The sequence below is a fragment of the Electrophorus electricus genome, chromosome 1 (genome assembly GCF_041902795.1).
Source record: "Electrophorus electricus isolate QZ-2024a chromosome 1, ASM4190279v1, whole genome shotgun sequence".
NCBI classification, from domain to species: domain Eukaryota; kingdom Metazoa; phylum Chordata; class Actinopteri; order Gymnotiformes; family Gymnotidae; genus Electrophorus; species Electrophorus electricus.
The window spans coordinates 12,024,163-12,096,251 of record NC_137497.1 but is presented as its reverse complement, the minus strand read 5'-3'; the positions used below and the strand labels follow the sequence as shown (position 1 = coordinate 12,096,251).

The following is a 72,089-nucleotide window of genomic DNA, read 5'->3' as shown; positions in this document are numbered from 1 at the left end:
TGTGTGTAGAGGAGTGTGTGTGAGAGGTAGGGGTGTATTTTGTGTGTGTGTGTGTGTGTGTGCACGTGCAAGAGAAGTGTAGAGTGCGAGTGTGTGTGTGAGAGAAAGAGCAAAGTGTGTGTGTGTGTGTGTGTGTGTGTGTGTGTGTGTGTTTTATACTCAGCAGGCATGTGTGTATGATGTTCACCAGTTGTGTGTTTCCCTGCAGACTCAGGTGTTCCTCCAGGACACAGGAGGCTATTCTAGCTCACACACACACACTGAGGAGTCAGAATACACCATAAACCCAAACCCAAACCCTGCATAGAGGGGCTCAGTGAATGTGGAGTGGAGTGTGTGTAAGTGTGTGAGTGTGTGTGTGTGAGAGGAGACGCTGTAGAAGGACAGAGTGCCGGCGGGCCAGTCCAGATACACTCCTACTCTGTTGGAGCTGGAGGGGGCAGAGATGGCAGTTCCCTTATTATTGTGCCAGACAGAGTAACTGTTACTATAGCAGCTCAGACTCCAGGACTTTAGATTACATCCAAACACACAGTCACCACTGCGTCCTTTCCTGCTGATTCCTTTATATGTCACTGATATAACAGCCCACCCACTCCACTCAACCTCCCAGTAACAGCATGCAGTCAGACTCTCTCTACACACAACCTGCTCCCAGAAATCAAATCTCTCTGGATGATCAGGATACGACTGCTGCTGCTTCACACGTGTCACCTTTCTGTTCCCCTCAGACAGAGAGAGAAGTGTGTATGCTGTGTTTGGGTCCAGTGTGAGGTCACAAGCATCTGCACACAAGAAGAGACATTAGAGGGGAGATCACAAATACTGTGTGTGAGTGTGTGTGTATGTGTGAGTGTGAGTGTGAGTGTGTGTGTGTGAGTGTGTGTGTGTCTGTGTGTGAGTGTACATTTACTTCTTACATTTTCTTAGTCCTGGTTTGATTCTGATCTCCCCTGCGTTTTCCACCCTAAAGAAACACACACACACACACAGATACACAGTCGCTCTCTCTCACTGGCACAGATAATACTTCTGTCTATCTCTCTCTGTCTCTCTCTCTCCCTCTCTCTCTCTTTTTCTCCCTCGGTCTCACACAGATAATACTTCTGTCTCTCTCTCTTTCTCTCTCTCTTTCTCACAGATAATAGTTCTGTCTCTCTCTCTCTCTCTCTCACACACAGATAATAGTTCTGTCTCTCTCTCTCACACACACAGAGATAATATTTCTGTTTCTCTCTCTCTCTGTCTCACACAGATAATAGTTCTGTCTCTCTCTCTCTCTCGGTCTCACACAGATAATACTTCTGTCAGACTTCTCAGATAATAGTTCTGTCTCTCTCTCTATTTCTCTCTCTCTCTCTCTCTCTCACACAGATAATAGTTCTGTCTCTCTTACACAGATAATAGTTCTGTCTCTCTCTCTCTCAGACAGATAATAGTTCTGTTGCTCGCTCTCACACATAATAGTTCTGTCTCTCTCTCTCTGTCTGTCTCACACAGATAATAGTTCTGTCTCTCTCTGACACACAGATAATAGTTCTGTCTCTCTCTCTCTCTCTCTCTCACACACAGACACAGATAATAGTTCTGTCTCTGTCTCACACACAGATAATAGTTCTGTCTCTCTCTCTCTCACACACAGATAATAGTTCTCTCTCTCTCTCTCACACACACAGTTATTAGTTCTCTCTCTCTCTCTGTCTCACACACAGATAATAGTTCTGTCTCTCTCTCTCACACACACAGAAAATAGTTCTGTCTCGCGCTCTCTCTCTCTCTCTCTCACAGTTATTAGTTCTCTCTCTCTCTCTCACACAGATAATAGATCTGTCTCTCTCTCTCACAAACACATAGATAATAGTTCTGTCTCTCTCTCACACAGATAATAGTTGAGTCTCTCTCTCTCTATTTCTCTCTCACACAGATGATAGTTCTGTCTGTCTCACACACATAATTGTTCTGTCTCTCTCTCTTTCTCACACACAGTTAATAGTTCTGTCTCTCTCTCTCACACAGATAATAGTTCTCTCTCTCTCTCTCTCTCACACAGATAATAGTTCTGTCACTCTTTCTCTCTCTCACACAGATAATAGTTCTGTCTCTCTCTCTCTCACAGATATAGATAATAGTTCTGTCTCTCTCTCTCTGTCTCATACAGATAATAGTTCTGTCTGTCTCTCTCTCTCTCTCTCTCTCACACACAGATAATAGTTCTCTCTCTCTCTCTCTCTCTCTCTCACAGACACAGATAATAGTTCTGTCTCTCTCTCTGTCTCAAACAGATAATAGTTCTGTCTGTCTCTCTCTCTCTGTCTCACACACAGATAATAGTTCTGTCGCTCTTTCTCTCTCTCTCTCGCACAGATAATAGTTCTGTCTCTCTATTTCTCACACAGATAACAGTTCTGTCTCTCTCACTCTCTCTCCCTCTCTCACACACACACAGATAATAGTTCTGTCTCTCTCTCACACAAACACACACACAGATAATAGTTCTCGCTCTCTCTCTCTCCATTTCAGACACACATATCGTTCTGGGCATTGAGAGTTCTGGTAAACTGGGATGTGATGATGCTGTCACTTCACCTCTCTTTTGTCTCTCTAGTTTGTTGACTGAGAGCAGCGGAGTGTTGATCATGCCTGTGGTTCCTTTTAGTTGTGCTGCCACAGCTACATCTGCCAGAGTCCATCTTTGCACATCATAGTTTCCTAATTTACACACCCTCTACCTGGACATGTCTAATAATCTAGTTTCTCTGTCTGCTGAGGTTCACCTACCCCTGATGTCATGACGTTACTGTCTCAGCTGCCATGGCTCCTCTCACCACCCCATGATGCCCCCTGTTGTAGCCCCCCACACCTCCACCCCACACAGCTACTTCCCCGCTGCCCTTCATGGATGATCTCATACAGGAAGAGTTTCGGTCATGTGCACACCATCGGGACCAGAATAGGACTTCTAGAAAACCACACTAGACATTAATTGCTTATTGTTCCATATTTCTTTATTTATTTTTCTCCATCTCACTACTTATTCTGCTCCTAATTGTCTATATTCTTACTACTGTAATGTCCGTTATTGTCCAGAGGACCCCACCAGTTTACAGCCCACCAGAACCAGTGCACTGAGGACACTGTCAGCACTGACATCCACACGTCTCTCACACATCTGGAGGACATGGACAGTTATGTTCCAGTGCTGTTCACTGATTACAGCTCAGCAGTCAACACAGTCACCCCAACCAAACTGACTGAAACACTCACCACTGGACTCACACCCTCCTTCTGTAAATGGGGGCTGAACTTTCTAACAGACAGAATCAGTCAGTCAGAACTGGCAATGTACATCCAGCACAAGGAATGAGAACACTGGGACCCCCCAGGACTGTGTGGCCGCCCAGTATAACACCAGCATCATCAAACTGGTTTGACTGATCACTGGATGAGACAGCATACAGGAGGGAGGTGACAGACATGGTGTCATGACAACAATCTCTCCCTGAATGCAGACAAGATGATTGTTGACCCAAGGAGGAAGGAGAAGCAGCAGCACACACCACTACAGACAGGAGAGATGGATGTGAACTCCTTCGCCTTCCTGGAGTTCACATCAGTGAGGACCTCACCTGGACCTACAACACACCCCACATCAGTGAGGACATCACCTGGTCCTACAACACACCCCACATCAGTGAGGACCTCAGCTGGACCTACAACACACACACCCCACATCAGTGAGGACCTCACCTGGACCTACAACACACACACCCCACATCAGTGAGGACCTCACCTGGACCTACAACACACACCCCACATCAGTGAGGACCTCACCTGGACCTACAACAAACACCACATCATAAAGAAATCCCAACAGTATCTGCTGTGTCCTCTGTTTATGTACGATACACAGCATGACCTGCAGGTAAACACTCTCCTGACATCAGAACTCTGAAAATGTTCAACTCTTGTTCACAGTTTTATTGACATCAGGAGGAAACGTGAAACTGAATCACATGAAAGACAATCAGCAACACACCGGCCACAACACGTACCAATATACACAACACACAATGCACCAAACTTCACAGAGAATAACATTATCCACCAAATAGTGATCTGTGATTACAAATAACAATACAATAAACTACACACAACCACAATGTTTTCAAAAGGTATGAGATGTACGCAGACAACTGCATTAGCACGGCTATGATAACTACAATAACTATAATAACTACAATAACTAGAACTCTTGGAGTTGTATTCTCTCACTCTACGATCGCTACACACATGAACCGACTCGCTGCTACTGACACCCTGTGGTTCATAAATGAATTACAACTAACCTCGAAAAATGGAACAGAGTTTATAAACTCCTGACAGAACAGCATCTGTACTTCCTGAGGAGGCTGAGGAAATGTAGCATGTCAACTAAAACTCAGCAGTTCCTACAGGAGAATGATGGAGAGTGAACTCACCAGCCACCACAGTATGATATAGGAACTGTACTACTCAGGAATGGAAGACTCAGTTTTCAGTATTTTCTCATTCTCACTCTTTCATAAACACACACAGACACCAACACAGAAACACATACGCACACACACACACACACACACACACACACACACACACATATACACGTAAGCACACACAAACAAACCCACATACGCATGCACACACTAACGTTCCATACCTGAGAGTGTCCAGTCTGCAGTGGGGATCCGCCAGTCTAGCAGAGAGCAGCTTCACTCCTGACTCTCCTGGGTGGTTGTACGTCAGATCCAGTTCTTTCAGGTGGGAGGGGTTTGACCTCAGAGCTGAAGCCAGAGAAGAACAGCCTTCCTCTGTGACCAAACAACCAGACAGTCTGCAGAAAGGAGGGAAACAGGAAGAGAGAGACAGAGAGTGAGATGCACTTCCAGAGCAGCCTGCATGGGGCAGCTAGAGAGGCTGGTAACTGTAGTTGGAGGTTTCTCCACTCTCATCTCTCTCTGGCGTCCTCCATGGCAGACGGCTTTATTCACTCTTCTCCAGATCACTGCTGTCTGTGTTTATTTTAGCTCTTATTTTTATTCAGCCCTTCAGAATTCTAGTGCACTATTAACCTACATCAGAAGAACCCTAAAGCTGGACTTACACTGTGTGATTTCAGTGGTCTTATAAGACTGTTACATGTCAGACTGTATGAGATGATGCCAGTAAAATCTTGGCAGAATTCTACATCTGGCTGTGATAACAGGAGTAATAACACTGTCACATTTCTGGACCTGTGACTCAGAGATAAAGTCTAAGAATCCTAAGCGATGCATACTTTTTTTGGAAGTTGCAAAGCTGATGCCAGACTTTCACAAGTGTTTTCCTCAAGATTACAGATAGCTAGACTGCAAGTAGATACAACAGACATTACAATATACCCTACAGTAGATACAACAGATATCACAATATACCCTACAGCAGATACAACAGACAATACAATATAGTCTACAGTAGATACGACAAATATTACAATATACCCTACAGTAAATACAACAGATATCACAATGTACTCTACAGTAGATACAATATTACAATATACCCTACAGTACATACAACAGATATCACAACATACTCCATAGTATATAGTATAGTGGAATTATTTTGTCATTATGGTAATATGTCTGAGAAATATATCTGTATATCTGTACATCTGTATATATAGATTTATACTCAAGTACCCTGTTACACAACAACTGTGGATATGTTATTATATAAAATGGATCTGTACATTCTGTAGATTGTGTACATATATACCCAACCATATACATTGTACATTGTGTATATAATCATAATATACATATATTGTACATACTTTGTTAATATATTTTTGCACATACATAGAATATATATATTTATCTGCATATATATATTTTTCTCTATGCACCCCTGTTTCTCTTCCTCAGTTTGGACAGAGCACTCTTCACCATTTCACTGCACGTTATACTGTGTATGACTATGTATGTGACGAATAAACCGAACTTGAACTTGAACTTGAACTTGAAATAGATATCCAAAATCAGCATATTGTAAATGAGTACATGAATTCCCCTAATGGTAGTATGACTTTAATATGGGATTATTAAACTTCCGTGTGCTGTCCGGACAGCAGTCCCTCGCAGTCTTCAAACACAGACTGAAGATCCATCTGTTTGTGGAATATTTAAATGACCACTGATCCTGCTCCTATGTTGACTAACTGAAACTCTAGTACTTCTTGTAGGGTGTTTATTACTCTGATGTTGACTGCTCCTATCTTGACTAACTCTAGTACTTATTGTTTATTACTGATGTTGACTGCTCCTATGTTGAATAACTCTAGTACTTATTGTTTACTACTCTGACTGGTCCTATGTTGACTAACTCTAGTACTTGTTTATTACTCTGATGTTGACTGCTCCTGTGTTGACTAACTCTAGTACTTATTGTTTACTACTCTGATGTTGACTGCTCCTATGTTGACTAACTTTAGTACTTATTGTTTATTGCACTGATTGTCTGTTATAGAGCTTAAATGTATTTTGTACTTCTAGACATTAGCATTGATCCCTGTATTTCAACAGTATTCTAGTTCATTGGTATCTTGCACTCTAACCTACTTTACTGGCTAGGATCTGTTCTATGAGGAAATGACAAAGCACTTTTCTAAGTCGCTCTGGATAAAAGCATCTACCAAATGCTGTAAAAGTAAATATAAATGTACTCTTATGTGGTCATGGAACTGTCTTGGCTTTATGGGACTTTTCTGAGAAATAGATATCCAAAATCAACCTGAATGAAATGAGTACATGAATTCACCCAAAGGTATTATTATTTTAATAGGAGTTTATGAAAAATAGTAGAGTGAAATCTGTCCAAACTTACTCTGCTAATAGTCAAGGGCTTCTACTCACATGTGGTAGTGGAACTGTTTTTTCATTTTGTTAAAATTCAGAAAAATATGTAAAACTTCAATATAGATTTATCTGACCTGGTGATGGCCAAGGGCCATCATTCAATTGGCAGTGGAATATTTCTGCCCTGGAGTTCCCCTGCCCTGCACATTTGCCACATTTCACTAGTGATAACCCCTGTTTCAGCTGGCAGTCAAGATCTATAATAACCTTCTGAGAAACATTATGTAGAAAAAGCATTTTCCACAATGCTTATTAAGCTGTGTAAATATATTACCAATTGTGTTTAATCTAATTACGCAATTAAACTAGTTCAATCAAGTAAACTGTATTTTGTACTTTTAAATGTAGTAAACGTGCATGTCCATCAAAGCTCTTAAAAATAGGCAAGTCTGTTTCTTTGCTTAGGAAGAGTTAGATTGCGGTGAGCAGCGAAATACCGTAAAATCGCGCATATAGGCGCAATGAATTTAAACCGCGGATGACTTGACCGTGAATCGCTAAAGCGCGGATAGCGTGATCGCGGTTGTAACCTAGTGACCAACTGTAACCTAGTGACCACCTGTAACCTAGTAACCACCTGTAACCTAGTTACAAGGTTTAAATGTGTTTAAACTGATGTAGGGGACATGACTGATTAATACACAGCTGTACTTCATGAACACCAGATGTTATAAATCACATCCCCGTCAAATCTCCCGTCACACCCTCACCCTCCTCCCTCCTGCTCTCAACTACGTGAACATCCAACCGCATTTCTCCTAAAGACTGTAACATGATTGTTGCAAAGACAAGAAGTCCAATCTTGCTTATTGACGGTTTGGTCAAATTGTTGAGACTGTTAGCTGGTCAGATATCTGTGCTGAACAGTAAACAACTAAACAAATCAACATAGCTAGACTTTCTTTGCTAACATTACCTAGTTAGCTGTTAGCCATGAATGACGATCAGAGATTCAGTGAAAAACTCACACAGGCTTTGTCTGTCTGTCTTAGTCCATCTACTTTTACTTTTTGTCTGTCCCTTTCTGGAATTTTCCTTTTCTCTTGGAAATCACCATAGCAGCAAATATCCTCCAATTCCAGTTTGTGAGATTTTCTGTCATTTTCATGATCCACTACAGTTCTCGTCACCTCAGTAAGTTAAAACAGCTCCTCTGATGCTATTGGCCACTGTAATGACGTCATTCAATATTCTGCTGCCCCGGCCGTCCTACCACATATGTGATTGGATAAAATTACTGTCACTCAAATTGAGAAACTTGTCACTTATATTTATGTTACTGCTGGATACAAGTGCTTCTTGGATATTAACGTTATTACTACCTTTATTTTTTTCAAATAGTACAATTTTAAGAATTTGTGGAGTGTTTTTATTGTACCTTTTGACATTTTTTAATACGTCAACATAGACTTCCTAAAAACACAAGGGCAACAATCACAAGGTTATTACTGTATTTCTAGACCAAACTGTTTTCTGCTGTTTCGTGTGCTCCCAGTTTTAGTTGTGAAAAATATTAGGAACATTATCTTCACTACATATAATGGTGTTATACTGTTTATGACCATTCTGGTGCCCTACACACACCCAAACACACCCTGCTGCTACCACACTACAGTTACAGTGAAACTACAAACACTCCATAACTGCAGCCTGATCAGATTTAATAGACAGACTGAACACAGGCATGCTAATAGAACACAAATTTGTACCTTCAGTTTCCAGAGTTGGCTCTGTCCTAGAACAACTCCCCCAGGTCATTGTGCCAGTGTTGGGTAGTGTAGTCTATTGTGCGGCTGTGTGTATCAACATAAAATATCGTGGGTGTAGAAGATTACTGTACATTCACTGAGTGGATTTGAGCTTGTTACATCTACTACTGTATTTTCTTTTCCCTCTTCTGGTTTATGTTTAATGAAGACAGGTTTGGGGTGGAGCATGTGTTGGGTTTGGCTTTTATTCTGGCTTATAATTCCCATAGAGTCAGACGGCATGTTTGTAGATCTCTATTACTTTTTTGTAATAATGGTTTGTGCTCACAATAAAGTGTCTGTTGTGGTCTCTCCTCCTGCACTGGCACATAACAGAGATGTATAAAGGTTGGTATCTCTCTCTAATCATCTGCAGCTGAAATAACCAGCAACTGAAGATGGCTGCCTTCAATACTCCTTTACCATTTATCAAACACTGTAAGATAAAACTGATGATTTTCTTCATAATTTGTGAACCCTAAAGACGGCCATGTTACTATATTGTGTGGGATATAGCCTGGACACATATTAATGTGCAACATATTAAAACTGTAGCATAACCATTGTATTAAACTGTTGCTATGAACAATGCATTAAATAAGAGTTTTACACATTTTTTCCTTTTTTTTTTTTTTTTTTTAACAGAACAGTGCCTTGACTCTCCCACTATTTGTATTTTATATCTTTTCCCTGCAAAACACCTTCACTATTGTTTATGAACTTTTGAGCCCTCCAGACATCTTGTGGTTTTAAGTATTTTCTGTGGTCAGTGTTTGTTCTCCTGTATGGAGGAAGCACAAAGACAAGGAGCACAGCAAGGGGTCCAGTGAGGAGCACATTCGATCAGTGGTGGTCACACACAGATAATAGTTCTGTCTCTCTCACATACACAAATAGATCTGTCTGTCTGTCTCTCTCTCTCTATTTCACACACACACACAAACTCACAGATAATAGTTCTGTCTCACACTTACAAATAATAGATCTGTCTCTCTCTCATATACACACACACAGATAATAGTTGTGTTTTTCTCTCTCTCATACACACACATACAAAAAATAGTTCTCTCGCTCTCACGCACACACACAGATAAAAGTTCTCTCTCTCTCTCTCTCTCACATACACACACACACTAATAATAGATCTGTCTGTCTCTCTCTCACTGTCTCTCGCTCTCTATTTCAGACACACACACACACACAGATAATAGTTCTCTTTCTCTCTCAAACACGTAGATAACAGTTCTGTCCCTCTTTGTCTCACACACACACAAATAAAAGTTCTCTCTCTCCCCCCGTCTCTCACACACCCAAACACACACACACACAAATAATAGTTCTGTCTCTCCCTCACACACACATATGTTTCAATTGAGGTGAAGCATTATAAACAGTAAATGAAACATACTTGTGTCAATCTATATAATAAATAAGATTTCAAACAGTAGTCATATTGGCCCTGAACAGTGTGAGGTCTGGTTTACTGTGTATAAACAGTAGTTATATTGGCCCTGAACAGTGTGAGGTCTGGTTTACTGTGTATAAACAGTAGTTATATTGGCCCTGAACTAAACAGTGTGAGGTCTGGTTTACTGTGTATAAACAGTAGTCATATTGGCTCTGAACTAAACAGTGTGAGGTCTGGTTTACTGTGTATAAACAGTAGTTATATTGGCCCTGAACTAAACAGTGTGAGGTCTGGTTTACTGTGTATAAACAGTAGTCATATTGGCTCTGAACTAAACAGTGTGAGGTCTGGTTTACTGTGTATAAACAGTAATTATATTGGCCCTGAACTAAACAGTGTGAGGTCTGGTTTACTGTGTATAAACAATAGTCATATTGGCCCTGAACTAAACAGTGCGAGGTCTGGTTTACTGTGTATAAACAGCAGTCATATTGGCTCTGAACTAAACAGTGTGAGGTCTGGTTTACTGTGTATTAACAATAATTATATTGGCCCTGAACTAAACAGTGTGAGGTCTGGTTTCCTGGCTGGGAAATAATTTTAGCACCAAATGTCCAGTTGAGGCCTGCAGAACATATTTATTGGGGGGACAGATGTGACCAGTGAACATCTTGTGGTGACACACTAAAATGGCCTTACAGCACAGAGGAATTTCAGGGTACACAAGTTAATACAGTGGTAAAACCACTATTATAGTGTGTAATAAACTACATACTGTTTAATTCCTTATCAGATTATGATATTCACATGAGGTCAGTCAGGGAATCATTAATTAACCCATAAGATTACAATTTCAATGAATCATCACCAGTAAATCAAGGGTGTGGGTTACATAAACATAAATATTATTACCTGAGAAAGGTTTCATTTCTGTCCAGCACTTAATATTTTATATCACTTACAAGTATCTTCAGTTCTTTGATTCATCCCCTCGAAAAAGGTTGTATTTCAAGATTCCAAAAATTCTGTGTGTGGTTATAATTCTACATTTAGTTATAATTCTGTAAGTGGTTATAATTCTGTGTGTGGTTATATTTCTACATGTAGTTATATTGCTACATTTGGTTAGAATTCTACGTGTGCTTGTATTTCTACGTGTGGTTATATTTCTACGTGTGGTTATATTTCTACGTGTATCTGAATTATGTAGTATCAAATGATGAATTATGGGTGCAGAAATGTCTGATTCTGATGTAATACAAAACACCACACATGCTATGCACCACACACACACACACACACACACACACACACGCACTTCACTCCTTCTCTCCTCCTAATCTCCTGATTATTGATTACTGTGTCTTGTGTGTCTTTCTTTCTCTCTTGTAATTAAGTCCACAGGTTCACTCGTCCAGTGCTGAACATTGTTCCTCACTACTGTGTTCAGATGTCCTGAGTTTACTGTCAGCTGTCTGCTCAGTTTCTCTCTCTGCTGACTCGACGTCTTCTACCATCACTGTTCTATTTTAGTTTGATGTCTCTGGCTTGATGAAAAAATTAGCAGCCAACATTCACTCCTAAGTCAAGCTAATATGATGTTAGTGTGAGGTGTCTAGGTGTAGTAACCAACATTATACTGTAACTTGGCAAGCTTAAGGTTACTAATATTAGCCAGCTACATGTTTCATAAAAACACCTGTGGAGAGAGATCACAGGTTTATCTTAAGGAATAACCAATAAACCTTTCAGGTCTATTGAATGAATATTAACTTGTGTTCTTTCCTCCAGCACGGCTGTCAGTTCAGCTCATCTCAACATGTGTTGAACACACGGTGTAAATCATAATGAGAACAGGGTCTCCCACCCAAAAACCCAAGGGAATCGTGTGATTGTAAAAGTGTCCTGTAATGTGTCCAGAAACTCAATGGTTCAGCTTTAAATGTTTTAATTAAGATTTTTAGGGCTTTTATTTGCAGAGAGATTAGAATGACTGATGTTTACAGTGTTTCCATACATAAACTATATAGTCACTCACTGAAAATCTTACATTAGAACACTTCATTTTACAACACAGCTGTTGGAGTTTCTGAATATATTCATCCTGTAATACATTTTGCAAAATTTCTGCTCTCAGGTGACCAAAGATGCAGCTTGTGGACAAAATGCCAAAGCGCCTAGTTGAAGCAGCATTTTAATAAATACACCTGTACATGTGGACAAGGACTCATCTGTATCTCCTCTTGACAATGTTATATTTCTCTTCTAGACTTGAATATCTGTTCATGCATCACAGATGTAACTCTTTGCCTCCACAATGTGGTCATTTAATGAAATGCAGTGAGGTTTCAACAGAAAATTATATTTAGAAATATTTAAAGAAGAGAACTTTATAATATAATATAAAAGTGCAAATTTATTTGCATTGCCTTGCCTGACAATGTTTGTTTAATACTTTACTATAAGGGAGTTGACACTGACCTTTTTAAAATGGATCTTTATTTACATTCAAAAATAGTCACAGAAACTCACCTGAGAATCTCCAGTTTACAGTGTGAACTCTTCAGTCCAGCACAGAGCTGCTCCACTCCTGAATTCTGCAGGTCATTATTATTCATCTCCAGCTTTCTCAGTGAATTTTCTGTTTGTAGAACTGATGTGAGAGATTTGCAAGACTCTTCCATGAGACCACAGCCAGATAGTCTGTAAAAGAGTAAATACAGTAAATAATGTAGTTCAGTCAGAAGATGATGAATTAAAAGATCTGAACTGCTAACAAAAATTTAAAGAAGAGCTTGAAAGGTCTGGAACACACTGATACATTTTCAGCCTTTTAATTTTACAAACACAGTAACATTTCAACACTACTGTGTCTTCATCAAAGACAAAATGGACAAAGACATGACAAATAACATTCATTAGCAACCTAAGACAGGTGAACAAATAATGGATGGTTGGTTCATAAATCAGTGAATGGCAGTTACCATAATCAGAGTCCAAATATCAAAATATCCCACCCCTAACACCATAACAGAAAACAGAACAACATAGATCTCATTCAATGTTTCACAAATACAAACACACTAATATACAAACAGAAAATATTGTTGGAAGACATGCAGAGTAGTGATTATGGGGGAATATACACTGCAGTATTGATTATGGAGGAATAAACACTGCAGTATTGATTATGGAGGAATAAACACTGCAGTAGTGATTATGGAGGAATAAACACTGCAGTAGTGATTATGTTGGAATGAACATTGCAGTAGTGATTTTAGAGGAATAAATCACTGTAGTATTTATTATGGAGGAATAAACACCACAGTATTGATTATGGTGGAATAATCACTGTAGTGTTTATCATGGAGAAATAAACACTGCAGTAGTGTTTATGGAATAATGAACACTGCAGTATTGATTATGTTGGCATGAACACCACAGTAGTGATTTTAGAGGAATAAATCACTGTAGTATTTATTATGGAGGAATAAACACTGCAATGGTGATTATTGGAGGAATGAACATTGCAGTAGTGATTATGGAGGAATAAACACCACAGCATTGATTATGGTGGAATAATCACTGTAGTATTTAAGAAATAAACACCGCAGTAGTGACTATGGAATGATGAACACTGCAGTATTGATTATGGAGGAATGAACATTGCAGTAGTGAATATTATTCTATGAACACTGCAGTAGTAATGATGGTTGGATGAACACTGCAGTAGTGATTATGGAGGAATGAACATTGCAGTAGTGAATATTAGTGTATGAACACTGCAGTAGTAATGATGGTGGGATGAACACTGCAGTAGTGATTATGGAGGAATGGACAGAATGCAGAGAGCAGAATCTTTTACTAGTGTTTACATTCCTGTGCTCACACTATGAGTCACTGATCATGAAACATTCTCCTCTGCCTTTGCTTTTCCCAGTGAGGTCCTGAGTTCTGTCTGTGTGGTGCACCAAGAATCCTGGAGGCTTAATAGCTGAGTCAGGGAACCCATCAGTCAGTCAGGTGTGTGTGAGGCACACCCCATCAGTCAGTCATGTGTGTGTGAGGCAGACCACAACAGTCAGTCAGGTGTGTGTGAGGCAGACCCCATCAGTCAGTCAGGTGTGTGTGAGGCAGACCCCATCAGTCAGTCAGTTCTGTCTCTCACACACACACAAATAATAGATCTGTCTCTCTCTCTCTGTTTCACACACACAGATAATTGTTCTGCCTCTCTCTCTGTTTCTGTTTCTCTCTCTCTCTCACACACACACACACACACACACACACACACACACACACACACACACACACACACACACACACACACAAACACACAGATAATAGTTCTGTCTCTTTCACACACACAAATAATATATCTGTCTGTCTCTCTCTTGTGGTGACACACTAAAATGGCCTTACAGCACAGAGGAATTTCAGGGTACACAAGTTAATACAGTGGTAAAACCACTATTATAGTGTATAATAAACTACAAACTGTTTAATTCCTTATCAGATTATGATATTCACATGAGGTCAGTCAGGGTGTCATTAATTAACCCATCAGATTACAATATGAATAAATCTTCACCAATAAATCAAGGGTGTGGGTTACATAAACATAAATATTATTACCTGAGAAAGGTTTCATTTCTGTCCAGCACTTAATATTTTATATCACTTACAAGTATCTTCAGTTCTTTGATTCATCCCCTCGAAAAAGGTTGTATTTCAAGATTCCAAAAATTCTACTTGTGTTTATAATTATATGTGTGATTATATTTCTACATGTAGTTATATTGCTACATTTGGTTATAATTCTACATGTGATAATAATTCTATGTGTGGTTATAATTCTCAGTGTATCTGAATTATGTAGTATCAAATGATGAATTATGGGTGCAGAAAGGTCTGACACACAATATCGCTACTTCACACAACTAATTTATTCACTAAAATCAACCATTTACATTAACACAAAAAAACAACTAAACAAGTCAGCAGAGCTGTGGGGCTACAGTGAGAGTGGACACAGCTGACACTACAGCAGACCTGTGGGGCTACAGTGAGAGTGGACACAGCTGACACTACAGCAGACCTGTGGGGCTACAGTGAGAGTGGACACAGCTGACACTACAGCAAAGCTGTGGGGCTACAGTGAGAGTGGACACAGCTGACACTACAGCAGAGCTGTGGAGCTACAGTGAGAGTGGACACAGCTGACACTACAGCAGACCTGTGGGGCTACAGTGAGAGTGGACACAGCTGACACTACAGCAAAGCTGTGGGGCTACAGTGAGAGTGAACACAGCTGACACTACAGCAGAGCTGTGGAGCTACAGTGAGAGTGGACACAGCTGACACTACAGCAGACCTGTGGGGCTACAGTGAGAGTGGACACAGCTGACACTACAGCAGACCTGTGGGGCTACAGTGAGAGTGGACACAGCTGACACTACAGCAGACCTGTGGGGCTACAGTGAGAGTGGACACAGCTGGCTCCTCTGTCTCTGTCTGCTGTGTTCACTCTCTTCCATGTCCTCCTCCTGGACACTTTCACCATCAAGTTCTTCTGTCTTTTCTCTCTCCTGCTGTCTTCTTACTAAAGAAGGTTGCCATGGCAATAGCCTTACTCTTTCTCTTCATCCTGCTTGTTTTCTGTCTCTCTATACTAACTGTAAACGTACAAGCAGGAGTATTTTATATTCTAGCCAGTTCCTTAGATTTAAGGAAGCTAACATTAGCCTCATTAGCTTTGTTACAGTACACCAGGGACCCAGCATGCCACACACACACACACACACACACACACACACACACACACACACACACACACACACACACACACACACACTTCACTCCTTCTCTCCCCCTAATCTCCTGATTACTGTGTCTTGTTTGACTCTTTCTTTCTCTCTTGTAATTAAGTCCACAGGTTCACTCGTCCAGTGCTGAACATTGTTCCTCACTACTGTGTTCAGATGTCCTGAGTTTACTGTCAGTTGTCTGCTCAGTTTCTCTCTCTGCTGACTCGATATCTTCTACCATCACTGTTCTATTTTTGTTTGATGTCTCTGGCTTGATGAAAAAATTAGCAGCCAACATTCACTCCTAAGTCAAGCTAATATGACGTTAGCGTGAGGTGTCTAGGTGTAGTAACCAACATTATACTGTAACTTGGCAAGCTTAAGGTTACTAATATTAGTCAGGAACATGTTTCATAAAAACACCCGTGGAGAGAGATCACAGGTTTATCTTAAGGAATAACCAATAAACCTTTCAGGTCTATTGAATGAATATTAACTTGTTGCGTTCTTTCCTCCAGCACGGCTGTCAGTTCAGCTCATCTCAACATGTCTTGAACACACGGTGTAAATCATAATGAGAGCAGGGTCTCCCACCCAAAAACACAGGGGAATCATGTTTGCTTGTAAAAGTGTCCTGCAATGTGCCCAGAACCTCAACTTGTTCTGTTTTAAATGTTTCTTATTAAGACTTTTAGGGCTTGTATTTGCAGAGAGATTAGAATGACTGATGTTTACAGTGTTTCCATACATAAACTAGATAAAATCACTCAGTGAAAATCTTACATTAGAACACTTCATTTTACAACACTGTTGTTGGAGTTTCTGAATATATTCATCCTGTAAGACATTTTGCAAAATTTATGTGCTCAGTTGACCAAAGATGCAGCTTGTGGACAAAATACCAAAGTGCCTAGTTGAAGCAGCATTGTAATAAATACACCTGTACATGTGGACAAGGACTCATCTGTGTCTTCTCTTTACAATGTTATATTTCTCTTATAGTCTTGAAAATCTGCTCATGCATCACAGATGTAACTCTTTGTCTCCACAGTGTGGTCATTTAATGACATGCACCAAGGTTTCAACAGAAAACTATATTTAGAAATATTTAACAAAGAGAACTTTATAATAAGTGTAAATTTCCTTGCATTGCCTTGCCTGGCAATGTTTGTTTAATACTGTATTATAATGGAGTTGACACTGACCTTTTTAAAATGGCTCTTCATTTACATTTAAAAATAGTCACAGAACCTCACCTGAGAATCTCCAGTTTACAGTGTGAACTCTTCAGTCCAGCACAGAGCTGCTCCACTCCTGAATTCTGCAGGTCATTATTATTCATCTCCAGCTTTCTCAGTGAATTTTCTGTTTGTAGAACTGATGTGAGAGATTTGCAAGACTCTTCCATGAGACCACAGCCAGATAGTCTGTAAAAGAGTAAATACAGTAAATAATGTAGTTCAGTCAGAAGATGATGAATTAAAAGATCTGAACTGCTAACAAAAATTTAAAGAAGAGCTTGAAAGGTCTGGAACACACTGATACATTTTCAGCCTTTTAATTTTACAAACACAGTAACATTTCAACACTACTGTGTCTTCATCAAAGACAAAATGGACAAAGACATGACAAATAACATTCATTAGCAACCTAAGACAGGTGAACAAATAATGGATGGTTGGTTCATAAATCAGTGAATGGCAGTTACCATAATCAGAGTCCAAATATCAAAATATCCCACCCCTAACACCATAACAGGAAACAGAACAACATAGATCTCATTCAATGTTTCACAAATACAAACACACTAATATACAAACAGAAAATATTGTTGGAAGACATGCAGAGTAGTGATTATGGGGGAATATACACTGCAGTATTGATTATGGAGGAATAAACACTGCAGTAATGATTATGGAGGAATAAACACTGCAGTATTGATTATGGAGGAATAAACACTGCAGTAGTGATTATGTTGGAATGAACATTGCAGTAGTGATTTTAGAGGAATAAATCACTGTAGTATTTATTATGGAGGAATAAACACCACAGTATTGATTATGGTGGAATAATCACTGTAGTGTTTATCATGGAGAAATAAACACTGCAGTAGTGTTTATGGAATAATGAACACTGCAGTATTGATTATGTTGGCATGAACACCACAGTAGTGATTTTAGAGGAATAAATCACTGTAGTATTTATTATGGAGGAATAAACACTGCAATGGTGATTATTGGAGGAATGAACATTGCAGTAGTGATTATGGAGGAATAAACACCACAGCATTGATTATGGTGGAATAATCACTGTAGTATTTAAGAATTAAACACCACAGTAGTGACTATGGAATGATGAACACTGCAGTATTGATTATGGAGGAATGAACATTGCAGTAGTGAATATTATTCTATGAACACTGCAGTAGTAATGATGGTTGGATGAACACTGCAGTAGTGATTATGGAGGAATGGACAGAATGCAGAGAGTAGAATCTTTTACTAGTGTTTACATTCCTGTGCTCACACTATGAGTCACTGATCATGAAACATTCTCCTCTGCCTTTGCTTTTCCCAGTGAGGTCCTGAGTTCTGTCTGTGTGGTGCACCGAGAATCCTGGAGGCTTAATAGCTGAGTCAGGGAACCCATCAGTCAGTCAGGTGTGTGTGAGGCACACCCCATCAGTCAGTCATGTGTGTGTGAGGCAGACCACAACAGTCAGTCAGGTGTGTGTGAGGCAGACCCCATCAGTCAGTCAGGTGTGTGTGAGGCAGACCCCATCAGTCAGTCAGTTCTGTCTCTCACACACACACAAATAATAGATCTGTCTCTCTCTCTCTGTTTCACACACACAGATAATTGTTCTGCCTCTCTCTCTGTTTCTGTTTCTCTCTCTCTCTCACACACACACACACACACACACACACACACACACACACACACACACACACACACACACACACACAAACACACAGATAATAGTTCTGTCTCTTTCACACACACAAATAATATATCTGTCTGTCTCTCTCTTGTGGTGACACACTAAAATGGCCTTACAGCACAGAGGAATTTCAGGGTACACAAGTTAATACAGTGGTAAAACCACTATTATAGTGTATAATAAACTACAAACTGTTTAATTCCTTATCAGATTATGATATTCACATGAGGTTAGTCAGGGTGTCATTAATTAACCCATCAGATTACAATATGAATAAATCTTCACCAATAAATCAAGGGTGTGGGTTACATAAACATAAATATTATTACCTGAGAAAGGTTTCATTTCTGTCCAGCACTTAATATTTTATATCACTTACAAGTATCTTCAGTTCTTTGATTCATCCCCTCGAAAAAGGTTGTATTTCAAGATTCCAAAAATTCTACTTGTGTTTATAATTATATGTGTGATTATATTTCTACATGTAGTTATATTGCTACATTTGGTTATAATTCTACATGTGATAATAATTCTATGTGTGGTTATAATTCTCAGTGTATCTGAATTATGTAGTATCAAATGATGAATTATGGGTGCAGAAAGGTCTGACACACAATATCGCTACTTCACACAACTAATTTATTCACTAAAATCAACCATTTACATTAACACAAAAAAACAACTAAACAAGTCAGCAGAGCTGTGGGGCTACAGTGAGAGTGGACACAGCTGACACTACAGCAGACCTGTGGGGCTACAGTGAGAGTGGACACAGCTGACACTACAGCAGACCTGTGGGGCTACAGTGAGAGTGGACACAGCTGACACTACAGCAAAGCTGTGGGGCTACAGTGAGAGTGGACACAGCTGACACTACAGCAGAGCTGTGGAGCTACAGTGAGAGTGGACACAGCTGACACTACAGCAGACCTGTGGGGCTACAGTGAGAGTGGACACAGCTGACACTACAGCAAAGCTGTGGGGCTACAGTGAGAGTGAACACAGCTGACACTACAGCAGAGCTGTGGAGCTACAGTGAGAGTGGACACAGCTGACACTACAGCAGACCTGTGGGGCTACAGTGAGAGTGGACACAGCTGACACTACAGCAGACCTGTGGGGCTACAGTGAGAGTGGACACAGCTGACACTACAGCAGACCTGTGGGGCTACAGTGAGAGTGGACACAGCTGGCTCCTCTGTCTCTGTCTGCTGTGTTCACTCTCTTCCATGTCCTCCTCCTGGACACTTTCACCATCAAGTTCTTCTGTCTTTTCTCTCTCCTGCTGTCTTCTTACTAAAGAAGGTTGCCATGGCAATAGCCTTACTCTTTCTCTTCATCCTGCTTGTTTTCTGTCTCTCTATACTAACTGTAAACGTACAAGCAGGAGTATTTTATATTCTAGCCAGTTCCTTAGATTTAAGGAAGCTAACATTAGCCTCATTAGCTTTGTTACAGTACACCAGGGACCCAGCATGCCACACACACACACACACACACACACACACACACACACACACACACACACACACACACACACTTCACTCCTTCTCTCCCCCTAATCTCCTGATTACTGTGTCTTGTTTGACTCTTTCTTTCTCTCTTGTAATTAAGTCCACAGGTTCACTCGTCCAGTGCTGAACATTGTTCCTCACTACTGTGTTCAGATGTCCTGAGTTTACTGTCAGTTGTCTGCTCAGTTTCTCTCTCTGCTGACTCGATATCTTCTACCATCACTGTTCTATTTTTGTTTGATGTCTCTGGCTTGATGAAAAAATTAGCAGCCAACATTCACTCCTAAGTCAAGCTAATATGACATTAGCGTGAGGTGTCTAGGTGTAGTAACCAACATTATACTGTAACTTGGCAAGCTTAAGGTTACTAATATTAGTCAGGAACATGTTTCATAAAAACACCCGTGGAGAGAGATCACAGGTTTATCTTAAGGAATAACCAATAAACCTTTCAGGTCTATTGAATGAATATTAACTTGTTGCGTTCTTTCCTCCAGCACGGCTGTCAGTTCAGCTCATCTCAACATGTCTTGAACACACGGTGTAAATCATAATGAGAGCAGGGTCTCCCACCCAAAAACACAGGGGAATCATGTTTGCTTGTAAAAGTGTCCTGCAATGTGCCCAGAACCTCAACTTGTTCTGTTTTAAATGTTTCTTATTAAGACTTTTAGGGCTTGTATTTGCAGAGAGATTAGAATGACTGATGTTTACAGTGTTTCCATACATAAACTAGATAAAATCACTCAGTGAAAATCTTACATTAGAACACTTCATTTTACAACACTGTTGTTGGAGTTTCTGAATATATTCATCCTGTAAGACATTTTGCAAAATTTATGTGCTCAGGTGACCAAAGATGCAGCTTGTGGACAAAATACCAAAGTGCCTAGTTGAAGCAGCATTGTAATAAATACACCTGTACATGTGGACAAGGACTCATCTGTGTCTTCTCTTTACAATGTTATATTTCTCTTATAGTCTTGAAAATCTGCTCATGCATCACAGATGTAACTCTTTGTCTCCACAGTGTGGTCATTTAATGACATGCACCAAGGTTTCAACAGAAAACTATATTTAGAAATATTTAACAAAGAGAACTTTATAATAAGTGTAAATTTCCTTGCATTGCCTTGCCTGGCAATGTTTGTTTAATACTGTATTATAATGGAGTTGACACTGACCTTTTTAAAATGGCTCTTCATTTACATTTAAAAATAGTCACAGAACCTCACCTGAGAATCTCCAGTTTACAGTGTGAACTCTTCAGTCCAGCACAGAGCTGCTCCACTCCTGAATTCTGCAGGTCATTATTATTCATCTCCAGCTTTCTCAGTGAATTTTCTGTTTGTAGAACTGATGTGAGAGATTTGCAAGACTCTTCCATGAGACCACAGCCAGATAGTCTGTAAAAGAGTAAATACAGTAAATAATGTAGTTCAGTCAGAAGATGATGAATTAAAAGATCTGAACTGCTAACAAAAATTTAAAGAAGAGCTTGAAAGGTCTGGAACACACTGATACATTTTCAGCCTTTTAATTTTACAAACACAGTAACATTTCAACACTACTGTGTCTTCATCAAAGACAAAATGGACAAAGACATGACAAATAACATTCATTAGCAACCTAAGACAGGTGAACAAATAATGGATGGTTGGTTCATAAATCAGTGAATGGCAGTTACCATAATCAGAGTCCAAATATCAAAATATCCCACCCCTAACACCATAACAGGAAACAGAACAACATAGATCTCATTCAATGTTTCACAAATACAAACACACTAATATACAAACAGAAAATATTGTTGGAAGACATGCAGAGTAGTGATTATGGGGGAATATACACTGCAGTATTGATTATGGAGGAATAAACACTGCAGTAATGATTATGGAGGAATAAACACTGCAGTATTGATTATGGAGGAATAAACACTGCAGTAGTGATTATGTTGGAATGAACATTGCAGTAGTGATTTTAGAGGAATAAATCACTGTAGTATTTATTATGGAGGAATAAACACCACAGTATTGATTATGGTGGAATAATCACTGTAGTGTTTATCATGGAGAAATAAACACTGCAGTAGTGTTTATGGAATAATGAACACTGCAGTATTGATTATGTTGGCATGAACACCACAGTAGTGATTTTAGAGGAATAAATCACTGTAGTATTTATTATGGAGGAATAAACACTGCAATGGTGATTATTGGAGGAATGAACATTGCAGTAGTGATTATGGAGGAATAAACACCACAGCATTGATTATGGTGGAATAATCACTGTAGTATTTAAGAAATAAACACCGCAGTAGTGACTATGGAATGATGAACACTGCAGTATTGATTATGGAGGAATGAACATTGCAGTAGTGAATATTATTCTATGAACACTGCAGTAGTAATGATGGTTGGATGAACACTGCAGTAGTGATTATGGAGGAATGAACATTGCAGTAGTGAATATTAGTGTATGAACACTGCAGTAGTAATGATGGTGGGATGAACACTGCAGTAGTGATTATGGAGGAATGGACAGAATGCAGAGAGTAGAATCTTTTACTAGTGTTTACATTCCTGTGCTCACACTATGAGTCACTGATCATGAAACATTCTCCTCTGCCTTTGCTTTTCCCAGTGAGGTCCTGAGTTCTGTCTGTGTGGTGCACCGAGAATCCTGGAGGCTTAAGAGCTGAGTCAGGGAACCCATCAGTCAGTCAGGTGTGTGTGAGGCACACCCCATCAGTCAGTCATGTGTGTGTGAGGCAGACCACAACAGTCAGTCAGGTGTGTGTGAGGCAGACCCCATCAGTCAGTCAGGTGTGTGTGAGGCAGACCCCATCAGTCAGTCAGTTCTGTCTCTCACACACACACAAATAATAGATCTGTCTCTCTCTCTCTGTTTCACACACACAGATAATTGTTCTGCCTCTCTCTCTGTTTCTGTTTCTCTCTCTCTCTCTCACACACACACACACACACACACACACACACACACACACACACACACACACACACACACACACAAACACACAGATAATAGTTCTGTCTCTTTCACACACACAAATAATATATCTGTCTGTCTCTCTCTTGTGGTGACACACTAAAATGGCCTTACAGCACAGAGGAATTTCAGGGTACACAAGTTAATACAGTGGTAAAACCACTATTATAGTGTATAATAAACTACAAACTGTTTAATTCCTTATCAGATTATGATATTCACATGAGGTCAGTCAGGGTGTCATTAATTAACCCATCAGATTACAATATGAATAAATCTTCACCAATAAATCAAGGGTGTGGGTTACATAAACATAAATATTATTACCTGAGAAAGGTTTCATTTCTGTCCAGCACTTAATATTTTATATCACTTACAAGTATCTTCAGTTCTTTGATTCATCCCCTCGAAAAAGGTTGTATTTCAAGATTCCAAAAATTCTACTTGTGTTTATAATTATATGTGTGATTATATTTCTACATGTAGTTATATTGCTACATTTGGTTATAATTCTACATGTGATAATAATTCTATGTGTGGTTATAATTCTCAGTGTATCTGAATTATGTAGTATCAAATGATGAATTATGGGTGCAGAAAGGTCTGACACACAATATCGCTACTTCACACAACTAATTTATTCACTAAAATCAATCATTTACATTAACACAAAAAAACAACTACACAAGTCAGCAGAGCTGTGGGGCTACAGTGAGAGTGGACACAGCTGACACTACAGCAGACCTGTGGGGCTACAGTGAGAGTGGACACAGCTGACACTACAGCAGACCTGTGGGGCTACAGTGAGAGTGGACACAGCTGACACTACAGCAAAGCTGTGGGGCTACAGTGAGAGTGGACACAGCTGACACTACAGCAGAGCTGTGGAGCTACAGTGAGAGTGGACACAGCTGACACTACAGCAGACCTGTGGGGCTACAGTGAGAGTGGACACAGCTGACACTACAGCAAAGCTGTGGGGCTACAGTGAGAGTGAACACAGCTGACACTACAGCAGAGCTGTGGAGCTACAGTGAGAGTGGACACAGCTGACACTACAGCAGACCTGTGGGGCTACAGTGAGAGTGGACACAGCTGACACTACAGCAGACCTGTGGGGCTACAGTGAGAGTGGACACAGCTGACACTACAGCAGACCTGTGGGGCTACAGTGAGAGTGGACACAGCTGGCTCCTCTGTCTCTGTCTGCTGTGTTCACTCTCTTCCATGTCCTCCTCCTGGACACTTTCACCATCAAGTTCTTCTGTCTTTTCTCTCTCCTGCTGTCTTCTTACTAAAGAAGGTTGCCATGGCAATAGCCTTACTCTTTCTCTTCATCCTGCTTGTTTTCTGTCTCTCTATACTAACTGTAAACGTACAAGCAGGAGTATTTTATATTCTAGCCAGTTCCTTAGATTTAAGGAAGCTAACATTAGCCTCATTAGCTTTGTTACAGTACACCAGGGACCCAGCATGCCACACACACACACACACACACACACACACACACACACACACACACACACACACACACACACACACACACACTTCACTCCTTCTCTCCCCCTAATCTCCTGATTACTGTGTCTTGTTTGACTCTTTCTTTCTCTCTTGTAATTAAGTCCACAGGTTCACTCGTCCAGTGCTGAACATTGTTCCTCACTACTGTGTTCAGATGTCCTGAGTTTACTGTCAGTTGTCTGCTCAGTTTCTCTCTCTGCTGACTCGATATCTTCTACCATCACTGTTCTATTTTTGTTTGATGTCTCTGGCTTGATGAAAAAATTAGCAGCCAACATTCACTCCTAAGTCAAGCTAATATGACGTTAGCGTGAGGTGTCTAGGTGTAGTAACCAACATTATACTGTAACTTGGCAAGCTTAAGGTTACTAATATTAGTCAGGAACATGTTTCATAAAAACACCCGTGGAGAGAGATCACAGGTTTATCTTAAGGAATAACCAATAAACCTTTCAGGTCTATTGAATGAATATTAACTTGTTGCGTTCTTTCCTCCAGCACGGCTGTCAGTTCAGCTCATCTCAACATGTCTTGAACACACGGTGTAAATCATAATGAGAGCAGGGTCTCCCACCCAAAAACACAAGGGAATCATGTTTGCTTGTAAAAGTGTCCTGCAATGTGCCCAGAACCTCAACTTGTTCTGTTTTAAATGTTTCTTATTAAGACTTTTAGGGCTTGTATTTGCAGAGAGATTAGAATGACTGATGTTTACAGTGTTTCCATACATAAACTAGATAAAATCACTCAGTGAAAATCTTACATTAGAACACTTCATTTTACAACACTGTTGTTGGAGTTTCTGAATATATGCATCCTGTAAGACATTTTGCAAAATTTATGTGCTCAGGTGACCAAAGATGCAGCTTGTGGACAAAATACCAAAGTGCCTAGTTGAAGCAGCATTGTAATAAATACACCTGTACATGTGGACAAGGACTCATCTGTGTCTTCTCTTTACAATGTTATATTTCTCTTATAGTCTTGAAAATCTGCTCATGCATCACAGATGTAACTCTTTGTCTCCACAGTGTGGTCATTTAATGACATGCACCAAGGTTTCAACAGAAAACTATATTTAGAAATATTTAACAAAGAGAACTTTATAATAAGTGTAAATTTCCTTGCATTGCCTTGCCTGGCAATGTTTGTTTAATACTGTATTATAATGGAGTTGACACTGACCTTTTTAAAATGGCTCTTCATTTACATTTAAAAATAGTCACAGAACCTCACCTGAGAATCTCCAGTTTACAGTGTGAACTCTTCAGTCCAGCACAGAGCTGCTCCACTCCTGAATTCTGCAGGTCATTATTATTCATCTCCAGCTTTCTCAGTGAATTTTCTGTTTGTAGAACTGATGTGAGAGATTTGCAAGACTCTTCCATGAGACCACAGCCAGATAGTCTGTAAAAGAGTAAATACAGTAAATAATGTAGTTCAGTCAGAAGATGATGAATTAAAAGATCTGAACTGCTAACAAAAATTTAAAGAAGAGCTTGAAAGGTCTGGAACACACTGATACATTTTCAGCCTTTTAATTTTACAAACACAGTAACATTTCAACACTACTGTGTCTTCATCAAAGACAAAATGGACAAAGACATGACAAATAACATTCATTAGCAACCTAAGACAGGTGAACAAATAATGGATGGTTGGTTCATAAATCAGTGAATGGCAGTTACCATAATCAGAGTCCAAATATCAAAATATCCCACCCCTAACACCATAACAGGAAACAGAACAACATAGATCTCATTCAATGTTTCACAAATACAAACACACTAATATACAAACAGAAAATATTGTTGGAAGACATGCAGAGTAGTGATTATGGGGGAATATACACTGCAGTATTGATTATGGAGGAATAAACACTGCAGTAATGATTATGGAGGAATAAACACTGCAGTATTGATTATGGAGGAATAAACACTGCAGTAGTGATTATGTTGGAATGAACATTGCAGTAGTGATTTTAGAGGAATAAATCACTGTAGTATTTATTATGGAGGAATAAACACCACAGTATTGATTATGGTGGAATAATCACTGTAGTGTTTATCATGGAGAAATAAACACTGCAGTAGTGTTTATGGAATAATGAACACTGCAGTATTGATTATGTTGGCATGAACACCACAGTAGTGATTTTAGAGGAATAAATCACTGTAGTATTTATTATGGAGGAATAAACACTGCAATGGTGATTATTGGAGGAATGAACATTGCAGTAGTGATTATGGAGGAATAAACACCACAGCATTGATTATGGTGGAATAATCACTGTAGTATTTAAGAAATAAACACCGCAGTAGTGACTATGGAATGATGAACACTGCAGTATTGATTATGGAGGAATGAACATTGCAGTAGTGAATATTATTCTATGAACACTGCAGTAGTAATGATGGTTGGATGAACACTGCAGTAGTGATTATGGAGGAATGAACATTGCAGTAGTGAATATTAGTGTATGAACACTGCAGTAGTAATGATGGTGGGATGAACACTGCAGTAGTGATTATGGAGGAATGGACAGAATGCAGAGAGTAGAATCTTTTACTAGTGTTTACATTCCTGTGCTCACACTATGAGTCACTGATCATGAAACATTCTCCTCTGCCTTTGCTTTTCCCAGTGAGGTCCTGAGTTCTGTCTGTGTGGTGCACCGAGAATCCTGGAGGCTTAATAGCTGAGTCAGGGAACCCATCAGTCAGTCAGGTGTGTGTGAGGCACACCCCATCAGTCAGTCATGTGTGTGTGAGGCAGACCACAACAGTCAGTCAGGTGTGTGTGAGGCAGACCCCATCAGTCAGTCAGGTGTGTGTGAGGCAGACCCCATCAGTCAGTCAGTTCTGTCTCTCACACACACACAAATAATAGATCTGTCTCTCTCTCTCTGTTTCACACACACAGATAATTGTTCTGCCTCTCTCTCTGTTTCTGTTTCTCTCTCTCTCTCTCTCACACACACACACACACACACACACACACACACACACACACACACACACACACACACACACACACACACACACAAACACACAGATAATAGTTCTGTCTCTTTCACACACACAAATAATATATCTGTCTGTCTCTCTCTTGTGGTGACACACTAAAATGGCCTTACAGCACAGAGGAATTTCAGGGTACACAAGTTAATACAGTGGTAAAACCACTATTATAGTGTATAATAAACTACAAACTGTTTAATTCCTTATCAGATTATGATATTCACATGAGGTCAGTCAGGGTGTCATTAATTAACCCATCAGATTACAATATGAATAAATCTTCACCAATAAATCAAGGGTGTGGGTTACATAAACATAAATATTATTACCTGAGAAAGGTTTCATTTCTGTCCAGCACTTAATATTTTATATCACTTACAAGTATCTTCAGTTCTTTGATTCATCCCCTCGAAAAAGGTTGTATTTCAAGATTCCAAAAATTCTACTTGTGTTTATAATTATATGTGTGATTATATTTCTACATGTAGTTATATTGCTACATTTGGTTATAATTCTACATGTGATAATAATTCTATGTGTGGTTATAATTCTCAGTGTATCTGAATTATGTAGTATCAAATGATGAATTATGGGTGCAGAAAGGTCTGACACACAATATCGCTACTTCACACAACTAATTTATTCACTAAAATCAACCATTTACATTAACACAAAAAAACAACTAAACAAGTCAGCAGAGCTGTGGGGCTACAGTGAGAGTGGACACAGCTGACACTACAGCAGACCTGTGGGGCTACAGTGAGAGTGGACACAGCTGACATTACAGCAAAGCTGTGGGGCTACAGTGAGAGTGGACACAGCTGACACTACAGCAGAGCTGTGGAGCTACAGTGAGAGTGGACACAGCTGACACTACAGCAGACCTGTGGGGCTACAGTGAGAGTGGACACAGCTGACACTACAGCAGACCTGTGGGGCTACAGTGAGAGTGGACACAGCTGACACTACAGCAGACCTGTGGGGCTACAGTGAGAGTGGACACAGCTGGCTCCTCTGTCTCTGTCTGCTGTGTCCACTCTCTTCCATGTCCTCCTCCTGGACACTTTCACCATCAAGTTCTTCTGTCTTTTCTCTCTCCTGCTGCCTTCTTAATAAAGAAGGTTGCCATGGCAATAGCATTACTCTTTCTCTTCATCCTGCTTGTTTTCTGTCTCTCTATACTAACTGTAAACGTACAAGCAGGAGTATTTTATATTCTAGCCAGTTCCTTAGATTTAAGGAAGCTAACATTAGCCTCATTAGCTTTGTTACAGTACATCAGGGACCCAGCATGCCACATACACACACACACACACACACACACACACACACACACACACACACACACACACACACACACTTCACTCCTTCTCTCCCCCTAATCTCCTGATTACTGATTACTGTGTCTTGTTTGTCTCTTTCTTTCTCTCTTGTAATTAAGTCCACAGGTTCACTCGTCCAGTGCTGAACATTGTTCCTCACTACTGTGTTCAGATGTCCTGAGTTTACTGTCAGTTGTCTGCTCAGTTTCTCTCTCTGCTGACTCGATATCTTCTACCATCACTGTTCTATTTTTGTTTGATGTCTCTGGCTTGATGAAAAAATTAGCAGCCAACATTCACTCCTAAGTCAAGCTAATATGACGTTAGCGTGAGGTGTCTAGGTGTAGTAACCAACATTATACTGTAACTTGGCAAGCTTAAGGTTACTAATATTAGTCAGGAACATGTTTCATAAAAACACCCGTGGAGAGAGATCACAGGTTTATCTTAAGGAATAACCAATAAACCTTTCAGGTCTATTGAATGAATATTAACTTGTTGCGTTCTTTCCTCCAGCACGGCTGTCAGTTCAGCTCATCTCAACATGTCTTGAACACACGGTGTAAATCATAATGAGAGCAGGGTCTCCCACCCAAAAACACAGGGGAATCATGTTTGCTTGTAAAAGTGTCCTGCAATGTGCCCAGAACCTCAACTTGTTCTGTTTTAAATGTTTCTTATTAAGACTTTTAGGGCTTGTATTTGCAGAGAGATTAGAATGACTGATGTTTACATTGTTTCCATACATAAACTAGATAAAATCACTCAGTGAAAATCTTACATTAGAACACTTCATTTTACAACACTGTTGTTGGAGTTTCTGAATATATTCATCCTGTAAGACATTTTGCAAAATTTATGTGCTCAGGTGACCAAAGATGCAGCTTGTGGACAAAATACCAAAGTGCCTAGTTGAAGCAGCATTGTAATAAATACACCTGTACATGTGGACAAGGACTCATCTGTGTCTTCTCTTTACAATGTTATATTTCTCTTATAGTCTTGAAAATCTGCTCATGCATCACAGATGTAACTCTTTGTCTCCACAGTGTGGTCATTTAATGACATGCACCAAGGTTTCAACAGAAAACTATATTTAGAAATATTTAACAAAGAGAACTTTATAATAAGTGTAAATTTCCTTGCATTGCCTTGCCTGGCAATGTTTGTTTAATACTGTATTATAATGGAGTTGACACTGACCTTTTTAAAATGGCTCTTCATTTACATTTAAAAATAGTCACAGAACCTCACCTGAGAATCTCCAGTTTACAGTGTGAACTCTTCAGTCCAGCACAGAGCTGCTCCACTCCTGAATTCTGCAGGTCATTATTATTCATCTCCAGGTCTCTCAGTGAGTTTTCTATTTGTAGAACTGATGTGAGAGATTTGCAAGACTCTTCATTGAGACCACAGCCAGATAGTCTGTAAAAGAGTAAATACAGTAAATAATGTAGTTCAGTCAGAGGATGATGAATTAAAAGATCTGAACTGCTAATAAAAATGTAAAGAAGAGCTTGAAAGGTCTGGAACACACTGATACATTTTCAGATTTTTAATTTTACAAACACAGCAACATTTCAACATTACTGTGTCTTCATCAAAGACAAAATGGACAAAGACATGACAAATAACATTCATTAGCAGCTTAAGACAGGTGACCAAATAATGGATGGTTTGTTCATAAGTCAGTGAATGGCAGTTACCATAATCAGAGTCCAAATATCAAAATATCCCACCCCTAACACCATAACAGGAAACAAAGCAACATAGATGTTATTCAATGTTTCACAAATACAAATACACTAATATACAAACAGAAAATATTGTTGGAAGACAGGCAGAGTAGTGATTATGGAGGAATAAACACTGCAGTAGTGATTATGGAGGACGAAACATTGCAGTAGTGATTATGAAGGAATAAACACTGCAGTAGTGATTATGGAGGAATGGACAGAATGCAGAGAGCAGAATCTTTAAGTAGTGTTTACATTCCTGTGCTCACACATTGAGTCACTGATCATGAAACATTCTCCTCTGCCTTTGCTTTTCCCAGTGAGGTCCTGAGTTCTGTCTGTGTGGTGCATCGAGAATCCTGGAGGCTTAATAGCTGAGTGAGGGACCCCATCAGTCAGTCAGGTGTATGTTTGAGGTAGACACCATAAGTCAGTCAGGTGTGTGTGAGGTAGACACCATAAGTCAATTAGGTGTGTGTGAGGCAGACCCCAGTCATTCAGTCAGTCCATCAGGCTGCTCTATCTCTTCCACGCTCTCTTTCACACACACACACACACACACACACACACACACACACACACACACGCACACACACACACACAATACTTCTGTTTTTCTCTCTCACACACACAAAATAGATCTTTGTCTCTCTCTCTTACACACACACAAACAGACACACACAAATAATAGATCTGTCTTTCTCTCTCGCTCTCTCTCTCACACACACACACACACACACACCGATAATAGTTCTGTCTTTCTCTTTTTCACGCAAACACATAAATAATAGTTCTCTCTCTCTCTATTTGACACACACACACACACACACACACACACACACACACACACACACACACACACACACACAATACTTCTATCTCTCTAATTCACACATACACCGATAACAGTTTCTCTTTGTCTCTCTCTCTCTCACTCTCTCAGGGAAATCAGGGAAAATTACATGAAACATAAAAGGATAATTTACATTCAAGCCTTCTTTCAGGGAATATCAAGGTAAGAACATAAACCCCACATTTTAATACTTGTTTCATCCAAAAAGTAGCTCCTTTGCTATTGTAGCTAGTAACTAATACGGTGAACCAAACCACCATCACCAGTGTCCTGTTATATACAGAATACAGTGAACAAAACCACCATCACCAGTCTCCTGTTATATACAGAATACAGTGAACAAAACCATCATCACCAGTCTCCTGTTATATAAAGAATACAGTGAACCAAACCATCATCACCAGTCTCCTGTTATATACAGAATACAGTGAACCAAACCATCATCACCAGTCTCCTGTTATATACAGAATACAGTGAACCAAACCATCATCACCAGTCTGCTGTTATATACAGAATACAGTGAACCAAACCATCATCACCAGTCTGCTGTTATATACAGAATACAGTGAACCAAACCACCATCACCAGTCTCCTGTTATATACAGAATACAGTGAACAAAACCACCATCACCAGTCGGGTGTTATATACAGAATACAGTGAAGCCTGGCACAGAGCTGTCTGTGCCATAACAAGCCACACATAAAAAGGGGCATATGTAATGGAAGACAGATAGTTATTGAAGATGAAGATGAGGATAACACCATCCTAACTGTGAACATTTATATCACAACGGCACCATCATGTTTTAAGGCAGTGAGGACTCTGTTCGGTTCATGAAAACTTTACCTTTATCAGAGCAGCAGCAGAGACTGAGAGAGTAACTGAGGAGGAGGAGACTAGTAGCCACGTAGCCCAGGGTTCAGGGGAGGGACGGGAAAACACCTCACAGACCAGCACACCACAGGCCAGACCAGCACAACACAGGATAAACCAACACAACACAGGATAAACCAGCACAACACAGGATAAACCAGCACAACACAGGTTAAAACAGCACAATACAGGCCAGACCAGCACAACACAGACACATGGAGATCATGGTATTCCAGCAAAGAGAAAGTCTTTCTCTCCAGGAAGTTGAGACAATAGAATTCAAACATCTTCTTTTGTCCAACCCACCATCCAGTGAACCCTCCCAGCATCTCAAAGCTCAGCTGGACCTGTTAAAAACTCACTGCTGGAACTAAGAGGAAAAGTGTTGGAGCTCCAGAAGGACAGAGAGGCTCTCAGGAGGGAGCTCAGTGCAGTCAGAGAGAAAGTACAGCTCAGGGACAATACCATGATCACCCTGAAGGAGGAGCTACAGAGACTAAAAGAGAGGAACTACAGCTCAGGGACAGTAGCATGATCACCCTGAAGGAGGAGCAACAGACACTAAAAGCCAACCAGCAGACCTCTGATTCTGCAGAGCAACACTAAATCAACTCTGAACCACAGACTGCCACACTGAGCACCATCTGGTCCATCCACACTCAGTCAGATAAAAAAAACCTAATACAAATATTCCTCCAGATGCAGGTATAGTCATTTTAATTGATTTGAATGGAAAATTCTTAAACGAGGAACAGCTTTTCCCAGGATCTAAAGTTGCAAAAGTTTGGTGTTCCCGAACCAGCAATGCCCTCCAGCTTCTTATACATGCCATCTCAGGTAATCCAAGCCACCTCATTATCCAGAATGACTTGAGGGCAAAGCAAGAGTGTAGCAGAGTGTGTAAGAAGAGTAGCACAGAACTCCACAGAGACCTTCCCCTCCTCCAAAATCACCATCTCTACCATCCTGCCCAGTAGAGACTTCCATCCAGCTACAATCCACAGGATAAATGCAGAGATCTCTTGTGGATGTGCACTGTTGGCTAATGTGCACCTGGCACACCACTCCAACCTCAGCATCCACAGCCTTCATGACCACATCCACCTGCACAAGGACACTGTGAGCATCTCTGCCAGCTGCCCAGCAAGCCATCCACAGTAAAGTACACCTGCCATCAACACCCACCCCCAAAACACAGCCCAAACAGCAGACCTACGCCTCTGTAGTACAAACTCCACCCTCCACAAACACTACAGAGATGGAGAGATCACACAGATGCTCAAACTCATATGCAACAGACTGCTGAGCTAATTCACAATTCATTAATCAACAAATAAATAAATAGATAAAGGATTTAATAAATAAATAGACAAATAAATAAACATCGCTGTTTATAGGTTAGTCATTACACCATCTTAATATGTATGTTTATATACATGAATTGTACATATTTGTACATATAATAACAACATAATCCTTCATTTTTACAGGTTTATCTCATTTTGAATCTGTTTGTATTTGTGTTTTTCCTTTCATACTTCATTTAAATAATGAAACCATTAACTGTCTTTCTATGGAACATTCAAGGCATAAAATCATCCCTGTTTGGGTGCAAAAGTATAAACACTGAATTCACAAATAACACAAAAGATAAAGACATTATAAATGTCCATGAAACCTAATGTAAATCTGATGTAAATCTGATTCGGTGACTCACTGTCCTTTAAACTACAAGGAAATCCTCCTCCCTGCTGTTACACTCCCTGACATTAAAAGAGGGAGAGATTCAGGTGGAATCACTATCTGGTAGAAATCAGAACTATCAAAACTCATAATTCCTCTGAAATTAGAAAAATCACTGAAATACAAACAATCAGATCAAGCCAAATTATATCACTTCAAAAACAAAACTACATCACCCACTGGAACACACAAACACAAGTACAAAGTAAAATGCAGTATTAACTGGCTAAGAAACAGAACACTGTAGCAGACGACCTGCTCAAAGTGACTGATATTAAACACAGAACCATGTTGACAAAGTCCAGACTCAGTTAACACAGCCTGGCGGTCCAGACCAGCCAATATAAGACATCAGTGTAACAAAGACACTGTAGAGAGCTACACTTTCTCAATGAATGTGAAACATTCAACCAAATACATCAAATATACTTTACAAAATTAGAAATGGTCCACCACAACTTTAAGTATCTATGGAACACTGACAAACAGGTCAGTGTGTTAGGAAGGATGAAGTGTTCTGCACTTTCTCACTAATATATATGCACATATATATCATACATATCATACATATATATTTGCACACTGGTCTAGATACTATTAGGCTGTAGGTATCTCATTAGCTAGCACTACTATTAACAGCATCCTCCTTATTCTGTATCAAATGGATTCAAATACATATGAAGGAATCAACATTAGCCACGGTGGCTAATCCCTGATTACTATGTTATTATCCACGTAATCCTCCAGAAGGTTTAATTGAAGTGATTCACCATTTACCCAAGACTTTTATCTAAACAATTATTTAGCTAAACTAAAGCTAACAAATATCTAGAATCACAGATAGTTATATTAATGTTTATGGGGAACTGGATACCAATTCTTTTAATAAGCAAATCAAATTCTCAGAGAATTAATCAACTTTTCGATCTACCTGACACAAAATATCGGATGTGAACACAAATATACACATATAAAAACAGAGATCTTTCCCAATACTAATGAAGCTATTTCTCACAGGAGCAGTTCAGAGTAATCTGCCTTTGACTTGTACAGAAGCCTTGAAACCACCTGTTTCAGAGCCTCTGTTCTGCACGTACAGACTCAAAAAGGCCTCTGACCTTAAGATACCCCATAACATTTTTATATAAATGATTTATTACTTTATTTCTACAATTATCCAGTTCTGCTGCCATTATCTCCAAAGGTAAGGTGCATTATTTATTCATTTTTTTTAAGACAGTGATCTCATTCAAACCACCTGGAGTTCATCACAATAAAACTGTTTCTTTCAGTCCATCTCGTGATGTCCTGGCCTTAGTCCAACACCTGACACAGAGGCCTTCAGAGGCCTTACACTGAAGCCTGCAGAAACCTTTTCTCTACATAATCCAGTTTACTTTACACTCATTCTTCTGTTTACACTATCATTAAGTGCAAAACTTTATTACATTTCTGACTTTATTATATTATTGGTAAGTTATTACACACATTTGGTCCATTGTGCTCTGGAGCCATGTATGTGAGCGGCTAAGAGTGCTAAAAGAGCGCTCACAGCTACAGCTGTTCACTGTGGTTAGAGGAGCCTGCACAGTCTGTCTCAAAGATGGGAACATTAGAGCATCCAACAGTTTCTACACCGCTTGAGTGTCTGGAATTACCTAAATCTCAGCTGTGCTGGGCGTCACACATTCTCCATATAGACAGTCCACAACAAAGCCTTCCATTACTTTGGGCTGCTTTCTTCTTGGTTCAGATGTATCATCTATGTGGTTTTCCTTAGAGAACACCCTAGCTCTCCTATAACGTTCTTCTTCATGCTTGATGACCAATTAACGAGGGCCAGAAAATTGGAAATAACAGAGCCTCTGTCCTCTACAGACATTATAGCACACATACCAGATTCTTTTAGTTCTGCTACTATATACTCAGTGACCTCTGGAGAACAACAGTAGATCATTTCATTCTGTGATCCAATGGAACAGGAAGTAGTTTCTGAGGGCATGCGGTGCTTCTCCAGAAAAAGGCAAAATTTAGTAGTTAAGTTCACAGACTCAAGAAAATTCCCTCTGTTACTGCTGCGTCCTGTCTCTCTGTTACTGCCTGTTACTTACCAACAATTACTGTTCATACATATACACACACAGCAGCAGACATACATACACAGAGCAGCAACCATCACTGGACATACATGCACAAAGAGCACCAACCATTAGGGGATATACACACACAGAGCACCACCCAACACTATACAAACATACATTCAAAGAGGACAATTTAGAATATCCAATCAACCTAACTTCCGTGTTTATGGACTGTGAGAGGAAACCAGAGATCCTGAAGGAAACCTACACAGATAGGGACTGGAACCCAAGACCCTAGTGCTGAGAGAAACAGGGAAACTCAACTCAAATAGGGACTTAAACCCAAGACCCAAGTGCAGACAGAAACTTCACTGAGGGAGGGACTCGAACCCAAGACCCTAATGCTTCTTATTATTATTTCTTTATTTTTTACTACTAGTTGTACTACTAGTTTATTTTTTACTACTGTAAATGTAACTCTTTGTGGTCACAGTGTGGTCATTTAATGAAATGCAGCTAGTTTCACCAGAAATGTATTGTCTGGATCTATATATCTTTGTCCTGCAGTGCCTTATTTTAACTCTGTTAATGTTGCACTACAAGGCAGTTTTGTCATTTCTTTAAAGAAGAGGACAATCACATTTGATAAATTGTGCACCATAATGGTTCCATTTGAGAATGAATTAACAGAAACTCACCTGAGAATCTCCAGTTTACAGTGTGAACTCTTCAGTCCAGCACAGAGCTGCACCATTCCTGAATTCTGCAGGTCATTATTATTCATCTCCAGCTCTCTCAGTGTGTTTTCTGTTTGTAGAACTGATGTGAGAGATTTGCAAGACCCTTCAGTGAGACCACAGCCAGATAGTCTGTAAAAGAGTAAATACAGTAAATAATGTAGTTCAGTCAGAGGATCTACAGACAACACAAAAAGAGTTTATGATAATGAAAAGATATTACTAATTGTATGTGTGTGTGTATGTGTGTGTGTGTGTGTGTGTGTGTGTGTGTGTGTGTGTGTGTGTGTGTGTGCATGCACAAAATATGAGACACAGGTCATGAATGAAGTCCATGTATTTCTCTTCAAACAGAATGGTGCCACTTGATGGAAGAGCTGTCATGATGGTGGCATCACCTGTGTGATGCCATTTCCTGTTTTTGAAATTCCTTCACATGAATAACAGTTTAGGCATTCCAATCTTTACTATTGTCCTATTGTTTATTCATTTTCTGCAACTGCATATGATTCTGATATCAACAATGTCTACAAGTCACAGGAGACTACTGGACCATTCAAAACTTGCTGATGCAGACAACTAACCAAAGCTAAGTGTCTACTAGCTATCTAGTATTTGTGTTTCACCATGACTTCAGTCATTTGTTGCTTGTGTTGAGTGCAGCATGTTCAGATTAATCATTACTGATAAATGTATCTATGAGAAGTGCAGATTAATCATTAGTGAATAATCTACACTTCTCAGTTACATTTATCATTAATCATTAGTGATAAACATATCTCTGGTTACAGGAGACTCTCAGCTTCAGTATGTAAAGTACAGAGCTCTGGTTATACGAAAATAAGGTAATAAAATGTGTTGGGGTAAAGGCCAATCGTTATTCTGTATTTTCATGAGGTGATCTGTGATCTAATTATAATAGGCTTTAAAGCTCTCTGTAGCAGGTGCAGAGAGGTGCAAGACTGTCTGAAAGCATGAATAATGTTTCTGTGGTATCTTAAGGTCAGAGACTTTTTGGGACTCTAAGTGCAGAACTGAGGCTCTGATACAGGCTTCTGTACAAGTCTAAGGCAGATTACTCTGAACTGTTCCCGTGAGAAATAACTTCATTAGTGTTGAAAAAGATCTCTGTTTTTAAAAGACTTGAAAGCCTCTTTGAGAGTTCTGTGGCTAAGTAAGGTTCATTATCTTACCACAAGGGCAGAGTGATACTGACCTGCCACATCATCTTGCAGATGTTTGGTGGTGTGAGTTGAGATCATCTTTTTTTTTAAAAAATCTTCCAATGGGATATAATGGTGTCAAGTTTAACTTGCATAATGATGAATCTCAATTTGCATATATTGAATAATGTATGTTTGAACATAGTGGTGGAGATGTCAAACACTAGTATGTAAAGAAGGTGGGGTGATTATGTAATCACTTCTGAAAACTGTATAAAAATATGTGTTGTGTGGGACTGTTAGACATATTCTGGACTATGCCTCATTTGCAACATTGAGCTCAGAATAAAGATGGGACCGGCTATTCTCTTCAAACGCACCCACACCGTCAGCAGTAGGGTTATCAGCACCAGCTGATAGACGACCCAGAGCTGCGTTGTTCTGTGACCAGGGTCTGAATCCACACACGTGCACCGTTATAGGTAAGCAGAAGTCCTGTTTGAAACATTCTGCATAGGTGGTATTAAGACCTTGTCCACAGAATTTTGTAGTAGGTCTTGGGCGTCTTAAAAGTGCAGACTGAGAATTGACTGATAAAATATAAAAATAGCAAAAAAGAGTAATAGTTAGAAAACCAGCTGGTGAAAATGAAAATGATTTCATAAAAATATTTTTGCAAACGGAAAATGATGAGAAAAAAAGTGCTGAAGAGATAAATGTTAAATGTTGTATGTTCCAGTTGTTTTTGTTTACATGTGGCCACAATGAGTGAAGTAAAGAAAATGTGCAGAGAAGAAAAAGAATAAAGAAGAAGACAGAATAAAAGAAAGAATAAAAGAAGAAAGAGAATAAAAGAGAAGAAAGAGAATAATAGTAGAGCTAAAACAGCACTAAGAGATAAATGTTCAATGTTTTGTCTGTAAAAACGGTTTGTCTTGATGTGGCTATCGTGAGTTGATTAACAAAAATACCGTACAAATATACGACATACCAGCATAACAGTTTTTTTTCAGGTTATAATTAAGATTATTGTGGTATGGTTGTATAGGGCAGAGGTCACTCATTTTAACCACTAAAGGAAGTGAATGGATACGCAGACAGATCTGTTTAAACGTGATTAATATCATCTAATTATAAAATGCGTACACGCAAAATATATTAATGAGGTTTTAGTAATAAATACAATAAAGTAATGGATGGAGGTACAGTATATAAAACCGGTGACAGTTACAGCAGTAGAGAGTGTACATATTACGGACACATTAAAATAGTAGCAGTAGGAGAAGGTGGGATTAAAGTATTACAGGATAAGAATATAAACAATGTGAGTGGCGATTAATAGAATTTTGGAATAGTGTAAAATTTTAATTTAATCAAATAAGTTATGTTTAAGTCAACATATTAATAATTGATGGAATTCAGCGAAGCAAATTAGAAAATAATCATATGGATAGCAATTTGTTAAGTGAGACGCAGGGAGCACGAACACATTTTTGACTTGAGAAAATATATAGAAACTCTGCAGGTGTGGAGCGTTGGCAGTGGCTAGAGTCAATAAATCTTAAATTGTATCAGCTGACTGTCTTAATTTAGATGAAGCTGAGGCTGCATTTCCTCATCTTAGCTTAAGGGAAAGAGTAAGGAGGATTTGGAAAATAATCTGTTGGCTGAAGTGCTTAATTTATTGTTGTCTATCCAAGTGCCTATAAGAGCAACAGTTGGATTGGAGCACTTACTGTGGAAACCGTTTGAACCACTAACATTGATGATGGGAGGCAGCGAAAAGGGTTAAAGATTTTTGTAATGACAGACATGAGGAACAGATGATTATGGCCTTCAGTAGCTCAGAAACTCCACCACACTTTCTGCTCTGCTGTGTGCTGTGTACTGTCTCTCTGTTACTGCTGCTCTGCTGTGTGCTGTGTGCTGTCTCTCTGTTACTGCTGCTCTGCTGTGTGCTGTCTCTCTGTTACTGCTGCTCTGTTGTGTGCTGTGTGCTGTATCTCTGTTACTGTTGCTCTGCTGTGTGCTGTGTACTGTCTCTCTGTTACTGCTGCTCTGTTGTGTGCTGTGTACTGTCTCTCTGTTACTGCTGCTCTGTTGTGTGCTGTGTGCTGTCTCTCTGTTACTGCTGCTCTGTTGTGTGCTGTGTGCTGTATCTCTGTTACTGTTGCTCTGCTGTGTGCTGTGTACTGTCTCTCTGTTACTGCTGCTCTGTTGTGTGCTGTGTACTGTCTCTCTGTTACTGCTGCTCTGTTGTGTGCTGTGTACTGTCTCTCTGTTACTGCTGCTCTGTTGTGTTCAATGTTATGCTTGGGTCATTTGGTATGTTTGGTTCATGTTATTCATTGCCTTATCTTTTGCAATCTTGGTTAGTCTGGTTCTTTACACTGATCATTCTCTACCTGGTTAGTGTTTCTTTATGCTTAATCTAATAATAATTCTTCTGTACTTCAGCAATTCCTCACCTCATTTCAGGCTAAACTTTACTACTACATGGTGTTTGGACTGATAAATAGACTTGTCCTGGGTAAATAAATACTAAACTTTACTACTACATGGTGTTTGGACTGATAAATAGACTTGTATTTGGTGAAATAAATTCAAAATTTTTACCACTGGTGTGTTGTTTGCAGTGTTTTTTGTTTCACTTTACGCTACATGTGCTGCTAGGCTGTTACTAGAGTTTATTTGTCTGATACATTTAGTTCTTTCACAATGAAGAACTCCAGTCACCTGCCCCATCTCACCTGTCCCATCTCACCTGTCCCATCTCACCTGTCTCATCTCACCTGTCCCATCTCACCTGTCCCATCTCACCTGTCTCATCTCACCTGTCTTATCTCACCTGTCTTATCTCACCTGTCTCATAAATTCTTTGATCTCATAACCTACAGTAAATTTAATTACATGCTCAGTTTCTTGTCCCACTCTAGTGTGGTGACTTCAACACACACAGTGTTGTTCCCTCATCTATGTTCCCTGAAAAAGGAAAGCTGAAAAAGAAGCAGCAGCCAGTTTACACACAGCTACTCTATCAGAACCACAGACCCCTGGGTTACTGCACTGGGTGCAGGGGAAGGGGAGGAGGTTAAGACAGGACAGAGCACCACCCATCACTGGACATACATACACACATACATACATACAGAGCACCACCCATCACTGGACATACATACACACATACACACATACAGAGCACCACCCATCACTGGACATACATACACATACATACATACAGAGCACCACCCATCACTGGACATACATACACACATACATACATACAGAGCACCACCCATCACTGAACATACATACACACACAGAGCACCACCCATCACTGGACATACATACACACACAGAGCACCACCCATCACTGGACATACATACACACACAGAGCACCACCCATCACTGGACATACATACACACACACATACATACAGAGCACCACCCATCACTGGACATACATACACACACACATACATACAGAGCACCACCCATCACTGGACATACATACACACATACAGAGCACCACCCATCACTGGACATACATACATACACACACAGAGCACCACCCATCACTGGACATACATACCGAGCACCAACCATCACTGGACATACATACCGAGCACCAACCATCACTGGACATACACACACACATACATACAGAGCACCACCCATCACTGGACATACATACACACATACATACAGAGCACCACCCATCACTGGACATACATACATACATACATACACACACACATACATACAGAGCACCACCCATCACTGGACATACACACATACACACACACAGAGCACCAACCATCACTGGACATACATACATACATACATACACACACACATACATACAGAGCACCACCCATCACTGGACATACATACATACACACACAGAGCACCAACCATCACTGGACATACATACATACATACATACACACACACATACATACAGAGCACCACCCATCACTGGACATACATACATACACACACAGAGCACCAACCATCACTGGACATACATACACACATACATACATACAGAGCACCAACCATCACTGGACATACATACACACGCAGAGCACCACCCATCACTGGACATACACATACACACAGAGCACCACCCATCACTGGACATACACACACACAGAGCACCAACCATCACTGGACATACACACACACACACAGAGCACCAACCATCATTGGACATACACACACATAGAGCACCAACCATCACTGGACATACATACATACATACATACATACATACATACAGAGCACCAACCATCACTGGACATACATACATACATACAGAACACTAACCATCACTGGACATACATGCACATAGAGCACCAACCATAGCTGGACATATACACACACACAGAGCACCAACCATCACTAGACATACATACACACACACACACACACACACACACACAGAGTGCCAACCATCACTGGATATACATACACACGCAGAGCACCAACCATCACTAGACATACATACACACAGAGCACCAACCATAACTGAACATACATGCACATAGAGCACCAACCATCACTAGACATACATAGATACATACAGAGCACCAACCATCACTAGACATACATGCTCACAGAGCACCAACCATAGCTGGACACACACACACACACACACACACACACACACACACACACACACACACAATGTATATATATTCTCTGTCTCTGTTAAAAAAAATACAGAGCTCCTTGCTGAACACTCCTGTGTCTTGACTCAGTGTGGCTTTCTGAGTGTTTGCCAGAGAAACCAGTGGGACATTTGAATTACAGAATGACAGTCATGTGTTGCATTCCAACTGGTAAGAAGACACTGCAGTCATTTTGGAATGCACTGGTCTGCTCTTAAGATAAAGGCTTGTCTGTTCTTTAATGTTGTTGCTGTCAGAAAAGCCATTCCCCAAAGTTCACCATTCAAAATATACTTACAGTACAACCTTTTACCACTGGAAATGAAAACTATTGTTCAGTTTGCTCTGACTGAGAAATACATACACATAATTTGATTAGTTACAGAAGGAGCATCAGTAATAAAAACCTTTAACAATTAAAATTATTAATCCAAAAGATACTTACAGAGCTTGCCTGGTATTTTTCAACACTGGAAGTAATTCCCTCAGTCCTTTATCAGATGGCCTGAATTTCTTCAGCTCAAATTTCTCTTGAATCTCCTCTGACATCAGCAGCACAAACACCAGAGCTGAACACTGTGCAGATGAGAGTGTCTGTGTTGAGAGGTCCCCTGAGTTCAGGAAGGTCTGTATTTCACTTATCAGAGAGATGTCTTTCAGTTCACTCAAGCAGTGGAATAGATTGAAAGTCTTTTCAAAGGATTTTGTTCTCTTGATGGTTTTCTTGATGTAGTTCACAGTCTCCTCTAAACTCTCTTCTTTGATGTCCAGTTCTGGGTGTAGACTTTTCAGGAGCTTCTGATTGGACTCCAGTGAGAGACCGAAGAGGAAACGGAGGAAAAGGTCCAGGTGTCCATTTTCACTCCTCATGGCCTTACCTACTGCTGTCTTGAGCAGATCACACAGTCTGTGTTTTATCATCCACTTAATTTTCTCCAGTGGGGTTTTAAGGAGTGGGTTGCCTTCATCCCTGAATGTTAGGAACACAAATACAGCAGCAAGAAACTCCTGGAAGCTTAAATGCACAAAGCTGTAGATCTTCCCCTCCTGTTTAAAAATTTGTGTACAAATTCCAGAGTACACTGAAGCCTCACAGACATCGATACCACATTCTTCCAGATCTTTCTCATAGAACAGAAGTTGTCCTTTTTGCAGCTGAAGAAAGGCTAACTTTCCAAGCTTCACAATATCAAGCACCTCTGCTCTTTTTGTCTCAGATGAAACTGCATCGTTAGTGCTTTGCTTTGTGTTGTATTTCTTAGTCTTTTGATCTGTGAAAAACAGCAGGAAATGTAGGTACATTTCTGTCAGAGTTGTTGGAGCATTTTTCATGTCTGTACCATCCTTCAGCATTTTCTGAAACACAGTGGCTGAGATCCTGCAGACGACAGGTATGTGACACAAGATATGAAGGCTTCTTGCAGTCTTAATGTGTGATATAATTCTGCTGGCTTGATCTTCATCTCTGATTCTCTTCCTGAAGTACTCCTCCTTCTGTGGGTCATTGAATCCACGGATTTCTGTAACAGGGTTAAAGTATTGGTCATTTATCTTACTGACTGCTGCAGGTCGTGAAGTGATCCAGAGGAGAGCAGAAGGAAGCAGTTCTCCATTTATGAGGTTTGTTATTAGTTTATCAAGAGTAGTCTTTTCAATCACATTAGATACCTTCTTCTGATGAAGATCTAGAAGAATTCTACTTTCATCCAATCCATCCAGTATGAAAAGCAGCCTATGTTTTTCATTTAATATCTCCTTTTCTTCTCCAGAACAGAGCTCTTTATGGAAGTAAAGAAGTAGTTCTGAGAGGCTGTACATTTCATCCTTGATCAAGTTCAGCTCTCGAAATGGGAGGTACATGATGAAATCTATGTCCTGGTTGCACTTCTCTTCAGCCCAGTCAAGAATGAACTTGTGCACAGAGACTGTTTTTCCCACTCCAGCTATTCCCAATGTCAGGACTTTAGTACCTTGCTTCTTTTCAGTAGACTGCACTTTGAAGAGGTCACTGAGTGTGATTGGTGTTTCTTCTGTTTTGGGGTAAAAGTCCTCCACCTGTCTCACTTCATGCTTTGTGTTCACTCCTCCTGTGCATCCTTTGATCATGTAAACTTCAGTGTAAGTGTCTTTTATAGGCACACGATCACATTCTAGTGGAGCCTCCTCATACAACTTCTCAAATTTTTCCTTATATTTTATTTTCATTCTCCTACTACTGAGATCACTTTTTCTTCCACCTGTTAAAAAGTGGGAAGAAAAAGTTGTGATTCATATAAAGTGTGAATAAGGAAAGTGCCTGTTTAGTGTAGTTTCAAAATGTTAACTTTATATCATGTTCTCTCTGAAGTTTGTTTACCACTGTAGAGTAGAATAACTATCAGTAGTAGTAACAAATAAGGAGACATCAAAAAGACTCCAAATGAGAGTCAAAGATTTGATTATTGTTATGAGATGGAACATTCTGTAATGGCTCAGTGAGTCCTTAACTGAATCAAGCTAGATCGTAGTTCTTACTTTCTGCAGCTTTGCTTTGCCTTCTTTCTTTGGTCAGTGCTACCTCCATTAGTTTATAACCACGGAGTGTGTGCAGGGCTTTACTTGTGCACTAACTGTCTTATGTATGCTGGGCTGTAACAGGTTATATATGTCTACCAGTGTTCAGTGTGTTAATGAAGAGGTACTGAAACACTAAGGGAGAGGTGATGTGTCTACCAGTGCTCAGTGTGTTAATTAAGAGGTACTGAAACACTAAGGTAGAGGTGGCGTGTCTACCAGTGCTCAGTGTGTTAATGAAGAGGTACTGAAACACTAAGGGAGAGGTGACGTGTCTACCAGTGCTCAGTGTGTTAATGAAGAGGTGCTGAAACACTAAGGGAGAGGTGATGTGTCTACCAGTGCTCAGTGTGTTAATGAAGAGGTGCTGAAACACTAAGGGAGAGGTGACGTGTCTACCAGTGCTCAGTGTGTTAATGAAGAGGTGCTGAAACACTAAGGGAGAGGTGACATGCCTACCAGTGCTCAGTGTGTTAATGAAGAGGTGCTGAAACACTAAGGGAGAGGTGATGTGTCTACCAGTGCTCAGTGTGTTAATGAAGAGGTACTGAAACACTAAGGTAGAGGTGACGTGTCTACCAGTGCTCAGTGTGTTAATGAAGAGGTGCTGAAACACTCAGGGAGAGGTGACGTGTCTACCAGTGCTCAGTGTGTTAATGAAGAGGTGCTGAAACACTAAGGTAGAGGTGGCGTGTCTACCAGTGCTCAGTGTGTTAATGAAGAGGTGCTGAAACACTAAGGGAGAGGTGACGTGTCTACCAGTGCTCAGTGTGTTAATAAAGAGGTATTTTGTTCTTCATTGTTTGTATTGTTTCTGCTGTGCTGGATGTCAACTAGAGAAGGACTCCCCCCATTATTTGGTTTGTCTCCCCTGAATGAGATTTGTTATGAAAAGAGCATGAATGAACATGATGCGTTTAGGCTGGGGAGAGATTTCTCACTACTATTGTGCTTTAACCTTCACAGTTCTGGTATGTAATAGAATTATTAAAAAAAAAAAGTTTGTGCCGCCTTCAATAAAGATTTAAGTAGCTAGATCTAGGAAACTCCAATTCTTTTAGACTATGTGATTATATTAACAGGTGTAACAACATTGAAGCTGTGCAATAATTTTGAGATTTAATTATTACCTGAACTATAATGTTGTGCAGTATCTGAGGGACTGTTTAATAACTGCAGGCTGACAGAAGTGTATGTAATGTATGTGACATGTGTATGTGAATGATGACAGTAGTGTATGTGGTGTGTGTATGTGAATGATGATAGTAGTGTATGTGATCTATATGAATGATGACAGTAGTGTATGTGATGTGAGTATGTGAATGATGACAGTAGTGTATGTGATGTATGTATGTGAATGACGACAGTAGTGTATGTGGTGTGTGTTTGTGAATGATGACAGTAGTGTATGTGATGTATATGAATGACGACAGTAGTGTATGTGATGTGAGTATGTGAATGATGATAGTAGTGTATGTGATGTGTGTATGTAAATGATGACAGTAGTGTATGTGATGTATGTATGTGAATGACGACAGTAGTGTATGTGACGTATGTATGTGAATGACGACAGTAGTGTATGTGATGTGAGTATGTGAATGATGACATTAGTGTATGTGACGTATGTATGTGAATGACGACAGTAGTGTATGTGATGTGAGTATGTGAATGATGGCAGTAGTGTATGTGACGTATGTATGTGAATGACGACAGTAGTGTATGTGATGTGAGTATGTGAATGATGACATTAGTGTATGTGACGTATGTATGTGAATGACGACAGTAGTGTATGTGATGTGAGTATGTGAATGATGACAGTAGTGTATGTGATGTGAGTATGTGAATGATGACAGTAGTGTATGTGATGTGAGTATGTGAATGATGACAGTAGTGTATGTGATGTGTGTATGTGAATGACGACAGTAGTGTATGTGATGTGAGTATGTGAATGATGACATTAGTGTATGTGATGTGAGTATGTGAATGATGACAGTAGTGTATGTGATGTGAGTATGTGAATGATGACAGTAGTGTATGTGATGTGAGTATGTGAATGATGACAGTAGTGTATGTGATGTATGTATGTGAATGACGACAGTAGTGTATGTGACGTATGTATGTGAATGACGACAGTAGTGTATGTGATGTGAGTATGTGAATGATGACATTAGTGTATGTGACGTATGTATGTGAATGACGACAGTAGTGTATGTGATGTGAGTATGTGAATGATGGCAGTAGTGTATGTGACGTATGTATGTGAATGACGACAGTAGTGTATGTGATGTGAGTATGTGAATGATGACATTAGTGTATGTGACGTATGTATGTGAATGATGACATTAGTGTATGTGATGTGAGTATGTGAATGATGACAGTAGTGTATGTGATGTGAGTATGTGAATGACGACAGTAGTGTATGTGATGTGAGTATGTGAATGATGACAGTAGTGTATGTGATGTGAGTATGTGAATGATGACAGTAGTGTATGTGATGTGAGTATGTGAATGATGGCAGTAGTATATGTGATATTCATGTTGTTTAAAGTTGTAATATAATCTCATGCCTAAAGGTGTGACTGGGTTGAATTTACCTGCTGGAGTTTTAGCAGTCGACAATTCAAATTTGTCTCCACCTGTGAGAGAAGACATCAGAGTAAAGAGCAGAACATATAAAACACAAAACCTACTTTATTAACTGTGAGTCCTATGTGCATTTTTTGGTTGTGACTGCTATGTTTGAAAAGACACTGCATATTTGTTATTATGCATTTTGTAAGTTATACAGTCGGTGCCAAACACATTGTTTATCATTATTGGACTACATTTGTGATTTGCTCATGTTTAAACTGAGACTGACACTTTTCTCATTGTTGCTAATGAACATTTGTTATTCAAAACATATTGTTTGCAATGTTTGTTTATTAATATACCAAATTATTTAGAATTTTGTCTCATTCTACTTTGTAAATTAACTAAGCATTGTTTTCCTCTTCATTCTTTATCTATTGACTTCACTAACAAAACAAAACCAAATGCTATGAGCATATAAAATCCTGAAATAGTGAGTTTAAAAATTGAACATGATTTCACCTGCTTTATTTTCACTGTGTTTGATTCTCAGGGTCTCAGCCAGTTGGTTGTGGTTCATCTTCTTCAGGATGATCAGTGTGATCTCCACAGCTCCATTTGGGCCATATTTCTGCACCATCTTGTCCACAGTGTCAGGTCTGTTAGATTTCTCCAGCTGAGACTTTGGGATACACAGGAAACCTTCCACTCCGTTTTTCAGATGCCACTGGAATATGTTCAGGTCTTCTGTCTCCAGGTCATTTAAAGTGAAGAGAAGCTGTTCTTTGTCCATCCTGCAATGTGAAGAAGGGCAACAGTCCGGTTTACTGAAGGTTCACAAACGTTTTATATTCACAGTGCAGGGATGTAGAGAGAAGTGAATGTGAGTGTGTTGGGTGAAGAGTGCTGTGTGAGTGACAGAGAGGAGTGAATGAGAGTGTGTTGGGTGAAGTGTGCTGTGTGAGTGACAGAGAGGAGTGAATGAGAGTGTGTTGGGTGAAATGTGCTGTGTGTGTGATGTAGAGAGGAGTGAATGAGAGCATGTTGGGTGAAGTGTGCTGTGTGAGTGACAGAGAGGAGTGAATGTGTGTTGGGTGAAATGTGCTGTGTGTGTGATGTAGAGAGGAGTGAATGTGAGTGTGTTGGGTGAAGTGTGCTGTGTGAGTGACAGAGAGGAGTGAATGTGTGTTGGGTGAAGTGTGCTGTGTGAGTGACACAGGAGTGAATGTGATTGTGTTGGGAGAAGTGTTGTGTGAGGGATGTGGAGAGGAGTGAATGAGAGCATGTTGGGTGAAGTGTGCTGTGTGAGTGACAGAGGAGTGAATGTGATTGTGTTGGGAGAAGTGTTGTGTGATTGATGGAGAGAGGAGTGAATGAGAGTGTGTTGGGTGAAGTGTGCTGTGTGAGTGATGTAGAGAGGAGTGAATGTGAGTGTGTTGGGTGAAGTGTGCTGTGTGAGGGATGTGGAGAGGAGTGAATGTGTGTTGGGTGAAGTGTGCTGTGTGAGTGACAGAGAGGATTGAATGTGTGTTGGGTGAAGTGTGCTGTGTGAGTGACAGAGAGGAGTGAATGTGTGTTGGGTGAAGTGTGCTGTGTGAGGGATGTGGAGAGGAGTGAGTAAAGTGTTGATGTGTGTTCACTGGGTTTTACCTGTTTGTCATCTCTCACTACCACTGTGTGGGTCTGTTATGAAAACACTGATAGTCTGAGGTCATACAGTCTGCTTGTTTTACTCTGAATACACATATTTAAATTCACATTTAAATTAGTGGGGCAGTTATTGATGATCTGCCCATCACTAATGTCACATAACTATAATAGATAATTTATTTTTACACAAATGGCACCATGGACATTGAAATGCCCATCAGTGACCACAAGATGGCAGTATAGAAACACATTTACAGACAGAAAAACATTGATTATGAAACAGCCTTACTGGTGGGGAAGGAGTTAATAGGCTTTCACAATTAAGAAAAAGCATTGGAATGTTACTGAATAAGATGTGAAATCCCAGGTAATACAATGAGATGATTTTCAAAGTTGTGTGATACACAAAATCAAACTTTATATTCAGTTATCAGAGAACAGGCCTGTGAGGGTGAGATGGGAGTGATCAGAGAACAGGCCTGTGAGGGTGAGATGGGAGTGATCAGAGAACAGGCCTGTGAGGGTGAGATGGGAGTGATCAGAGAACAGGCCTGTGAGGGTGAGATGGGAGTGATCAGAGAACAGATGGGAGTGATCAGAGAACAGGCCTGTGAGGGTGAGATGGGAGTGATCAGAGAACAGACCTGTGAGGGTGAGATGGGAGTGATCAGAGAACAGACCTGTGAGGGTGAGATGGGAATGATCAGAGAACAGACCTGTGAGGTTGAGATGGGAGTGATCAGAGAACAGACCTGTGAGGTTGAGATGGGAGTGATCAGAGAACAGACCTGTGAGGGTGAGATGGGAATGATCAGAGAACAGACCTGTGAGGTTGAGATGGGAGTGATCAGAGAACAGACCTGTGAGGGTGAGATGGGAATGATCAGAGAACAGACCTGTGAGGTTGAGATGGGAGTGATCAGAGAACAGACCTGTGAGGGTGAGATGGGAATGATCAGAGAACAGACCTGTGAGGGTGAGATGGGAGGCGACCCACAGACTGCTGCTGGAAGGAGAACCAACCAACATGGAGGACCAGATGTGACAGGGATACAGACACCGTCCACCCCTATACCCAATCAACATGGAGGACCAGATGTGACAGGGATACAGACACCGTCCACCCCTATACCCAATCAACATGGAGGACCAGATGTGACAGGGATACAGACACTACACTGCCATACGCCCAATCAACATGGAGGACCAGACTGTATGTGTATGTGTATGTGTAATCAGACTGTATGTGTAGTACTGTAGACTGAGGTATGACCTGCACAATACTAATGGATGAGCGTTACAGTGCATTTGCACTGTTCTGGTGCAGACACACAGCACACAGCCCACCCAATACACAACACATAGCCCATGGGCCAGATTCACAATACACAACACAACTAACAGCCTGTGGGTCTGACAGCCCAGTGACACTCAAACTGATTCAACAAAATAATATATAAAAATTATGTATTCTTACTCAAATTCACCACAAATTCAATGAGACAGTTTAATGAAAATGTGAAACAGTGCCCCCCTATTACTTTCAAACATTGGAATTGTTCCCCTGACTGGTGTTTTCTCTTGGTTGTCCACGACCAATCTTAAGCAACATTCAACTGAAACACAGCAGCAATAAACAGGTTCATCCACATTATTTCAGAGGTTGCATGTGTTTATCAAAAAGAAGTAGTAGTTACAAGTAAAAAATGTTGATCTTGAACACAGGAAATTTAACCCAGAAACAAATATGTGAGGAAGTATGTAAACATGTAATGAAAATGTTTGTGGCTCTGTTATAGGTGTCTGTGTGAAATCGACCCTTGGTACAATAGTTATGAAAATCTGACAATTGTGATGGAGTTACCCAGTAAGAAAACTGATTTATCGAGGATTTAATAAGGATTCATTTGTTCACACACATTTACAGACACTCTTCTCCAGAGTGGCTTACACAGTATGTGTGCACCCTGTGACAGTACGTGTGCACCCTGTGAATCAAATGCAAGATGTAGGTGTTACTAGCACCATAATTTCTTTACTTAAGTTCAGAGCCTTACCTGAGTTACAGGAGACCACACAACCAGCAGAGTCTTGGTAAATGTCTTAGTTTATCTGTTATGGTGCATCTTTGCAGACCTGTAGAAAACAACAGAGAAAATCTGTATGAAGATTTCAGAAAGTGTTAGTGTCTTGAGGGGGATCAAAAGACTGTACGTTATATCCAGTATATACACACACATACAGAGAGTAAAGACAGTTATATATCATATACAGTATATACACACATACAGACAGTAAAGACAGCTATATCTCATATACAGTATATACACACATATAGACAGTAAAGACAGCTATATATCATATACAGTATACACACATACAGACAGTAAAGACAGCTATATATCATATACAGTATATACACACACATACAGACAGTAAAGACAGCTATATGTCATATACAGTATACACACACATACAGACAGTAAAGACAGCTATATATCATATACAGTATACACACACATACAGACAGTAAAGACAGCTATATATCATATACAGTATATACACACATACAGACAGTAAAGACAGCTATATATCATATACAGTATATACACACATACAGACAGTAAAGACAGCTATATATCATATACAGTATATACACACATACAGACAGTAAAGACAGCTATATATCATATACAGTATATACACACATACAGACAGTAAAGACAGCTATATCTCATATACAGTATATACACACATACAAACAGTAAAGACAGCTATATATCATATACAGTATACACACACATACAGACAGTAAAGACAGCTATATATCATATACAGTATACACACACATACAGACAGTAAAGACAGCTATATATCATATACAGTATATACACACATACAGACAGTAAAGACAGCTATATATCATATACAGTATATACACACATACAGACAATAAAGACAGCTGTACATCAAATACAAGTATATACATACAGACAGTAAAGACAGCGGAATGTAATGCAGTATGTACATTACAGTAAAGACAGCTGTATGTCAGATACACATATAAACACACAGACAATAAAGACAGGTGTATGTCGTATACAGTATAAACATACATAAAGACTATAATGACAGCTGTATGTCACATACAGTACATACATACAGACAGTAAAGACAGCTGTATGTCATATACAGTATAAACATACATAAAACTATAATGACAGCTGTATGTCACATACAGTACATACATACAGACAGAAAGACAGCTGTATGTCTTATACAGTATATACACACAAACAGACAATAAAGACAGCTCTATGTCATAACGTATACACACACAAACCGATAGTAATGGTACCTGTAGGCCATACATTATACATACGGACAATAAAGACAGCTGAGTGTCATATACAATATATACACACAGACAATAAACATAGCTGTTTGTCATATACAGTATATACATACAGACTGTAAAGACAGCTATGCAATAAACATAAATACAGACAGTAATGGTAGCTCTATGTCATATACAGTATATACATCACACATCCTGACAATAAAGACAGTTGTATGTCATATACTGTATATAAACATATAAAGACAATAGAAGACAGCTGTATGTCATATACAGTATATACATACATACAGACAATAAAGACAGCTGTATATCATATACAGAATATACATCATACATATAGACAGTAAATACAGCTGTGTCACAGTATATCCACACATACAGACACTAAAGACAGCTGTATGTCATATGCATTATATACACAGACAGTAAATACAGCTGTATGTCAAATACAGTATATATGTACAGACAGACAATAAAGCCAGGTGTATATCATATACAGTATATACATGCATACAGACAATAAAGACAGCTGTATGTCATATACAGAATATATTTATAGATAGTAAAGACAGCTGTATGTCATATACTGTATAAACATACATGATTTTCTGGATATATGGCTTGTACTTTGAATTACATCTATGGACTATGTGTGTTCTCTAATAAACTGCATTCCCCATACTGTCTCCGCTTGCGCTCAGAACATTTCAAAGACATATGGAAAGTTCACATAAATTTCTAAAGAGGGACTCTCAGAACTGTTCAGGTTGCGGAACCTGTTAGATTCACTGAGGGAAACTGTGGATTCATAGTCCACACAATCAAATATCTTGTAGGATTCATTAGAATTAATAAAGAATATTTTTCTTATTTGAGTTTGGTCTTGTTGCAACACTTTGTACAGGAAAGGTTCAAATCCAGTAGTCCAGGTATGTGGACTTTCCTGCAGATCTAGGTATTCTTGGATGTGAATTTGTCCTTAAGTTCATTCTGAACTTGTCCAGAATGCAGCAGCATGACTGGTCTTCAATTTTCTGAAGTATACATTACTCCACTGCTGTGCTCCTTTCATTGACTTCCAGTAGCTGCACGCATCAGATTTAAAGCCTTGATGCTTGCCTACAAAGTCAAAAATGGACCAGCCCCTTCATACATGAGGTCAATGGTCCTCGATTCGTACCTTGAGTACTTCGAATCTCAAGTAAGGTTTGGCTTGAAATACTGTGCTTCAGGTCTCATGGAAGACAAGCAACTAGACTATTTTCTGTCCTAGCTCCAAGATGGTGGAATAAACTCCCACTTGCTGTCCGGACAGCAGAGTCCCTTGCAGTCTTCAACCACAGACTGAAGACCCATCTATTTGTGGAATATTTAAATGAGAACTGACCCTGCTCCTATATTGACTGAGTAAATTAGTACTTATTGTAGGGTATTGTTTATTACACTGATGTTGTTTAACAAACCCTAGCACTTATTGTGTATTACACTTATCATTGTTTAAGATAGACCTTATGTATTTTGCACTTGTAGGCATCAGCAGTGATCCCTGTTTTCTAGATCATTGGTATCTTGGACTCTAACCTACTGTACGGGCTAGGATGTTTTCTATGAGTAAATGACAAAGCAATTTTGCAAGTCATTCTGGATAAGAGCATCTGCTAAATACTATAATTACTGTAAATGTAAATATGATAGGCTTTCTGAATCTGGCCACATGGTTGGTTTTAGGAATCTGGCCGTATTATTGGTATTAGGAATCTGGCCATATAATTGGTATTAGGAATCTGGCCGTATGACTGGTTTTAGGAATGTGGCTAATGATTGGTATTAGGAATCTTACTGAAAGCCATAATTAATTACAGAGAGAAATACACAAGATTACAGCAATATCTATGAAGCATAGGAGCAGTGTTACCTTTACTGTTCAGTCTATAAGTCTTCAGGAAGAATGTCTGGATCTGTCTTCATCAGGATGTCCAGATTAATTAATTGTCAACACACTCACTTTAGCTACTGTTTCACTACTGAATTTTCACTACTGTAGCAACATAACTGACCAATTGTTGATCATAACTGTTTATTACTACTATAAACACACCTGTACACACACTGTCTATTTCTTCACTGGAGTCCACCTGTAAACATGCTCTGTTTCTTCACTGCAGTCCATCTGTACACACACTCTCTGTTTCTTTCCTGTTATGATCTGAATGATAATCTAGTTGCACCTTTTTTTTCTCTTTAGAAGGAGCCAAACCAGTATGAGCACATTTCAGTCCCATAACATCCCAAGAGTGGAAGAACAAGTCTTGTTGTGAATATCATATCTCCCTCCATGTGTGTGTTTATACCATATGTCCATCTGTGTGTGCGTGTTGGGAAAAGAAGGAAGACACTAGAGCAGACATGGTGAGAACAGAAGACACAGGAAGACATGGAAGCAGATGCAGAAAACAAGAGAGAAACAACCATGATCACAGAGACAGACACAAATACAAATATGTAAACACCATGAATACTGTAAGAGGTGTATCAACACTGCGGGTGTTAACATCACTGTACAAGTGTTTAGATAACATTGGATGGGCAAAGTTAGCACTTCAGGTCACTACACTAACAGTGTAGGTTTTAATTCATACTGGGAATTTTTCTGTTTAAGTTCTGTTTGGAACTGAGACACAACCACTTGTCATCACCAGAAACCAGTTTAGCTGCTTGAAAAGAATGAAACACTTTCTATCAACATGTGTTGTGTGAGACAGGGAGAGATCCATCATGGTGTATGGCTATGCAATATACAGTATAAACATAAATACAGACAGTAATGGTAGCTCTATGTCATATACAGTATATACATCACACATCCTGACAATAAAGACAGTTGTATGTCATATACTGTATATAAACATATAAAGACAATAGAAGACAGCTGTATGTCATATACAGTATATACATACATACAGACAATAAAGACAGCTGTATGTCATATACAGAATATACATCATACATATAGACAGTAAAGACAGCTGTGTCACAGTATATCCACACATACAGACACTAAAGACAGCTGTATGTCATATGCATTATATACACAGACAGTAAATACAGCTGTATGTCAAATACAGTATATATGTACAGACAGACAATAAAGACAGGTGTATATCATATACAGTATATACATGCATACAGACAATAAAGACAGCTGTATGTCATATACAGAATATATTTATAGATAGTAAAGACAGCTGTATGTCATATACTGTATAAACATACATGATTTTCTGGATATACGGCTTGTACTTTGAATTACATCTATGGACTACGTGTGTTCTCTAATAAACTGCATTCCCCATACTGTGACTCTGTCTCCGCTTGCGCTCAGAACGTTTCAAAGACATATGGAAAGTTCACATAAATTTCTAAAGAGGGACTCTCAGAACTGTTAAGGTTGCGGAACCTGTTAGATTCACTGAGGGAAACTGTGGATTCATAGTCCACACAATCAAATATCTTGTAGGATACATTAGAATTAATAAAGAATATTTTCCTTATTTGAGTTTGGTCTTGTTGCAACACTTTGTATAGGAAAGGTTCAAATCCAGTAGTCCAGGTATGTGGACTTTCCTGCAGATCTAGGTATTCTTGGATGTGAATTTGTCCTTAAGTTCATTCTGAACTTGTCCAGAATGCAGCAGCATGACTGGTCTTCAATTTTCTGAAGTTCACATTACTCTACTGCTGTGCTCCTTTCATTGACTTCCAGTAGCTGTACGCATCAGATTTAAAACCTTGATGCTTGCCTACAAAGTCAAAAATGGACCAGCCCCTTCATACAGGAAGTCAATGGTCCTTGATTCGTACTTTAAGTACTTCGAACCTCAAGTAAGGTTTGGCTTGAAATACCGTGCTTCAGGTCTCATGGAAGACAAGCAACTAGACTATTTTCTGTCCTGGCTCCAAGATGGTGGAATAAACTCCCACTTGCTGTCCGGACAGCAGAGTCCCTTGCAGTCTTCAACCGCAGACTGAAGACCCAACTATTTGTGGAATATTTAAATGACAACTGACCCTGAGTAAATTAGTACTTATTGTAGGGTATTGTTTATTACACTGATGTTGTTTAACAAACCCTAGCACTTATTGTGTATTACACTTATCATCGTTTAAGATAGACCGTATGTATTTTGCACTTGTAGGCATCAGCAGTGATCCCTGTATTCTAGATCATTGGTATCTTGGACTCTAACCTACTGTACTGGGTAGGATGTTTTCTATGAGTAAATGACAAAGCAATTTTGCAAGTCATTCTGGATAAGAGCATCTGCTAAATGCTATAAATACTGTAAATGTAAATATGATAGGCTTTCTGAATCTGGCCACATGGTTGGCTTTAGGAATCTGGCCGTATGATTGGCATTAGGAATTTGGCCATATAATTGGTATTAGGAATCTGGCTGTATGACTGGTTTTAGGAATGCTCTGTTTCTTCACTGCAGTCCATCTGTACACACACTCTCTGTTTCTTTCCTGTTATGATCTGAACGATAATCTAGTTGCACCTTTTTTTTCTCTTTAGAAGGAGCCAAACCAGTATGAGCACATTTCAGTCCCATAACATCCCAAGAGTGGAAGAACAAGTCTTGTTGTGAATATCATATCTCCCTCCATGTGTGTGTTTATACCATATGTCCATCTGTGTGTGCGTGTTGGGAAAAGAAGGAAGACACTAGAGCAGACATGGTGAGAACAGAAGACACAGGAAGACATGGAAGCAGATGCAGAAAACAAGAGAGAAACAACCATGATCACAGAGACAGACACAAATACAAATATGTAAACACCATGAATACTGTAAGAGGTGTATCAACACTGCGGGTGTTAGCATCACTTTACAAGTGTTTAGATAACATTGGATGGGTAAAGTTAGCACTTCAGGTCACTACACTAACAGTGTAGGTTTTAATTCATACTGGGAATTTTTCTGTTTAAGTTCTGTTTGGAACTGAGACACAACCACTTGTCATCACCAGAAACCAGTTTAGCTGCTTGAAAAGAATGAAACACTTTCTATCAACATGTGTTGTGTGAGACAGAGAGAGAGCCATCATGGTGTAGTGCTGCTGTCACATGTCTGTGTGAGAGTGAGAGATGGTGAGAGAGAGACATAGGAGGAGTACAGAGAGAGAGAGAGAGAGAGAGAGAGAGAGAGAGAGAGAGAGAGAGAATATGAGCACTCAGATGATTTGGCTTCAGTTTTGTACAGTTTGGAATTTCTACACGGCAGTTTTCATTACCAGAAACCAGTTCAGCTGGTCTGTTTTTATCTTTTGTCTCTGAACCATGGTCTGAACACCTCAGGGGAGCTGTTAGCGTTTTAGCTCCAGTGGCAGAGTGAAGTGAAACTTTTCACCCTGTGATGGAGCTATCCTCCACCAGACTGTGTTCATATGGACTGTATGCATTTCTTTAGTTGTACAAGGTCTGCTGCAAAACCTGTGAGCTCCACCAGAGGACTCGAATAGTTGACGACGGTTGAGAGGTATATCGGATTCACCCCTTCTGCCTCTGTGTGACAAATTAACACACTGCATAAACTTTTAGAAATAAAGCAGCTCTTTTAACATATGGTAGACACACTCTAGAAAAGATTACCGTGCAACAATTCATTCAGCATAGGAACTGTTTTTGGTCTTCTCATATCTACAAATGAGAAGTAATAAAAAATTTAAATGATAAATAAATTACATAAAATGTATAAAGGTTCACAAATTAGAAATTACCTTGGTCAGCACTTTTCTCCACAGATTCAAGGAACTCGTGAAAGTTGGAACCTTAGAAACACAGAGTACAGAATTACAGACCGACTGATGTGTGAGCAGAAAGATTACCTTTATGGTAGCCCTCATACCTAAAGCACTCGCAAAGCATGTAATCTAAATGAACTGTGATCTTATTGTTTCAATTTTTTATAAATAGATTCACCCACTTTGAAGTTCAGGTTTTTCTCAAAAGGGTAGACTATACTGGATGACTATATTTTGTCTTGTTCTGTAACAGAAAATGTAAACATTTATATCCAAAGTATTACACAATAGAAATCAAAATTGTAATCTATTTAGCTAGCCATGAGAGTTAGAATAGCCGTATGATTTACATAATCAGAAAAATGTTACATGTACATACGTCTACATTTCAGTTGATCAAAATGGTTCACGTACATATAACTGGAACTCTATGATACAGCGGTCATATTTATCAATATATATAAATATATCAGCGGTTATATTTATCAATAACCATCAGAATATAGACATTTAACAGCATGTTACAATAACCTTTCCTAGCTAGCTCACAAAGAATAACTGTGACCTCTGACTACAGCGTGAGTGTGTGTGTGTGTCAGAGAGAAGGGCACTGAACAGAGAGAAAGCAGAGAATACAGAGTGGTAGAATATGAGACTGTAGTATATTTAATCACATTAATATATCTCAATTAAACAAATCTCACATCCCTTTCATACACAGGTCTGCTTGGTTGGGGAGAAAAAAGGCGGCATGTTTTGAACTTTCTGGCCTAAAGTCATTACATAATTTTTGTCAGAAGGTGTATTCCAGCATGGGTAGAGGAGGAGTTGTGTCTTTCTGAGAGAATCAACCAATGGGAGGGGTGTGTGTGAGTGGCTGAGTGAGGGACAGACCTGAGACTGTACACATGTCTGGTTATCAGTATGTGCCAGATTGACATGAGGAGCGTAGCAGAGATTAAAGACTGGGGTGATATGTATTCATATATAAATATTATAAAGAGGCTGAAAACTTTTCTTTTTATTTAAATCACTTAAAATGTTTATTTTTCAATTAAGCCAATAAAACAATTTTGAGGACCCTCTGTTAGATTCATTGTCACGGTTGAGTGTCAGGGGAGTCTTTGTGGGCACTACTTGCTATGCCTGAGGCAAGGAATCCAAACAATGGTAGATTACACCATGGAATTCTGGACGTTAGCTGCGGGAGCTAGGTGAAAAGAGTCTGCCTTGGCTGATACATTCGTCATTGGCAGACCTACAGACGGAACTGGCATGTAAGCAGGAAGCCAACTCACTGAATGAGGTAGTACACCTTGCTATCACGTATGACCATCTCCTGTAGGAGCGATCCCGGCAATTTCCCCGAGGTCGACAACAGCAGGAGAATGCACCCGCAGTGGCGCAAGCAGAAGTTCCGGTGGAGCAGCTAGGTGTGGCCAGCGTAAAAGGCAAGCCGGAGAACCGAAGGGAGCACTGCAATTGTTGCAGTTTTCCTCAAACCTGTCTATGTGCATACTATCTGTGGTGATTGTACACATGGGCCGTCGACTCTCCACTTCAGGTTGCTGGTTTCATTTGACCCTCCACCTCTCCAGCGTCCGCAAGTGTCTTCTTCGTCAAGAGGAGGAACGGAGGATTGAGGCTGTGCGTGGACTAATCAGGGACTCAACGGCCAGTTGGTGCAATATCTGTACCCCCTCCCCCTTGTCCCCACAGCACTCCAGCAAAACCTGTCCACACACCTGCAGTTTTAAGATCATTTTTGAATGACTAACACTAGTTATCTGAAATTGTACACATAGCACAATGATCATTCAGGATTCAAATTGAAGTCGACACTTGGGACAAGACATCCATTCACATTAAGGCTTATTTGTCCATCATTTAGGTTCCAATTGAGCTCATCTAATATAGAAGAAAATGTCAAAATAAAAAACATAAAACGCCTTTGATGTTTTGGGTTTATAATGTGTGTCTTGATGCTGGAGATTCATTTTCACTCACACTTTACATTTCCTGATTCACCAGCGTCTTGTCTAATAAACTGAACAGTTTTGAGCATATACATGAAATGACTAAGTAGCTACACAATGTTTCCACTAGGTGTCCTAGACTTCTCCAAAGTCTCCTAAAACCTCTCCAAATGCACACAAAGTCATCAGTCACTATACATCAAGTTTGCATGTTTCTTTTTGCTAAAATATCAGAGTAAGTTACTTTAGTAAGTTGCACAACAATATTAGCTTCATAGCATCATTGTTATTATAGGAAAATACTGTAGCTAATACTGTAAATGCTGGGGAAAATACTGTAAATGATGTAATACTGTAAAGAAATATACTTTCTCATTTATACTTATGATTTGTATCAGGATTACAAATTTTTCCAGCAGTCAGTGATTTGCTATGCAAACATCGAAGCTAGTCCATGCTGGCAGCACCCAAACAACTCCACATAAACTTCAGCTAAAATAAGCCACCTTCTTTCCATGATGTCCAAACGTATTGGTAAAATTATCAAATTATTCTTATGGTTGTACGAGTTTCGCCAAACAGCGTCAAACCCATGTGCTAGGCTATCTACTAACAACACTGAAGCACTGACAGTACACAGTGCACAGACCTTTAAACATTAAAGGGTTGACTAAATAAGGCGACCGAGGGGTCTACGTTTTCGTCTAAGCCTCCTCTATTTGATGAAACAGCTGCCAATCACACCACTTGCTCTAGAAACACTTGGAAACACCTGGAAGTAAATGCTAGTCACCCGCCCCTTCCCCCTTCACACATAGGTGAGAATTGCTGTCACTCCAAGACAATGGCACGTCAATGGTCAATAGAAATCAATATAAAATAGAAAAGGGGGGACTAATGCTCTATTCAGCAACACTTTTATGTCAGTAATGTGCATTTTAGTTAACCAAAGGCTTGCTTAGTTTGGGTTTGCTTACTAAGGAACCGAACGCGTCTTTTTACACAGAGACGTGAGCACGCAATTAAGGACACCTTTTAACCTTTCACAATGTTAAGGACGTCCTCGGCTGGAATCCAGGAGTTAAATTTATCGAGCCAGCCAACCCACTTGATCAAGCACATCTTTTTTCAGTTCCTAGTTTTTTCAGATAGTATCTTTTCTATTTTAAAGGCTTTGTCTTTTCCCACTATAATCTTTTGCTGCTCCTGTTCATAAAAGGTCCTTTCTATATTTTCCCCATCAAAATCCTGTAATTTGTATATGGGAGAGTGTCTCCTTAGACATTCAGAAACTAAAATATTCATCCATAAAGTTATTTTTAATTGTGAAATTCTGACGGTAATCACTGACTATAAATTTGAATATGAGTTTTTCCACCTTTTTGTGTTGAAACAACCCATACAAGGTTTTAAACACTGTGAATGAATTTCCTTCATTCACTTCAACGTGTTTCCTTTTGATGCTACTGTGATAGCTGTTGTTATATGTATGAACCAAGTCCTGCACCACATCGATGTATTTTCTTGTACTGATGGCTTTGAAGTATCTTCACATTCTGGTTTTCAACGCCCTGTTGAACCGTTCACACACTGAAGCTTTTTGCCCCGTTCCGGTAGCAAAGTGATTGATGTTACTTTTTTTCATTGTTTTTAAACTTTTATTAAGAAAATCTTTCCCTTCATCAGTCTGAAGTTTTTTAGCACATCTGCCTTCTTTTAGAATCGAAACAAAGGCTTTGGTAACCTCGGCATCTGTCTTGTTTTTTATCACACGTACCCAAGCATACTTGAAAAGTATATCTATACACATTAGCATAAAATTCATGCTATCACTATGCTGTGATAAGTTAGACATGTCTACCAAATCGGCCTGCTATTGTTCATCTATGTTTCCTAAAATTACTTTCTTTTAAATTTCACAGAGATTGGTTTATGTAGGGTGTATACATCCTGAGCTGGTAACCAGTTTTTGATTTCCTTATCATCAACCTTTTTACCCATTTCTTCCACCACAGACCTTTGCAGACTCTCGACCCCTCCATAGGACCCGGGGTTTGAGGGAGCATAGTAAATATTTTTCAGCAGATGTTCAATCATGGTGAACTCATTGAAACACGATGAAGAGTGCTAGAATGGATTATGGATTTATTAGTATCTTTCAGTAAAAGAGGTTATGTTTGTTACATTCAGCTAAAAATGAAAGCATGCAATCAAAGAATGTGATTTATATATGCATGTAACGGGTAACATATTATTGGCTTCGGATACTATCGAACTCTACTGATTGCTAGACTCTCATACTACACACATCAGATTTTCCAAATTAGATACAGTTTTGTTCTCATCTGTGACATCCTGTTCTGACTCTGATTTCAATGGTTTTGCAGAACAGCATGATCCACTCCTTCATCAGCACTCTTTTCTTGGGTGAAGGACCAGAGTGGTTGTCGATAAGGTTTCCCACATGACCAGATCACTGGGGTTCAGGTTTTCATGCAGATTCCAGTAGTTCATGACATCTTCATGCTCCCTGCACACTTTGTTTTTTTTTCTTTGATGCTTCTGAGAGCAGCTTAGATGTTCTGTACCTCCTGCAGGTTGGCTACTACTACTTCAGCAATAGCCTGAATCTTGTTCGAGGAGGTATCTGAATGCAGCACAGCTTCAAAGCTCTGGACAGTGGGTGGGTGAACCCTGTCTTGAATAGTCTGGGTGCTTCATGGCTGAAATAGGATTCATCCAGATGATACAGGTATGTGTGTTGAGTTTTTTCATAAAAGCTTGTTTCAGGGTTTCTGTTCTTTTTGTCCTCCATGCCATAAGAGCAGCTTCTTTATAATATGAGTTCATCATGAGTATAGAATAAGAGACGTGATTCTAGGCTCATCGTTCTATCTGTGATGCTCAGTGAGTTCTACCCCTATTTATATGAGAACTTGGGGGCAGTGTCATGATGGGCATTCCTTTTGTCAGCAAACCTGAGCTCATGTTCCCCTTTGACATGTGACTTTATCTTCTCTGAATGGGTATCAAATGTCTGCTTCAAACTTCAGAGTCTTACTTTTAAAGAATCAATCCTAAGACTTGTTTAAACTTTTTAAACATATTGATCAGGCTGAAATACTTTTGCAGATCAAACCCATTGCTTCACCCAAAGTTCACTACTAAATCTCTGGGTAGGGGGAGGAGTTGAAAGGATCTTTGAGAGAAATCAACCAATGGAAGGGGTTGTGTGAGGGTGAGTGAGACAGAGAGAGAGACAGACCTGAGGCCATACATATGTTTGGGTATCAATATGCACCAGAGTGACCGGAGCAGAGATTAAAGACTGGGGTGGTATGTATTCATATGGGCCTCAAAACCTTTAAAAATATATATTTTAATGACTTGAATATTTCTCAATTAAAGATTTTAAAAGTCAATAAAGTAATTTAAGACCCTTTATTAGATTCATCATGTTTTATTATAATTTGATATGATATTATAGTATAATATCTATATATAGTATAATATGTAGTATTATAGTGTAATCTAGATCAGGTTGGTGGTGTCCATGCCAGGTGCATGTGGTATCCAGGTCATGTGTGTGTGATGTCCAGGTGCTAGAAGACATGGGGAGGACACAGCCCTGCGCTGCAGCCATGCTCACACATTCACACTAACACATGTTACCATGGAGAATCATGTGAGGAATCAGATGTGTTTTGGTCATCCTCTTCTGTGTCATAGACTCAGACCAGATCAGCTCAATAGTGGCTGGATACTCACAGAACAGTCAGTCATGAAAACACATCACATTCTACACACACAGGCAAAATTAAAGAGCATGGCACTGTCCCACACACAGACACACACAGCCATTAAATGAACTGTGCATATATCACGCTTCATGGAATGGAAAACGACAAAACAAGTGGAAAAAATAAACACCACACTGACTGTGGAAAAAAATGGAAAACAAAGGACGCCATGGGAAGAATGGCAGCCCTGATGCACTGGGGAAAACAAAACTCTAAAGCTTTACAAACAAAACCAGAAAACAGGGAGGAGCTTTAGTGACTAAGGGAAGCTGAGAGAGAGACGTGAGAGGGAAAACTGGAGAAGGCAGGGGAGTGTAAAAACACAGGCACCCTCGCAGAGCAGAAGAGAGGTGTAGCACAAGCGCTCACAGAGCACAACATCTAGAGTTACTAGCTAGGAGCTTGCCTCAACACTTTAGCAAAGTCCCAACACTAAGTAACTGGGTCACTGGGTTGATATAGACCTAGCACAGCTGTTGGGCATCAAGCCTGAAATTAAGAAAACTCAGAAATTAAACTGCACCACTCTTCCTTAAACATTTCATACACATTATATGTAAAATGTGTGTGTTAGTGAGAGAAATATAGATTCATTGATAATGTATGTGTGTGTTTATATAAAGAGAGAGTGAGAGATGGAGGGTATTTGAATCTGATTAATACAGTGATAGTGTGTGTGTGTGTGTGTGTGTGTGGGAGAGAGAGAGAGGGAGAGAGAGAGAGGCATGGGAGTGTGTGTATGTGTGTCTGATTAATAGTGATAATGCATATGTAGGTGAGAGAGAAAGGGAAATATCAATTATGTCTGTGTGTGGGGGGGGTGAGAGACTGAGAGTGAAAGAGCTGGAGAAAGACTGATAATTGTAAGAAAGACTGTGTGTGTGAGAGAGAGATAGACAGACAATGTCTGAGAGAGAGAAAAAACTTTGTGTATGAATGTGTGAAGAGTTAGACAGTTATAGAGACTGAGAAAGAGAGTGATGAGTCTGCACTACCACAGAGCAGTCTCACACCAGCACTGCTTTATGAATCAGACTATAAGGCAAAGAAAAACAAGTATATGTAACCCTTGGAATATGACACTAAAACTAAAATGTACTAAAGTATATTCATCAGGCCCTAAACAGGGAATTAGCAAAGTATCTACTTACTGGCAGAGACATAAAGAGAGAGGTCCTACTCAAGTACAAGCTCAGTGAGCACAGTCTAGCTATAGAAAAGAGCACACGTGCACACACACACACACACACACACACACACACACACACACACACACACACACACACACACACACACACACACACAGTCTTTATTGTTATGCCAGTGACACCCACCTGTACGGACCTGCATTCTTTCAAATGACTGAATCAATGTTTAAATGAAATTAAGTGTTGGTTGAATCTAGGGATAATATTTGATCTTGACCTTGGATTTGATAAACAAATTAATTCTGTTTTCAGAGGTAGCTTTTTCCATCTTAGATCAATTGCTAGGATTAAATAGTTTCTGTTGCCACAATATCTAGAGAAGGTAAAGTATGTCATTATTTCATGTTGCCTAGACTGGGACTCCTTGAATATCAACTTTTTGTCAAGAGAGAGAAATCTGAGTTTCACCTCCAATCAGCCACATTCCTGGGATACATCATAGGCACCAATGGGGTCACAATGGATGATTGTAAGGGGCAGGCAGTAGCCAACGGGCCCAAACCAAGCTTAGTTAAAGATCTGCAATGATTTCTGGAACTTGGTCATTTCTAAAGACATTTTTTAGAAACTTTAATGCGATTGCTGTTTTCCAGGATAATGAGTGCATGCATGGTCCCAGACGACATGCTTCCATCATGTTACAGTTATGTCCATCTGTTGGGAGATCGATAATGAAATTGAGAGAGTTCTGGAGACTCTAAAGATGCCAGTTGACTGTCCTCTGGGTAAGATCTACATTCCTAAACAGTTCAGGGACCAACTCATCACCTGAGCTCACTCTTCTATGACCATGGGACAACCAGGTTAATTATGCATGTGGCAGCTGATTACGAAATGGTACTGGTGAGAATCTGTAATACAGGAAGTACACTGGTTAATTTCTTCTTGCACCACCTGCTCTCAGTGTAAAGTCCCTAAGACCCTGACAGCAGGTACATTAATACCATTGCTTGTAGCAGAACATCCTTGGTCCCACATCACCATAGACTTAAGGATATTGACTTAAGGATATACGACCTTATTTCTGTAGGATATATGACCATACTTACTACCCCGATTGAGTTTTGAGTGGAATAAGGTTTGTCTTATTCACAGCCATACCTACCACCATCCAAACAGCAGAGGAGTTGTTCACTAATGTATTTCATAATTATCAGATCCCAGAGGACATCCTATCAGATAGAGGGATCCAGTTCACATCACATGTTTGGTCAGCCTTAATTGAATGCATAGGTTTGTCCATTAGCCTAACTTCTTGGTACTGTGACCAATCAAATGGACAGTGCAAATGCACTAATCAAGAATTGGGTCATTTTTGCGCATATTTTAACAATACCCTTTGAATTTATACTAGGCTATCAACCTCTTATGGCTCCATGGACTGCCAGCCCCTCAGATAGATGCAGTAGATAATAAGATGCAGAGGATGCATCAACTACTAGATTCCAGGAGGCGCGGTGGAGTCCTTCAGTATCTAGCAGATTGGGGGTGCCATATAAATTAACCTGCTTTTATAAGTGATTTCTACAGTCAGTACCCTGACAAGCCAGCGTCTCATCCCAGGGGACGACTGCGCACTAAGGATGACAGCAAGCGCCTTGGACGTGGTGCAGTCCACTCTCGAAAATGTTCCAGGTGATCACATTCTGGTTTGTGCTGAGCAGTCCACAAGAGTCTGGCCAGTCCCCTTATTTTTTTTTTTTTTGGGGGGGGGGGGGTTCTGTCAGCACTCTAAAACCACCACACACTACATGTCCCAGAATCCTCAGGGGAAATCATCCTCATCCTCTGAGTACTAACTCAGTGCCCCTGTGCTTCATTAAATAGCTACCATATAATGTTAACGTCTTAATGACTTTTTAGATTAAAATGACATTAAAACTGTTATTTGTTATTACTATTGTTACTATTATTGTTGTTGATGGTTTTATTATTATAATATTTGTGATATTATTACTATTTTCATTTTGCATTTTGTACAGTCATGCCAATAAACTCAACTTGATTTGAGTGATACACTGACTGTGTGTGTGTGTGTGTGTGTGTGTGTGTGTGTGTGTGTGTGTGTGTGTGTGTAAAAAAGAACATTGACACAGTGTGAGAGAGGGATGTTGACTTTTGTGCGTATATAAAGAAACAATAATAAAACTCACTCTAGTTTCTCCAGTTTACAGTGTGGATCTTCCAGTAGGGCAGAGAGCTGCTTCACTCCTGAGTCTTATGGTTTATTTTAGTTTAAATTCAGCTCTCTCATGTGTGATGAGGGATTTGACCTCAGAGCTGAAGCTAAAGCGGCACAGCCTTACTCTCTATTACTGCACTCAGACAGCCTCCAGAGAGAAGAAAAAAAACTCTTCACACTTACAGTTCAACATTCAAAAGTTTAAAAAAAGTTTTAAAAAATCTCTCCCACAAACATGTGCATGCACAATAACACCAACACAACTATGCACACACTCAAAAATATCAACACATATTTACAAAGCTTTGGTTGATGAGGGGTTTGATCTCAGAGCTGAAGCCAGAGCTGCACATCCTTTCTCTCTAATACCGCAGTATTCTAACCTGCAAAAAGAAAAAAACTCCTCACACTTATATACACAGAAGTGCACACAATATCTTTCTCTCTCTCTCTATCACACACAAAGACATACATGCATGTGCACACACGTACACAATCTCTATCACACAACACACGCAGACATGCATGTACGAAGTCATGAAGTCATGAAAGAGAAACTTCAGTAAACTGTTTACAGACACAAGAATAACAAAGACTGGTAATACTTAAACACTTTCACCAGAATGACTAGTATTAGTGAACTAATGTCTCCCTGTAGTGGCCAAAATAATCAGCAAGCTTTTAGGTTTGGTGGTTAGCGTGTTTTCTTCTCAGTGCTGGGGTGTCAGGTCTATGTCCCACAGCCCAAAAACATGGAGGTCAGGTAAAAACTGGCTACCCTACATATTATCCTGGTGCATGTGTGTGTGTGTGTGTGTGTGTGTGTGTGTGTGTGTGTGTGTGTGTGTGTGTGTGTGTGTGTGTGTGTGTGTGTGTGTGTGTGTGTGTGTGTGAACTGCATGCCAAGTGGTGTATTATTCTCTCTCCCCTTCCTGTGCCTGATGCAGACCCCCAGGGGACTGTGGTTTCCATCATGTAGTATGTTGATTACAGAGAAAGATGCTATGTAAGAGTAACTTCATATCAAATCATATATCGTAATATATCATATCATAGTCATGTGTATGGTATTGATGATGATAATCTAAACTGTTACCTGCATTAATGTGATGTGTCCTTTCAATGTATCAAAAAAAAAAAGCTAACTGGTTAGCCTCATTCATGTAGCTTAATTAGCTAAAGTGAAAAGTTATAAAACACCTCTATTAATTTAACAAACACTTCTCTACGGTGTATTATAAAACACCTCTATTAATTTAACAAACACTTCTCTATGGCTTATTACAAAACATCTCTATTCATTTAACAAAAACTTCTCTACGGCTTATTACAAAACACCTCTATTAATTTAACTGCATTTAAATAATCATGGCAAACTGACCTGTTAATCTTGCAACTTCATTCACTTAAAGAAGCAACGGAATCAAAAATTAATAAAATTAATGAAAGTTAAAGAGAAATTTATGTTATTTATTATTATTATTATTATTATTATTTTTGTGGTGTGTTTAGTGAGCACTGCCTGTAATCAGAGGAAAGGCAGCACAAATACACTTAAGAAGAACTTTAGGATTAACGAATGGGTCAGCTAGCACTTTAAATAGTGAGTAGGGTACTGATTCACTGATCCCAGTGCAGTAATGTGTTTATGAATGAAAATACGGCTTCTCTGGATGCTTTGACCACTGGCAGCAGTCTCAGTAGACATTCCTCTGATGGCTCATATTTCATCAGGTCAAGCTCATCCTGTTCTGAGTTCAGCAACACAAACACCAGAGCTGACCATTGAGCAGGAGAGAGATTGACTCCACAAAGACGATTGTCACCTTCTCTGTTCAGGTATGTTTGGACTTCCTGCACTAGAGAATGATCATTCAGTTCTTTGCTAGGAGAGCTGCTTCCTGTTTGTGTCAGTAGGCATCGTAAGATAGTCTGATTGGACACCAGTGAGAGACCCAGAAGGAAGCGGAGGAAAAGGTCCAGGTGTCCATTTTGACTCTGTAAGGCCTTGTCAACTGCATTCCTAAGGATTCAGACATTTTTAACCTTGTTGATCTTTTAGAGAGTTCATTCTTTTGCTGTTCCAACACATTTGTGTTGTTGGAGATGAAAGAAAGAAAGGCATATAAAGCAGCCAAAAAGTCCTGAACAAACCACAAAGCTGAACACCTTCTCCAGGTGCAGCCCAGACTCCTTTCTGAAGATTTTGGTACACATTCCTGAGTACACTAACATTTCTGACATCAATGCCACACTCTCTCAGGTCTTCCTCATAGAAGGTCAGGTTGCCCTTTTCCAGCTGTTGGAATGCCAGTTTTCCCAGTGCCAGAATTGTCTTTTTAGTCTGGTGAAAATTAATGTCAGTGTTTCCATGGTATTTTCTGTCCTTGTGTCTTATCTGAAAGATCAGGAAGTGTGTGAACATCTGAGTCAGAGTCTTGGGGATCTCTGCATGCTCTGCTTCACCAAACATTCTCCCTAGAACTGTGGCTGCAATCCAACAGAAGACTGGAATGTGGCACATGATGTAGAGACTTCTTGATGACTTCATGTGTGTGATGATTCTACTGGCCAGGCTCTGATCACTGATTCTCTTCCTGAAATACTCCTCTTTCTGAGGTTCACTGAACCCTTGTACCTCTGTTATCTGGTCAGCACACTCAGGTTGGATCTGATTGGCTGCTGCCGGTCTAGAGGTTATCCAGAAGAGAGCTGAGGGAAGCAGATTCCCCTTGATGAGGTTTGTCAGCAGCACATTCACTGAGGTCGACTCTATTACATCCCACAATCTTTCATTGTTCTGGAAATCTAGAGGAAGTCGACACTCATCCAGACCATCAAAGATGAAAATCACTTTGTAAGCATCAGAGTCTATTAATTGTAATTGTTTTGTTTCTGGGAAAGAGTCATGAAGCAGATCCATCAAACTGAACTTTTTCTCCTAGATCAAATTCAGCTCCCTAAAGGGTAGTGGAAATATGAAGATGACATTCTGATTTTCTCTCCCTTCAGCCCAATCCAGAATAAACTTCTGCACAGAAGCTTTTCCAATTCCAGCAACTCCTTTAGTCAGCACTTTTCTGATAGGTTTGTCTTTAAAGAGGTGAATGCATTTGATGGGTGTCTCCTGTGTTGCTGGTCTCCTGGATGCTGTCTCAATCTGTCTCACCTCATGTTCATTATTGACCTCTCCACTCCCTCCCTCAGTGATGTAGAGCTCTGTGTAGATCTCATTCAGTTCATTAATTATTTTTACATTTTTACATCAGTTTGTGTTTAATCTTTTGCTGATATACAGAGATCAGCTCTAATAAACAGAAGAACATTATCAAAATATTTCACCTTATTATCACTGATGTTGAAGTCATTTTTTAATAAAAACCTTAAAACAAAATTTTTGTTAGAGTAACAGTGCCATCATAAAGCCATGACCCAGAACTCTTACTGGTCTGTAGTATGTTAGCGAGGTCTGTCTGGTTCATGTTCTGCAGGATGTGGGTAATCTGGACTTAGTAGCTTCTTAAACCTCTTCAACTCCTTCGTTACCAGAGAGATGAGTTTGTGCTCCAGCTCCTGGTTGGGAATAAACAGCAGACAGTCATAAGAACACACTGTTACAAAAAAGAAAATTATGATGTGATTGTATTATATGATGGAGAGCACTCTATGCATTTGTTACTGCCTTCACGCACACATACATGCACACACCTTGAATATGAATTCCACATTGTTTTTGGAGGTGATTGCGGATTTCTCCTTTTGTACAGTGTGGACAAACACAGCACTGAGTTTAATAGGGAATGTGTAGCACATTCATACCTATATAACACACACCATTATATACACCAGCACAATTGTACAATTCAGGCTGGATAAACTAATTTAATCCCCTAAAACAATG

The 72,089-nt window shown here is 39.6% G+C and overlaps 2 protein-coding genes across 3 annotated transcripts; both read right to left on the bottom strand.

Moving 5' to 3' along the window:
• Window positions 1-12,616: 12,616 nt before the first annotated feature.
• Window positions 12,617-33,837, bottom strand: LOC145651861 (ribonuclease inhibitor-like). The gene is made up of 6 exons (XM_081700425.1): window positions 33,618-33,837; window positions 30,477-30,621; window positions 26,117-26,287; window positions 21,586-21,756; window positions 17,152-17,322; window positions 12,617-12,791 (listed from the first exon to the last, which is right to left on the bottom strand). The coding sequence occupies exons 1-6, from the start codon at window positions 33,835-33,837 to the stop codon at window positions 12,617-12,619; spliced, it is 1,053 nt and encodes a 350-aa protein (XP_081556551.1).
• Window positions 33,838-37,203: 3,366 nt separating this feature from the next.
• LOC113569096 (NACHT, LRR and PYD domains-containing protein 3-like) lies at window positions 37,204-55,398 on the bottom strand. 2 transcript variants are annotated; one of them, XM_081723804.1, is made up of 6 exons: window positions 55,134-55,398; window positions 51,915-51,993; window positions 48,730-49,001; window positions 48,231-48,272; window positions 43,529-45,320; window positions 37,204-37,378 (listed from the first exon to the last, which is right to left on the bottom strand). In XM_081723804.1, the coding sequence occupies exons 3-6, from the start codon at window positions 48,998-49,000 to the stop codon at window positions 37,204-37,206; spliced, it is 2,280 nt and encodes a 759-aa protein (XP_081579930.1). In that variant the 5' UTR covers window position 49,001; window positions 51,915-51,993; window positions 55,134-55,398. The 2 variants fall into 2 exon arrangements, with proteins under 2 accessions (XP_081579930.1, XP_081579881.1); XM_081723755.1 differs by lacking the exons at window positions 51,915-51,993; window positions 55,134-55,398 and adding an exon at window positions 49,858-50,178.
• Between the last annotated feature and the right edge of the window lie 16,691 nt (window positions 55,399-72,089).

Excerpts from the sequence above, each read along its gene's own strand:
- LOC113569096 (XM_081723755.1), bottom strand. Across the intron at positions 48,273-48,729 it reads ACACAGTGAAAATAAAGCAG|GTGGAGACAAATTTGAATTG; the intron begins GTGAAATCATGT and ends CTTCTCTCACAG. Across the intron at positions 45,321-48,230 it reads GACTGCTAAAACTCCAGCAG|GTGGAAGAAAAAGTGATCTC; the intron begins GTAAATTCAACC and ends ACTTTTTAACAG.
- LOC145651861 (XM_081700425.1), bottom strand. The coding sequence starts at position 33,837 with ATGGCTTGCTGGGCAGCTGGCAGAGATGCTCACAGTGTCCTTGTGCAG. Across the intron at positions 21,757-26,116 it reads TGTAAACTGGAGATTCTCAG|ACTATCTGGCTGTGGTCTCA; the intron begins GTGAGGTTCTGT and ends ACTCTTTTACAG. Across the intron at positions 17,323-21,585 it reads TGTAAACTGGAGATTCTCAG|ACTATCTGGCTGTGGTCTCA; the intron begins GTGAGGTTCTGT and ends ACTCTTTTACAG.